The 70,518-nt window shown below is 41.7% G+C and overlaps 1 protein-coding gene across 1 annotated transcript; it reads left to right on the top strand.

Moving 5' to 3' along the window:
- Positions 1-9,899: 9,899 nt before the first annotated feature.
- Positions 9,900-17,807, top strand: CAV1 (caveolin 1). The gene is made up of 3 exons (XM_009286874.1): positions 9,900-9,949; positions 13,453-13,528; positions 15,445-17,807. Exons 1-3 carry the CDS (start codon positions 9,900-9,902, stop codon positions 15,784-15,786), a joined length of 468 nt encoding a protein of 155 aa, XP_009285149.1. The 3' UTR covers positions 15,787-17,807.
- Positions 17,808-70,518: the final 52,711 nt, after the last annotated feature.

The raw sequence follows: 70,518 nt of genomic DNA, 5'->3' as shown, positions 1-70,518 counted from the left end.
GGACCGGGGGAGCGGGGGAAAAAAGTTGCGTGACCTCATGTAACACCGGCAGAGGGATTTTCCTTCCCTCGGGCACGTATCGAGGCAGGGCAGGGAGGTGGCACCAAACCAGTGCAGTCTGAGCTAGCTGCGCTGCTGGGCACTGCCTGCGGGACAGATCACCCTCCCATAGCCAACTGGGTGCAAAATCAGAGGTCCTGGTGGTCGTTTGGATTTGTTTCCTTGATTTGTTTTGTTTTCCTTGGTGTTTTTCCTTCCCTCAAGAAATGATAAAAGGAAATAAGATAAGCAAAATCGAACTGTGTCCTTGTCTAGATTTTTTGTTTGGGTTTTTAAATCAGAGTTTGACTGTTTTGACAAATCAGGGTCAATGGAGATTTTTGCTTGAAGTCACTTGGGTCAGAAACATCATAGAGGTTATTTTTCTCTTAGCAGACGAATTTCATATTGTGCATGTGAAAATTGAGGATGCTGTCATCTGGGCTTGTCAGAACCTAGGAAAAACAGGAGTTGCCCAGCTGTAGTGGGTGACTAAGCCACTAACTGGCTTATTTAGTATCCAGCAGAGTCTGAGTGTGTGCAGTTCACCATGTTTGTTGGTCAGGAAGACCCGTTATTGAAAAAGAGAAATACCGCATTGTTTCCAGAGAATGAAAAGGTTGGACTCCAGTTCCTGAGTGTATGTCAGTAAAATGATTCATGCTATGTGCAGACAATATAGTAAGGTCCCAAGTAACCTCAAATTCCACTAACTTCAATGCAATTTGAAGGTGATAAATATGACCAGCCATCATGCTGAATCAACTCTAAGAATTATCCCTCGGAGCAGGCTATGTCTTTAAGGAGCCACTGTCAGCTTTGCGATCTAGAAAGAAAAGGCATAAAGGTTTTATGTGTTTAGAAAAAAATCATCTGTATACCTAACGTCACAAAACTTCCACTAAAATGGTTGATGTTAAAAAGGAGAGAGCATTTCTTTTTTCTTCTACCCACGGAGGAACAGCTGAGTAGACAGGAGCAAGAGCTGAAGAATGAGACTGCATCATGGCTTATTGCGTACATCAACAGAAGAAGTCCCCAAAGCAACCAAACCTTCTGAGGATGAGTCATAGCCCCCAAGCAAGTCGGAATCTGGGTGTCCACAAACTTAGCTAGGGAAAGAAAGATCCTGCTGGGAAAAAAGGGAGACCGCTGATGGAAAAAACTCCTAATGGACTTAAAAGAAACTGAAACGTACAAAGCCCATCCTGCCTTCTCTGCCTCCCACAGGGGCAATGATTAAGAAAGTTTGTTAGGTCCAATCATCCAAAAGAAAGTTGAAAAGTAAGAATTATAGGAATGGAAAAAACAAGCTTTTCAGTTTGTCCTTTCGAAATAATTGTGGACCAACACATTCATTGAAAACCAACAGCCAGAATACTGGTAACTGCCTCTGTGTCAGCAAGTGAGCTCCTGGTAGTGCACGTAGTCACATCAAGACACAGGAATGTATCAAAATGAATTTGATGTTAACCAGACAGGATTCATTTTGCATCATAAAACCAGCACATTTGTAAAAAATGTGGGCATCATAAAGCAACATTTTTCTGTCTTGTTACAAGGATAAATAAGATTTGCTTTGATTTTTATAAGTATTTCATGGATAGGTCCAACCTGAAAAGTAGAGAGAGGAATTTTGCCACAATTTGAGTTTATTTGGACACTGCTTTCAGGTTCAGCTTCTTAGAAGTAGCCATAAAGTTCAGACCCAATACCTAAGGGACAGGCTAGGATCAGGGTGAAGATACACAGATTCAGTCACTGCCTTAGCTATCAGTCTGTGGTCCCCTTCTGTCATATATCTGCCTTTACTTCAGTTGTAAATCATCCAGGCAGAGTGTAAAAAATACGCTTGTATAACAGAAGGAGTCCCCGGTCTCAGTCAGGTACTGAAAGAGAAAAAGAAATGTTCAGTGGTATTGTAAGCCAGAAGTATGATTCAGGCTTAGCTCAATTTTGTTTAGAGCAGTTGCATTTTTCTAGATTCAGAACCTTTGCTTTTTACCCAGCATTTAAATGCATTTCTTGCCACTTGACTATGAGGCACAATAGCATGGAAACTGGGGACAAATCAGTCAGCCATGAAATAGAAATGATTAGACAGAGAACGAGGAATCTGCTCTGTAAGCAGCTCTCTAAAAGGCCTCAGTGTTGTCTGCATTCAAATACTTCCCATAGCACATTTTAAAAATAACCCTTGCTTGTGAGAAGCAGGAGACATGTTCCCTTGATGTGCAACACAAAGCATCTGCACAGCTTCCTCTGCAGCAGATACATGGTACAGGCAGCAATAGGGTAGGGATCCGGGCAGGAGGGAGAGACCTGGTCCAGATCCTTTTATAAAAAATAGACGCATGGAGCAGCTTTATACCAAAGTTATTGGTGACCTCGACTTTGCTTACAATTTATCTTCATGTTAGCTACCAAGCGGAAGCTAAGTGCCGTGAAGTTTCCAGAAAAGTGGGGTGAATGACTGGATTTCTGTTCAGAGAGGGATGGAAATGAGGCCTTACCGAACCTGAGGTCCGCAGGCAACGGAGTTGGCAGCTCTGTGCTGCAGGAAGCATGATCTAGTAAAATCACCAGAATTTCCTTCCTGCTCCAATTCTTTCAGCAGGGAGCGGAAAGGAAGGAGTTTCTTCCTCATACGACTGCCCTCGTGCATCACCTCGGCAGGGGGAGAACGTGCAATGGTGGTCCCATGTCTTGAGGCATTGGCTTGTGAAGTTGGCTAGTCATGCAGGAGGCAAGGAGGGAATGTAGCGAGGGAGAAGCAGCCTCTGTGCACCTGGGAGCTCTCCGGGAGTCAGTCTGGTAATTATACAGCTATTTTGCTTCACAGTTGTATCTATTTCATATGTCCTTTACTGGACAATTCTACTCTTGGACTTGCGTCCCACAGTTTTCATTTATGTGTGATGAGACGCAACAAACAAGAGGGAAAGCTGATCATTTTTTTTCTCTCATTCATTCCCTGATGATGCAGGATTCACGTGAAGGTGCCCGAAGTTCAGCCTTTGCTCTTCCTGTTTCCCAACACAATATTTGTGTTTTCCAGAGTATGGCTAAATTACAGCCTTCCAACTCTGTGGAGTTCAAAGTTTCTCAAAGTGTCTGTGGTCAAGTCTGCACAAAGTTTACTGAATTTGGGAGAAGCAGAGGAGGGAAACAGTGTTCCTGCAGCTTGGACTTCTCAGTACTTCCTTGCTCCTTGCTCAGGATGGGGATGGACCTTGCAGTCAACCCTGCAAAGTCTGCTGCTTTGGGACTAGTCAGGACCAAACGTGCAGTCACATCTGCAACCAGATTACAGTTTTTTCCTACGGTGGTGAGCCAGGAGGAAAGGCCTGTGCCCAGTCTACCATCCAGAACATAATTATTATTTTGTTTTAAACAAGCGGTGTCTATCTGCCATTTGTTGTGTAAGAGTCCTTTTCTCTCTGGAAAAAAATTCCAGTACTCAGCTACAGATGTAAGGATGCAGAGCTTTTGTACCAAGTTTTAAACAGTTACGTATTCGTGCCTTCCACTTAAAGCTAATGCAGTTAAGGGCAATTCAGCTCACTGCAAGGAAAAGTCTGGAATTTTTAGTCAGATGTCGACAAATACCGTAACACCCTTATGTAGGCATTAGGCAGGAAAGTATTAATCAACCATTTTAAAGACATTTACAATTTCTGCCGCTTTCTAATAAAAAGAGAGGTTTTTTTAAAAAGCAGTTTGCCATTTTATTTAATCCTTCACAATTACGGTCCCTCCCTCTTGCGCTGAGCACGGTGTAAGATGCACAGAGAGATGACTAGGCAGAGCACCTCCCATCTCCACACCTGAGAACCTCCTGGAAGGAAAGCAGGCATCGTTCCCTGCTCTTTTTGGATGGGAGGGCTAAGGCATTGAGGGCTATCACTCTGATGTGACAGCAGGCGTCAACCTGGGAGGAACAGAGTTCTGCTCTTCAACATGGTAAAACGAGAGAAAAGCAGAGCTCAGTCAGGTGCTTTTTCTGAAACAAGGAATTAAATTAAATTTAATGCAGATCCCCTTTCTTTGTTTTCAGATATTGTTAAAAGTCCCATGAAAATAGATGTTTACATTTAAATACATCAGTATAAATATATAAATATAAATGTGTGTGTATGTTCTAATCCAAGCTTGTCATCTGGGCTCATGGTATTGGCAGGGATGGAAGTTAGATGCCTCTGGGGGCAGATTCACATCACAGAGTTTGGGCCTAACCATAGGACGGGACGAGCGATGCTCTCAGAGTGCATATTTCTCTCCACTGCCGATACGCGTAGCTTAGACACGGCGCCTTACTTTTACACATCTGCATTTAAATGAAATTATTCTGAAACTTTCTGTCATATTAACATCCAGCTGTGGGGTTTAGATTTAAAATGCAAGAATATTCAAATGTTTGACTTTGGCTATCCACATGATACAATTCTGTTTCAAATATTTCTTCCAAGGCTAGTCTAGGAGTGAGAGATTAAAATCTCGAGTCATTATGAATGCCAGTTTATACGAGGACTGAGTGAGGTCTTAAACTTTTGAAAAACAGTTTTCTTGCACATTAATTAGGAGTTCCCAGACATGGAATTTCTGAATGTCCATAAGATTACAGATAATAATAGCATTTGTTCTAATAAAGGCTTCTTTCTCAAAAAAATGTGTTTGCATTTAAGCTCGTAGTATTATTAAAGCCTTACGCGCTGCCTTCTTGCTTAGCACGATGAACATGACTCATAACCCCATAGGAAAATGTTCATTTGATGGCCAGGGGACAGAGCCACGGATTCAGCATGGATGTTCCTTTTGTTAGAATTGATTGGACGCTATCTCAGATTCAGAGGAGACAAATACTTTTCATTTCTGATAAATTCAACAGAATTCAGGTTATACGTTAGAAAATTTTAAGAACAATTTGAATTAATTTTAGAATTTTTAGCCCACTATATGGATAGAAATACCATGTTCAGCTGCAGAGAGTATGGATGTCTAAAACAAAACAAAACAAACAAACAAAAAGAAATCCAAAACTCTCCAGAGGGAAGAGGGAAAATGTCTATAATAGAGTGGTCTGCCCATGAGGTCCCCAGTGAGAATTTGATCTTTGTTGTATTTTAGGCAACAGAGAGAAGAAAATACAAATGAACTTGGATGATTCCATAAAACTTGTGATCTCTGGAAAACTGAAGAGAGATACAGTTCTAAACTAAGATAAGTTTGTATTTCCCACAACTCTCAAATACCCTTGTAATAAACAGACAGCGGGATGACATCTACGTTGGCAATTGATTTTTTGAAATTTTTGATCCAGAACTACCATCTCTCTTTTCTTTTCCAGACAAACGACAGTAATAAGAACCATCTTGGACTAGAAAGGATTTGTTATTTTGAAGATGAAAGAGAAGTTATGCCATTTAATTTCATTTGATTTATTGGGGAGGCAGGTTTAACTCTGTTAGTCCCTTTATATTTTTCTGGCAGATTTCTTATGAAAATACCTTTTGACAGGTTCAAAACAAACTTTGAATTTTATGCAATATCATTCTTGTCAGAAATTATGTCATCAGATTAACCTTCGAAAGGACAAATGGTTTCAGTACCACTATCCCCACTCTAATGAGCACATTAATTGATAAAGCTTGCACCCAATTTTATTCAAGATAGATAGTCATGGAGCTGTGCTATAGATGTTAGTGGGGCTGTACAAGGATGGGGTTTGTCCATAGTCTTCTATTTATCTGGCCCATGTACTCTCTTTTCAAATAAACAGGAACTGATAAATTCAGCTTCGTAGATAAGAAGTGAGAAGACACTCTCACAGCTGAAGGTGAAAGCATCACATTCCCTGTCCAGACTCCCACTGTGCTGAATTTATACTCAAGAGTTTCAAAAAAGCCTAAGGGAGTCTTATAGATGGATTGCAACACTTCCTCTGTCAGCTTTGAAATCCCTTCTCAGAATTCAACCAAATACTATAAAAACACATTCAGTTCTCCTTCAAGATCAGGTTAATATCTCCTGTAGACCTCAGCCGTGAAGTCTCCTATCATTTTATGAAGTCCAAGTTCATATATCTCTGTTCTAGTGGAGTTTATGACAAGACCAGAACTGTAGACTAATGATATCTTAATTTTTATGAAATACTAAAGAAATAGTTGCCTCATATTTAAGGATCAGTAACTTAAGATCTTCCATAAGAAAGACAACCTTCCAACAGAAGAAATGCAGAGGCAAATTTTTTTATAAAGGAACAGAGAGGCAGCTGGGCATTGCTGCACACTCACTGTCAGCAATAAGCATATACAGGTAGAAATGAGGGAAAAGGTGAGAGCAAGTTATACAGATTTGCTAAAAAGTATTGCAGCAGTTAACAGGAGTGTGTTCGTGGGTAGTATACCTAGTTAAGAGTCTCCTCTCCTTAGACTCCCTTTACAAATGATAGAAAAAAACCCCGAATTCCAGATCTAAAGCACCCTCCAAAGGTGCCTGTCTCTCTCTATGTACCACTAAAGAAAGAGTTCAAGGTCACTATATTTCCATTTCCCATTAGTACCTAAATTTAGGATGCATGAAGCTAGACCAAATTCTAAAAAGTTATAGTTAATAGCAGTTTATTACCTTAATAACAGGTCTGTAAACCTGCACTGAAGGCAATATAATAATATAATATAAATATAATATATTTGTATATGTATACTATAAAATATAATATTAAAATATAATATAAAAACTGTTTAATGAATATCTTTACTTTTATTAATGTTTCTGGATTCTGGTTAACTCCAGACCCTACTGGAATCAATAAAAGAATTCCCATTATCTCTAGTGTAGTCAAAACTTCACCCCGGTGTTCATGTTGATGACTCTGCCGCTTTAAACATACAGACAGATAGACATACGTGGATGCACATACACGCAGACATATCAAAGTTCTTTGCTAAAATGGCTGTATCAAACAAGGAACTGTGGAACATGAAACAAATAATAAAATGAAGAAAGCTTCTCTTTGGGAAAACTGCAATAACCTCCCAGCAGCCCAGTTTCCAAGGAGGAAAACAGCCACTTTATTTTCTGACTGCTTACTCTGACAACATCAACGTATTTTCCAAGGAACTGGCTGACATGATATCCCCACCTGCACAGGAAGTTTAGCTGTGTTTCAGAGGAGCGCAGATGTCTCCTTGAGGCTGCTAGTCTTCCCTTCTGCTGGACTATATTGAGACAGGACAGGCAAGTGCATCAGGAAGAGATCTCTGGAGAATGGCTGGTTGCTGCAGTGCTGACCCATTGGCATCAGTCGCATTTTTCTCACGAGTATTTCCGCAGATTTTGATGAGCCTGCCCATCTGATAAAACAAAGCCCATCACCAGGGCTTTTCTGGTATGTAATCAGTAATTCAGCATGGGCAGGCAGCAGGAGGTTGTTCTCTCAGTAATTAGTAGCAAATTATTTTTTGCTATTTGCACTGATTTTCAGTTTATGAAATGGTGATCTGCAATCACGACCTTTTTTCTAATTCATGACAATATTTAAAATTGTTCACAATCCATTTGAATATTTGTTATTTGTGCAGCAGGGGTCACTCCTGACTGGACCAGTTTTCTTCTCTGGCTAGAAGAGTGTAGTCCTTCAACTCTATTTTCCAACGCAAATATCCTTGTTTTTTAAAGCATTGTTTGGTTTTCTGGCATACTCTATAGTACTCAGGAAAGAGTCACAATTTCCATCAAGAGATCTGCCAGCAGAACACTTTTCTTGCCATATTATGGAAAGCAGGCACAGGGAGACAGGGAATGTAAGGCAAATTCATTGATTGTTTGAGGAAGTAGCTGGGGTGGAACAGTTCTGCTTGCTTGCTTAGGATTTCGTTCACCTTGGAATTATTTGTTTGTCATTTTTCTGCATTTAGCCAGCTTTACACAAAAACTATGGTCCTAGCCATCTGTGCTCACGGCATCTCTGTTTTTGTACAACGGAATGGGTGTTGTGCCCGCTGGTCTGGCCAGTCCCCACAACAGCAGTGTGCTCTGAAGACAGAGTTCAAGGTTGACAGGCAGAGCCTAACCTTGCTGTGAGGCAGCCTGAGGAGCCCCACTATGTGGAGAGGCTCTTGGGGTTCCCTTGTTAGAAGCTTGCCACCATACCAAGAGTTAAGGTGATTTCTTGTCTTGTGGTGGAACTTACCTCATCTCTGGACACTGCTGGATGTTCATGTTTTGTAGTCACCCATGCTATAGCCTGAGACTCATATAAATACTCTGGAATAGAATGAATTTTGCCTTTATAGCACACCTGACAGCAGCTAATGTTTGCTGTTGAAAACAGTGATTAGCGAGGAAGTAGAACATCTAGGCATCATGAAGCCGTATGTTTTCAGGAACAAAGTACCAGCTTCTCTACATAGCTGCAGGCAAACGTTTGCCAGGTGGAGATTACACAGTGCTCCTAAAAGGGTGAATGATTTTTTAGAGTAGAAACAAGTGAGGAGGACACTGTTCAAGTTCCTGTAACGCCGTGCAACTAAGGCATGGATGTGCGTCCTCAGGGAGAGCGTTGGACCCCTTTGCAAAGCTGGCAGCCAAGCATCCTCCCGTTCCTCTTTCATGTAGCCTTGCAGCCATGAAGGGCTACCATGTGCTACACCCTACACCTTCAAAATAGTCAAGTTTCCTGGTGTCTGGGAGGTGAGGGAAAGGAGAAGAGCAGCTTTACCCCTATGAGTCCCAACACCTCCCATGCTCTTTCCCTTGGTTGTTTCAGTAGAAACAACCTAATACGCTTTTTCATCATTTTCTGATAAACTGTGATAGCGATCAGGAAGACAAGCACCAGCAGATGTGGAAACGTGATATTTCAAAGGGTCAAGGAAACATTTAGATGTTTAGCTGATATCACTGATTTAACAGAATGGTTGTGAGCTTATTGCTTAGGGTTTTTTTGCTTCTGCTGTGATGCCTTTTTTTCCAAGCACTGTAACTGTCAATTTTTAAGTTTCAGATAGTATGTGGAAGTACAAAAACTAATAATGATCTCGTATACTCATGCATTTTCTAATTTTTAATAACATACAGTACAGCCTTATCCGAAGTTAGTAGTGCTGCACCTGTCCTGAACATCACCTCCCAAATGTGACTTGTTTTTCTTCTGATGAATGTTTCTTTAAAGGACATTGAATGCATTGGGAAATTTTACAAATTGCATTTATCGCAGGAGAAAAAAAGATCATATCTGCTTTTTTCTATACATCTGTTTCAAGTCTTATAGGGACACAATATAATCTGGTGAAACAATATTCTACATACAGTCTTGGTATCAGGGAAAAACCTGTTTAAAAACAGCACTGGGTACAGACAGTTCCCATACTCTGTGCTAAAAATGTAAAGAAAACGAACTTGTGACTCCTTCTTGGATAAATATATATTCAGACTTGACTATAGCCCTGGTCTGGCAAAGCATGTAAGCATACTGACATCAGTGGGACAGTTCATGTTTTTCAGGTTGCGTGCATATTTGAGTGGTTTGCTTGACTGGAGATATTAGTGATCAATCAAGAGAGATCCAATAAGGATCTGAGCGTCTTTTCACTGACTCCAAAAGGTTTTGATGGCACTCAAAAATGTAGGCATCCTCAGCCCTTGTTTGGGTTGCTCCTCAGTGGAGTAGTGGTGGTGCCTGTCTATGCAAACTGCACGCTGTGAGCACAGTAGCAGCACACAGCTACCGCCCGCGAAGATTTGAAAAATTATACTTACAATCACAGAAATGTAGATTAGGTCAAAGCCCCCATAAAATGCTGATGGCCTTAATAATTTTTTTCTGATAGACCCAGCACAGTAAATTTTTCTGTGCAATGGATATTACATACCTCAAAGAGCAAACTTTTGAGGAGAAGCACAACTGGTAAGTAGGTAATTTGAGGTTGGCATTTAACACACCTTTCCAGCCTGCCAGGTTTTGATACATAGGGACTAAAGTTGCAAGGTCAACAGGTCAACTATTTTTGTATATAAAGCTTATATTCTTGAGTCAGCTGGGGTTTTTTTAGAAAAAACAGTAACTTCACACTGCTAAGCTTTTTTAATTAATAGGGGTTTTTATTTAAACAGACTTTGAAAAAAGAAGACAAATTCCCCATACTGTTTCCTTTTCTTGTAAATAAATCTCTTTTAGAATCAAAGCAGGTTCCTTAATTTCCTGATAAAAGTTTAATAAACATATGCAGAGCAAAAGAAGCTGCGGTAATTCTCATAGTAGAATCAGACAAAAGCTTCAAGCAATGTAAAAAATGGCTTTACCAAACTGAATAGTAGGAAACAAAGAATAGCTGAAGTCAGGAAGTGTATTGTAGGCATGGAACAGGAGTTGATAGTGTTTAATAGCTTTGGCTGACACAGAAGGCTGTAGTGAGTTATTAGCATCCTTTAGAGGGTCAAAACAAATTTCCTTTACTTCTCTCTGTCGCAAGTGAACGTGCCTGTATTTTCATTAGCTTGGCAAATAACTCACCATGATTTCACAGGACACCCTGACAGCTCTAGAGGAACAAACTGCACACTGAACGTGCAATCTACTGAATGAGACCTGTGCCTGACCTAAGCATGCCTTTATGTAGATAAAACAGAGTTCTTCACAGATCTACATGCACGTGATGCTTTAGCAAAAGTGGCCTTGAGAACAATACCCTGGAAAAGGTATCTTAGCCCTGCAAGCTGGTTAGGTTCACTTCCAGAAATTAAGAGAGTCTTTCTTCCCTAGGGTCATATTTCTGGCCACTTCTCTTTCTCCTGTCAGTCCTATTTTTACTTTGCTTAGTTCAGCTGGACTCCCGTTATCAGTCTGATGACACTCACCGTCACCGAGTGCTGCTGAACTAAAAGCCAGAGGAGAGTAATAGGAGAGACTGAGGAGTGAGTAATCCAAGTGGTGTAAATGTAACCCATAGCAAGGCAAAATGCATCCAGTCACCTATTCCTCCTGCTGCCTGGGGAGGACTGATGCCTGTGAGTGAAAAACAGGATCTTTCATGGGAGTGGTTCAGTGCGAGAAGAATCTGGGTGATATCTCAGTTCCTGCAGCTTAAAGACTTATCTCTACTGCCTGAACAGTGAAATAAATAGAGAGTTTCCCAGCCAGTGGATCTGTACGTGATCTGTTAGCAGCTGAGAAGTAGAAGAGCCCAGATTACCTCAACTCTTTGCCTGTCTTTATTTAGACTGTACACTGCTGCGGGGAAGTCTGGTTTTGGACAGCACGGCAGATGTTCGCGTTCCAGTCATAGCTGGACTCTCTTGACATGTACACAATTTTGTAACGTTCTTACGACTTTTAGGGAGATAACAGCTTCATTTTAACTCTGTATTCATCTGAGAGTTTTTAGAGTTGTCAGGCTGTTTTTCTGTCTTATCACTCTCAAATTCAGTTTGGTATCTCCCTTACTCAAAGTGGAGCAATGTGGAACATGGGACTTGAGGAATAATGACATGGGAAAGATATGGTAGTGAGACATCAGCTACGGTTTCTATAGCACTGTCTATTCAGCTTCTGTGCATTGGTAGAAACATTCCCAGAGCTGTTAAAATTACTGCAAGAAAGTAACCTCTTGACAATTGTTGGTGGCGTGAATACACCACTATTATCATCTCACAGACAGATTGATTCCTGAGTACCTTTAGGACAACTGTGTATGACTTGAGCTGGGAAATCCTGCCCAAAATATCATAAATGTTCTAATATTAGCATAATCTCCCGGAATGAGGACAGGGCTGTCCATCTGGAAATGTTATATGGCATGATTCTTCTGTCAGCTCCCCATGGAGCTGACAGAACTCCATGGACATCTTGGAGCACACGACAGGCTAAACACATTAGTTACTGACAATCACGATTACAGAAAGTTTACTATTTGATTTGAAAACCAAGGAGTTTACTGGCTTCCATTTTTCAGTAAAGCATTCATTATAATGAATTATTTTGAAAGGAATCAAATTATGGGCCAGTCTTACTATTTATTTTAAAAGTTCTAGGAAATTCACATTAACCTATGGTTTCTTTTTGCATGCCAAAAACATGCTTTGCTGATAAAAATAGGTCCCACTTAGCTAAATTAAAGATGTAACCATGAAAAGGCTGATGGACCTCAATGCAGACTTGCTTTCCTGCTGACATTTAATATTTCCCGTATTGGCCAGTTGAAAAAAATACAGGATAGACTCCGCCACAACTGAACTGAATAAAAAGACTTTAGGCATGACCCTGAATAGTCCTCAATGCACTGAACTGCTCTATGGTGCCTGTGTGCACAAACTGGCTCTGCCAAGGATCACAACATCAACTGGTGGGAAGCATGCGATAAATTGCCAGAAGTTTTAGAATAAGAGGGCTATGCTCAACCATGTAGTCTTCACATAGTAGTATTTTTTGAGAGGCAATTTTTTTTTTTTTGCTGTAATCATTTTGGGTTTTGCCATCATCTGCATATCTTTATTACCTGATTTCGAGGCAAATGTTGATAATAAGCCAAGAATACGCATTCACTTTGTAAATTAACTACCATGGGATATGGGCTACAAGGAAAACGTTGCTTTTGAGTAGCTGCAGAAACAGATAATACAAGCATGCTTGCTTGCGTATTCCAAAAAGAAAATATACTTGCCCCATAAACTCGGGCGTACATTTTTCCAACATGTGTAGTCAGTTGAATAAGATTGATTTCAGTGAACAATATGCAGATCTTGAAATCATCTTAATTTTTTTTGTGCGAATAGATATGTCAACTACATGCCATCATCAGGAGATATTATTGACTTCCTAATGTATACACCTACAACCTTTTCTTCTTTCTTTCATGATGCAGTCCTAAAATCCCATGATTGATATAAGGACATCTGATTGCTTCATTTGGTAAAAAGATCACAATATATCCAGGAAAGCTTTTTGCTCTCTTACTAGACTGCAGCTAACTTCTAATGACTGATTCATGTAATTATTTTATGGCCAATGTACTCCATAAAGCTAATTTTTTGTCAGTTGTTTAGTCCCCAAACATGAATTTTTATATCTAATAACCCCATAATGAACATAGCATGTTGTTGCCTGTGGTTCCTTTCTCAGAACTAGAGTAATTTCCACCAGAGCTTCAATGCTGCACCCGCTGAAATTACAGAGCCCAAATAATTTCTAATTTCCTGTGAGCTCAGAAGTGAATGTAGTGTACTTTCTATGCTGTCTTTAGACACTGATTTCAAGGAAACTGTTTTCTAGGATTTGTACCAAAAATTCATGCACACGACCTGCAGAAGCAGAGGTTATTTCATACCCGTAAAACTATTGCAGAAGAGAGCCGTGACCAAACTCTCTTTTCATTTTCTCTTTTTGTAGCTATTATTTTAAATTATGCTGTTCAGTTTCAGAAAGTCCAGACAGGCTTTTGGCTCTGCACATCTTTACGGACAAGTGCACAGCGCTGAGCGTGTTTGCTGGGTATGTAGCCAATGCAAATTCTGCCATCGGTTTCTGTGGAGACAGAATTTTAACCCAAATGCTACCTTTAGGTGTGATGATGATGGTGAGTTCCCATCCCAAAGAATCATAGGTCACTTTCAGATCACTAGAGCCTTGTTCAGAGTAGCGGATAAAGAGGAGAAGGTTTATAGTTTGTGTGATATGATGTCTAGAGAGAAGCACTGGCAGAGAGTGATAGTGGCACAGCAGAGAGCAGTCAGAGAGTGATGTTTAGGCCCAGCAATACGTTGAATTAAGCCAGCTAGATGTTAGGCATTCAAGATGCTGATGTCACAGCTGATTCAGAAATTTCAGAATTATCTTTTATTGTTGAAGAAACTGGAAAGTCCAGTGGTTTTATAATATTTTTCCCTTTGTAGTGAGTTGGTAACTTCTGTTTCGAGGTGATTGAAGACTCAACAGGAGAGAGGGAGGAGTTCTTTCCAATTTTTACATATATTTTAGATTAAAAGAAGTGATTGTGAGCGTTTTCCTACAGTTTAAGAAATACTTATTCTGAATGTATGTAGATTCACCTCCTTCCAGCATGCTAAGGTACTGTTGCCTGAGTTTCTGAGGCTGCTGGCCCATATCATACCCTGCTCCTGTAAATCTTCACTTACGGCAGCAGCAGCATCTCACTTTGGGATCCAGTCCCAGGAATGCAATTTCTTTTTTTCTTTCATCTGATTTAAACAGTCATTTAGTTTCTTGCAGAGGAATAGTGGTGTGATGTTCTCTTTCCTGTTGAATGCAGTACCTATACAATTGGTTGTGTTAACTAAATTAAATATCCTGTATTGTGGGTTATATCAAACACATTTGTGTGACATGGAGCTGAACCATCATCGCGATTCTGTTAATTTTCTAATAGAAATGTTATGACAATTAAGCTTCCTGAATAGTTCAGTATTTCAACAGAGCGCGGTAAAATATGCCTGTTGGAATGCACTGCTTCCTTAGGTGACTTTTTGAACGATTTATGAATAGTCAAAACTATGAAATATGTGGAAAAGTGCATTCCTTCTAAATATTAATATGTTAGCCTGGCCATGTCTTTCATGAACAGAGTGTTATCACATAAACAAGATAGGCTAGAACAAAAGAGCTCTAATGTGAAGAGCCTCCTTACGTTTAATAAGATGGAAGAGCTCCCTAACCTTTTCAGACTAAGGAGGAGCTCTACCTGATGCAGATCTAAATCTAGCATTTTGTTTTTCAGTCTACTAATATCTATGCCTGTTTCAAAGTATATATTCAAATAGCTAGCCTCACCATTTATTCACTGTCAAAATTCAGCAATGCTATACAAGGAAAGATGGGATAATTCAGATGAATAAAACACATTTTATTGATGCACGCTTGAGGTGTGTAAAAAGTCAAAGTAGTGACTGCATTTATTCCACTCATAAAGATGTGAAACAGTTAAGTTAGGCAACGAAAGCGTGATGATTCTGTTCACCTGGTTTGTCCCTTAAGTAGACTTCAAGGACACTCCATACACGTAGCGCTGTAGATGAGGAAAATATATTGTGGAGAGTTCATCTCCATCTAGAAGTTAGATGTCTAATTTTAGACTTCAAGGACACTCCATACACGTAGCACTGTAGGAGATGAGGAAAATATATTGTGGAGAGTTCATCTCCATCTAGAAGTTAGATGTCTAATTTTGAGCTAATCATTGAGGCTCCCTGATAGTTACTGGAAAAAGATAGTCCCTGGAAAGATTCATGGTTTAAATGATGTGTTAAAATGGGTCGAATCATGTTGGGATGTAGGAAGTACGTGCTTTGGTATTTCGTTGCAGGGGACCGTTGCTTTCCAGGAAAGCAGTTTCTGGAATCCAGCCTTGATGCGAACGTCTGACTGACCTGACTTTGTGTTCTTTGCTGCAGATTGATTTTGAAGATGTGATCGCTGAGCCAGAGGGAACACACAGCTTTGATGGGATTTGGAAGGCCAGTTTTACCACCTTCACTGTAACGAAATACTGGTTTTATCGTTTACTCTCAGCTATCTTTGGCATTCCTATGGCTCTCGTCTGGGGCATCTACTTTGCCATTTTGTCATTCCTGCACATCTGGGCGGTGGTGCCGTGCATAAGAAGCTACCTGATTGAGATCCAGTGCATTAGCCGCGTCTATTCGATCTGCATCCACACGTTCTGCGACCCGCTGTTTGAGGCCATGGGCAAAATGTTCAGCAGCATCCGAGCCACAGTACGGAAAGAGATTTGAGGGACATTTCAAGGAGATCCATCAGCCTAGGAAGGGGGTGGGGGGTTTGTGTTGCTTGGAGTGTTTTGGTGCCAGTTTCGTGTTTCCCAAAGCAACATACAGCAGCTAGCGGTGGATATACTGGCTCAAAACAAAGAATCACTTGCTCAGTTTCTTTTTCTACTGTTTATTCTTACTGGACTACTTGCTTCTTTTTTTCTTTCTTTTTTTTTTCCCCTTTAGTCTGCATTTCAAACTAACCTTAAATGGTTATTCTTCCATGCCAGCTGCATATCATTTTGCTGGCTGTTCAATTCAGAGACTGAAGTGTTGTTGGATGCCTTTTTATCTCACCCTTCATTCCTTGTGAGTTAAATCCACAGTGATACTGAAGAACGACAAAAATGCTTTCCAACACTATAAAGCCATTCATTTTATTGTGGCCAAAGAGCGCAGAGCTATTGCAGCAGAATGAATGTGACCAGCTGGCAGGTTTTAGCAGAATGTTCTTTTTCAATTGGATTGTCAGTTGACTGCAGCTATTTATAGTCATGGTCAGATATGGTGCACTATGAATAAATTAGTTAAGTAGACAAATTACTGAACTAATATATGTCCCAAAAATCTAACACTTTATCAGGTTGGAGACATTGACAGGTGAAAGCTTTTCACATGCATAAAAAGCTTCGGTCGGTGCCTTTCTATCTCATTCTCTCTTGGAAGTTTGCATCCAGTCTTTTCTCAACCTTTGCTAGGATTGCAGAAGCAAACTGCAGTTGAGAACTAAACCTGGTCATTATGGAAACATTTTCCTGACTGTGTCTCATGACACATCCCTTAGCAAGCATTTAGGTGCTTATCTCATAGGCTTTTTTTTTTTTTTGCAAAGTATTCATATAAATACATATCGCAGGTATGCCGGAGATAACCCTGAGTTACAAGAAGAATGGTGTGCCAAACCCAAGCCACATGAGGCCAAGGAGGAGCTGCCCCTGAGTGAAACTTCTCTATCAGCTTTCAAAGCTTCTCTATCAGAAGAAGTCAGCATGCCACTAGCATGCAGATTGTTTTCAGGAGAACTGATGCTTTGCTGAGTCTAAACTAATCCATCACAAGAGATGGTTTAGAAACTTCACATCTGTGGGTTGGTTTGTTCATTTTTAGCTGAGCTGCAACATCAGGAAGTCTTAAACAGAGGGTGTTGTGTGAAACTACCGTGTTGCAAAGTGCAAGGCTTAGAAAGCAAAGCCTTTGCGACATGTTCTGATGCTGTGACCTGCAGGAGATTTTTTCCCTCATGATAGTACTGTGTTCAGAGATGCCCTCTGCATCCTCATACGGTTTGCGTGAAGCATTTCTAAAAATAGTTGTGAGGCTAATCAGCTTTATCGTAAACCAACCTGGGGCCTGAGCCTGCTCCAGTTGGGATCTCCAGCAAACCAGTTCTTGACCTCGGAGAGTGCAAGATTTGGCCCTTGGCATGAGCATGGAGCTGTCTGGTACACCTACAGCTTTTTTTATTTAGTGCTGATATTTCACATATTGCTTTACCTAACACAGGAGTGCCTTCGGTTCAATTTCTGCCAAAGCATTGACAATTTTAGGAAATGCTGCATTTTTTAATGGGGGTAGGGGGAGGAGGGAAGAGGGGAGATGGTGCACAAAAAAATTACAAAGCTATTAACTACTATTGTTTGCATTTAAAACAGACACTGGTATGGATATAGTTTTATGTTTTTCTATGTACATAGTGAAGAGTGTACTATTATAGACTTTTTCAGTATTGAAAGCAAGCGAGATTGTAAACAAGAAATATTTTATCTTTTTATGAGGAAAATCACTCTGAAGAAAACCTTCTTGATTTGCCATATAAACTGTATATCCTGAAAGATGTCTGTTCACTTAGAGTTATTAGTCCCTAATCCAAATACATTGCTGATCCAAGACATTTACATTGTTGTTATACGCTTACAGATATAACTGACACTTTTTTTTAATTCTGCATGTACATTAAAGACTACAATAAAAAGATGTTTAATTGTAGCTCCTGTCTGACTTCTTTTTCCTTGAAAGTCATGTGAACAAATCTCATGTTATTAGGAAGAAAAGCCCAGTATTTCTTGATAAAGAAACAGAAGGCGATGTCATTTGTTTCTCAAGAAAGAACGTGCAAAACCGTCTCAATTTGTGGTTCAGGATCTGACTCAGGAAGGTTCTTCCCAACAAAAAAATGTCATTTTTTCCCCAAGTAAATATTTTCTGCTGCTAAATAAGTAGGCAGTAGGACTAGTGAATACAGCATTGAATAGGGAACCTAAGCTTGTTTAAATGCTTGGTGTTCCTCAGTTTCCCTACATTTCAAATTAGGATAATGATATTTACTTGTAGACAATTTTAATATCCAATAAACAGAATGATATCATAATACAATGAGTTGTTTATAGTTCATTTTACGTAAAAGATTTTGGCCATCCAAAATTCAGTCCTGGATTGTCCTGATGATAGCTCGTCAGTTAAAATTGTTTAAAGTTTTCTTTTTCAGTTCAGTGGAAACAGGATTGTTCCTAATGAAAGCTCATTAGCCTAAGCATTTAATGTATGGAAATAGGGGAATGACAGTTTTTATCCAGCTATGTATAGACCTAACTTGTGACAGGACAGTTCTTTTCTATGGGGTTATTGCACAATACCTGTCACACTGTTAAACTAGTACACAGAAGTCCAATAAATCAGGCTATTACATTTTGGCCTACAAATCCATTAACCATATTTTAATGTTCAAATGGCAGATACCAGCTTAAGGTAGTCTGTCATATGTTTTCCAATAGCAGAATGGTGTATTTAATGGTAGTTAATAGTCCAATGGTAGCAAATAGTATATTGAATTGAACTATGTGAGAAAATTTAAAATATTTTAAAAGGTAAGAGGGAGGTTGTAATATGAAAGTAAAGCAAATGAGCATTCTGGTATTCAAAAACACCTTGCTTTTGCAAAGAGCCTGATAGATTCAGGACAGACACATCTATTTATCTTAGCCATTTATAATGTCATGTCTCCAAGACTCCTCATGGGAGAGATGTGCAGATTCCCCCTGTGATTGCACTGTCCCTGGCGCTTCGCTGGGCAGTGGTCGCGGGGCTGTGCTATGGGTGAATCTCATACCTGTGCTCCTGCCAGGCTCTCAGTGCCGTAACACTCATGATCAATACCACAGTCACGATACACCCCATAGCAAGATCCAGGTTTGTCCACTAGGGGACTAGAGATTAGCCGTTAGACCATGGCATCAGGCAATCTCCTATCATGGCTGTAAATGTGGTGTAGACTGTCTTACGCTACTAGATATTAAAGTCAGTGTCATAAGCTGCCTCAGGACCTGTGGATTCAGGTGGGCTCAAGCTGAACAGTTCTTGGCTGTCGTTGGTCACTCTTCTCATCTTCTGAGTCACCAGTTCTTGAATTGTGCCATGTAGCTTGAACTGTTTTCCTTTGAATACCCTGAGACAATGTATGGGGGAGCTGGATGCTCCAGTTAAAACCAGCTGGAGCACCCAAGTTTTGAGAAATGAGAGAGCGTGAACTGCTTGGCTGTGTGGTTGATCCCTCTGAATTTGATTGTTTAAGAACAAACTAAATACAGAATTTTTTTTTTAAATATATTTATTGGAATGAAGTTGCAACAAGATATAATGACAAACCATAGGCTTTTATTAATGATGGAGAATTTCCATAGCTGCACCTTTTGACCCTCTCTTAGGTTAAACTAGCACTGTTCTCTGTTCACTTGTTTGCTTTCATTGCCTTGTGTGTCTGCTGCATCCTCCTCTTTTTTGTCCTCATCTCCTGAGTAGGGGGAAAGAGGCACAGAATAGAAGTCTTTGCTGAGCTAGACACCTTTGCTATCTTCATTTGTGTCTTACAAACCTTAAGTCTTTCACTTTGTGTTATTTGACACTGGGACACCATGTGGTACAGGTTATGTTAATTCTATCTTGCTTTCTTCTGTGGAATTTTTAATTAAAATTTCAATTGCCTAGTACAACTAGCACATCCTGTCTTCAAGATGCTTTTCTCTATTATGGCCTTCTGGAGGCACAGTGGTAAAATGTTGTACATTTGATAACTATGACAATATATAAATGCACGGTGTTCTCACTAGATTTGTAACTGCTTTTACTGAGGATGGCAAAAGTGGGAAGAGAGTGATTAGACCCAATACAAGCCTGTGTCCTCCCTCATAGTCAAGGCACATTTTAGTGTTGATTGAAGATACAATCCACAAAAGGCCCTAGGCTCAATGCCAGTAGGTAATTTGCTTTTGTTCTGAGAACCTGAATTTACATAGTCCTGCAGACACCTGAATTTCCTCAGCACATAATTGTCAGTAAAACTCACTGTAAGGGTGCCCAGGTCACATCTACACACTGCTGGGACGTACAAATGAGATGTTCCTCTGGCTGCCACGTTCTCCTGCAGGAACTGGAGGTGATCGCTCAGGGATCGCTAACAAGAGCTAGGAAATGATGCCTCTCTGAGTCTTGTAGTCTAGCATCTCACTCCTTGAGATAGAGGAGACTTAAACTTATCTCACTGCACTTCCAGGTGTAAACTTAAGCTGTTCACTGCTCAGTGTGCTAACTACTAGGGATACAATTTTTATAAGCCCAATTCTCCTTGTGTGCTGTGCAGGAACTAACCATAGACCCCTAATGTGGCATGATGACTTCCAGGAGGTGCCAGGTTGCCTTAAAGGCACTACCTGAGCTTTGTGACACCGTTATTGGTCTAAGCTTTTCAGAACTCAGATTTTCTCTTCCATCAAGTGGTCGTCAGTGCAGAGGGAAATAAAGGCATTATGGTCTCCAGTTCTAGCACTTCCAGAGATAATTCTGTTTTCCACCTTGAAAGACTAGGGACCTAGGCTGAAGGTTGTTCTGTTTTCTGCAGACTGACAGCAGCTCTTAGGGGTTGTTTTGGTGCCCAGGGATTAACTTAAATCTAAGGCTGCAACTTTCTCCATTGATCACATCTCTGAACCTTTATCCACAATATGGAGTACCTCTACAGCGCATCTAGGCACTGACAATCTTTTCCTGGCTAGTTATTCTGAACTACAAAATGCTTTACACCAGAGGGTCAGCTCAGAGGAACCTTAAAGGACCAAGGGATCTGTAGTTGTGAATGGCAACTATGAGAATATAGGCGTTCATCTGTGACTATTACTTATCAAACCATTCAGCCTGCCCATCTCCAGCAACCGCAGCTCCAGATGTAGTTTGCCAGATGTACATGTTGCCAGAAATCCTACTGGCAGAAAATCCAAAGTGGAAAAAGTGACATGGAAACTAAATAGTTGGTGTGAAGAGAAAAAAAAAAAATAGTACATCAAAAGGAGCAGCTATATTCTGTAAAGAGAATGACAGGGTGAGAGAATCTCAGGGGTCTGCCTTGCATACTGAAGCAATGAGGAGAAGCTGTGCACAGCAGGTGCATTTCCATCTAGCAGTGATAGATGGAGACTTTTGGAAGGAAAAAAGGAGAGGGATGACTCTTCATACATTTCTTCAGTTCCTCAGTTCCTACCTGTAACATTTTGCACATAAATCTGAACCAAAAGAGAATCCTACAGGAGAGCAAATATGAACACTGCAGTGATAGGCACCAATAGAGACAGCAATAAGCAAGGCATTAAAGTATCATCAAGATGTGCAAATTCCTACTTAAGTGTGGCTTGCCTTGAAGGGGAATGACCATAGGTATGGTCAAATAGAGCTAGGTTTAAACGCACTGACAAGCCAGCTCAGAACTTACCTTGGACGTGGTATGTATGACCAGATTCGCACAACAGGAGCCTGGCTGGGCAGAAAACCAGGCCTGGAAGCTGCTTCCCATCCTGGAGAAGCACACTGAAAAGCAGGCTGGGTAATTACCCTGTGCTGCAAGCAGCAGTCAGACTCACGCAGGAAAACTCTCTGCATGCAATCCCAAAGCCCAACCCAAATCTGTTGGTGGGCAATACAACACAGCCTGTGTTCCCTGCGATAAGCATATGATGCTTTGCCAGACTACTTATTTTATAGATATCTATCTCGCTGACAGAAATCCTCTGTCGTAGTCTAGATTACTTGTAGGACAGTAAATACCTCCATAATGGGAACTGACAAGTGAACGGAGCATATGAGTTCTTGTAGGTTTAGACAAGTGCCTTTGACGTTTGTTCATACTTTGTCATCTCCTGACTTTTAATCTTCTGGCTTGTACAGTATTGTATCTCTTTATTTCATGATGTGTAGACTCCGATTCAACTGTTACAGACATCTGTCAATTCAGCTGTCTTCTCTTAACAAGAACAGGTGTTGTTACTCCCTATTAGACAATGATTCAACTACATTTGGAAGCAGCTAAAATTCTGGCTGTTTCATCCGTGCTGAGTTTCTGAAATGGTCCAAAGAACCCTGTGAAAAAAAGATGCTTAGGGACAAAAAGCTGGAGCTGTTTTTGTCAGATTTCAGCAGGACTGGCTCTTTTGGTCTGAATTAAAGTGTCTTTGGAGCATAATTTCTATAGTTAAAAAAAATCCTTTGTGTATCTCTAACAAGCATCCTTTGAGGAAGTTGTCTGAAAATACAGATTTATTCCTCTAGGTTGCAGAATTGTCTGACCAAATACCAGTATTCAGCATAGAGAGGTTAAAGCCAGCACAGCCCAGCTCTTCAGTGGAGCAGGGAAAGCCTTTCTGTTGCAGAGTTTTCCAAAACACTTTGACCTCTCCACGTATCAGTTTACCCCTTCCTGGCTGAGAGACTAAAAATTTTACAGTTGAAACTATCCTGTTGGTGGATAGTCATCCAAAATAAGAAAAAAAAAAAATCTTAATTGTCTATGACCTGTTGAATCATGGATTATTGAGGACTGAAACTCAAAGCAACTCTGTTGCTGATGGCAACAAGATCTGGACTTAAATGCAGAGGGATTCCTCTTAGTGCTAGCAAAAGCCTCCAGTTTGAACCCTCACCTTGCGTCCTGGGGACATTGAACCCTGACTCTCTTGATAAGCAATATTTCTCATTTAGAAGATTAAGCCTGTACAGAGACAAGGGAAAGTAAAATAAACTTGGGAAGAATTAACAATGCTGAATTAATCATATATTTGTATTGGCAACAATTAAAGGCACATGCTGTACTTCTTTGCACTAAACTTTTTACTCAGTTTCACAGCCACAACCATGATACTTGCCTCAGCTATTGCCCTTTTGTGGTCACTACTGTCATTTCAGCTAGCCCTTCTCCCTCTTTCACCATCAGTGGTTACATCACCATGATATCCAGGAATTCCTTCATTCACACAGACATGTCGCTAGCTCATAGGGATGCTCAGACCTACCTCACTTGTTTCAAGAGACTTACAGGGAATTCACAGAGCCCTGCTGCTCTGCTCAGCAGCTTCAGCTCGAAGTATTTCTTTCCCTCCAAAGCCACCTCCGTGTTAGCTCATCACAATGTCTGCAGGAGGTCTGCAACTTGGAGGAGTCTGAAAGAAAGTCCTTGCCCTGTTTCTGTTCTGATCTCTGTTCTACTCTGCCTCCATTTCAGCATGAGCCTCCAGCAGTTATGTAGATGATTCTAGATAGAAAGCTTATGCAAATAAAATCACTCTCTAGCTGCCCTTCTCCCTGTTCAATAGTGTTTCATAACCTTCTCCTAGGTGGAGCTTACATTCTTTTTTTGTCTCTGTTTACAAACAGCAGCTAGAAGCAAAAAGCCTTTATTTCTTTAAGGAAACCACATTGAAAGTGGCTAAAAACTACTAGCTAACCGTTTTATTGCTCTCTGTTGAGTCCTAGTACTATGTTTCCAAATGCCCATCAGATAATGACCAATGTCATCAGATAATACCGGTGTATTAGATCCAGTTCTTTCAGTATATGATGCTACTTGCCATGAACACTGAGTATGTCAAATGCAAATTTTAAATTGCTCCCCAAAACTAAGCTGTCCTGCTGCGTTACTGAACACTGCTATTGATGAAAGTCCATTAAGAAATGACACTTTTGTCTTAAGAAATAACCGTTTGTCTGTCAACCAAGGATATGTGGGTAGTTGCAGCACTCCAGATGAGCAGCCATGTTGATCCCTTTTCATGGCACATACTATCAAATTTCAGTATGTATGAACACCAAATGATTTTCTGAGGCAGAACATAAGTCTCTTAGAAGCTTTACAGTCAGTGACTTAATTCTCCATAAAGAATGTAACAGGTGCAAATAGCTGGCATAAGGCATGTCTGAATATTTCTAAAGACAGTTCAATAGTCTCAGAAAAGGGCATGAAATGGAATCATTCTCACAAAACAAGGTGTCTGTTTCCAGAATAAATATTGGTACACACAACAGAAGTAAAAATGCTTTATATTGCCCTACAGAAATGTTTATCCCATGTCTCCTCAAAAGACTGGTTCTTGTAGTAAAGAAATAAGCTGCAGGATTTTTTAGTTCTTACCTCTTCCAACACTGATACCATTGTTCTGGTAATTTCTGTGTTGTGTGGACCTAGGACTGAAACTGGAACCACTTCTGCCATGCAAACCTTTCCATAGCCAGAGAGTAGTGATGTGATCACGGTGAATCCGATGTGAATTTAAAGTCTGTACTCTGTGGTGCTCTAGTGTGTGGCACTTCTCATGGCAATAAGCTCTGTTTATCTAATTAAAGTTAGATTGATTTATTTTGCATTTCTTTTACTGGCAACTTATTTGCAGTTGAACACAAAAAAATGCAGAAAAGAATAAGTGTAATCTAAAAAGTTTGACTGAAAAATTTGTATAAAATACAAATTTCAAGGCTGCTAATCCATGTAGTCACCACAGCTATTGTATAAAAATCTTGGATTTGGTTTCTAACAGAAATATTGCAGCAAGCCACACAGTCACATGGAGGTTGTACAGTGCAAGAGTAAATCATCAGCTAACAAAATCTCTCCCGACGACAATGGTAATCCAGCCTGACCATAAGTCTGTCTTAATCAAGTATGGTCTCGTATAATTTGCTGGGAAAACTTACACATTTGACACTATGTAAAAGCCTTGCTGAAAATGGGCCTGATTCGTAGAAATCTTTGGTCACGGTGCCATTACCATTGTGTAATGAATCCTGCACGGACATTGAAGGTGGAAACCGGGACCAGAGCAAATGTCGCCTCTCCACTGGTGGATGCCTTGAGGTTTGTGTTTCCAGGCAGCACGGAATAGCTTTGAGACAAATAGAGAACAGAGAGCTCTTGAGGAAGTCAAAGCCGAGCCTGAAGTTTGAGATCAGGCCCCTTGCTACTCCCACACAGCTCTATAAAGCGCCTGAGGAGGGGACAAGGGCTCCCCACGAGAGCTGATGGGAAGGGAGCCAGCGCCTCACTGAGAGCTGTGTTGCCGTGTCAGAGCGGGGCACAGCTGATAGACCCCGATAATTTGTGTTCACCACCACTCTTCCACAGCCACACGTGTTGACCAGTCCCAAGCAGGGGCTGAACACCCTCACAGGAACCTAAAAATGCCTCTTGCTCACTGATTAACCTCCATGGTGACATGTAGTATAATTTAGGATGTATTTTTCTGGCTCCCATGACATCAGAACCCTTCTGCTGTTGTATATAATTATAAAAATGTCCCTCTGACTTCTTGTTGCTGAAAATACACGAGCTGTTTTGTTTTCAAAAAAACAACATGTTCTCTCCCTCTTGTTTTTCTATTTTTGGCAGGTTCTACCATGAAAACTGTGGCGATTACTACAGCTGAGAGCTGGAGTAAGGCTTAAGATGACACCCTCTAGCATGGAGCTTTATAAAGGTATCTAGCCTTTAGCTTCCCTCCCAGGATTAATACTGGGTCTATTTTATTTATATAGTACTCCCAAGCACAAGATGAAACACACTACTTGTTTGTAACTGGTGCTGTCTAAGATCTTACTAGCCTTGACCACAGAGTAAACTATCACTGCAGAGGGAGATGCACAGCGGCAGAAAGGGAGTAGGCACTGAAATACACCATGCAGGAGCCTGAGTAATGGGCAAAAAATGGGAGTGTAACCCTATGACCATATTTAGTTTCCACATGTGAATCTTGGCTGGCTGAAACCTACCCCGAATGCCAGTGAAGCCTGAGAAGCTGGAAATCTTTCGCTCTGTGCATACAAGCAGAGTCATGACTCATGCAGAAGAGAAACAGTTTTCTTTTGCAAGAGGAACATTTTTCCTTATTGACCAGGGAGACACCCGAAAATAGCTTTGCTTTCTGAGTGGTTCTGTCAATTCACAGCAACGCTGTGGAGGTATGAAAACCAAAGAAGCATTTACAGCTCCAGGAATTCGCTAGTAAGAAGTAGAAATCTCTGTTTAAAAGACAGCCAGCCAAATTCACTATGTATGTCAACTCCTTGAAGACAATGAATTAAACTGAGGGTAACTCAGACTATTCAATAAATTCCAAATGTCAGCCAAAGAAATGAAATGAAGGATCAAATAATATTAATGCAAGCTATTTAAAATGCCGTGCAATTTAATTTCTTTGAGTAGGGAGCTCAGTGTATAATCTCATTTGCTCTGGGCTTTATTTCTGATGCAATACATTTTCAGCATCAAAAGTGAAGAAGCATTAAACTTCTGTGAAAGACAGAGCTCTCTCGATCGCAAAAGGATGATGTTTCTTGGAAAGGAAGGGCACTTCCGAGAATCCCAGATTATTGGAGTTTGTTTCCACCAAAGCTGTTGGAATTTTCCGAGTTACTTCAATGGAAACTGAAGTAAGCCAAGGAAAATCCCACCCCACAGCGAGGGAGAACATCATTAAAAGGTATTAGTAATCAGAGCAAGGCAAACAGGACTTATTTTAATGGTTGCTTTTTTCCTCTCCTGATTTGCTCCAGTGACCCTTTTCTTCTAGCATTTATGAATGACACTGGCCTAAACCGGGCGAAAATTAGGCCCTCATCAACCAGAACGAGCTCACCGAGCCGAACGCGTCTCCCATCGTGTTCACCTCGCTGCCATCGCGCTTTCTCGACGGCACCCCATCTTGCCCGCGAAAGCGGCAGCGGCAGCAGCCCCGGGGGGGCGGTTCGGGGGCAAGGCAAAGCCTTCCCCTGAAAATACCCCTTCGTTTTTTCTTTAAACCCGTGACGACACGCCATACGCAATATTTTGGTTTTTACGCTTAATGAGGGGGGATTTCCACTCGGAAAACGCCCTAATGAAGGAGACGGGCAAAGCACCCCCGGCTCGCCGGGCCGGGCCGGGCCGAGCGGCCAGCAGGTGGCAGCCTCGGCATTGCGATGCCGCGGCCGCCCGGCGCCCGGGCCCCCGGCCCGGCCCGGCCGCCCCGCCGGTGCTCGCACCACCTCCTCTCGGCGGGAAGGATAGAGGGAAAACGGTCGTTCGGAGCTCAGAAAGGAAATCGGCTTGATCCTGCTCAAGCCCATCGTTTATTTAACAAAACACCCCAACGTGCACCTAGCAAGAGGGCTCTGCTCTGCTCCCTCTGACTGACAGGAGGGTTGAGGATGCCTTTAAAATTATGCATCAGCTTACGTGATGTCCGGGATAAAAACGCTTCAGTGGCTAGAGGCAATATTCTGATATGAGAAACCAAGTCTAAATATGAGAAATCAAAATAAACAGACCGTAACATGCCAGCTCCAGGAACCAACTTTGTAAAAGCACATTACTGAAGTTCCTTCCACTTGCATTTCATCTGGTGAAACAAATGTTTGTTGACCACTTTATCAGTGGAAATGTACCCTTTGCTTTCATTCTAATAGAAGTGTTTCAAAAAGTCATCTATTACTGTAAGTGTGGAGGGGAGAGTAATTGCATAAAACCCTCCCTTGAGGACGGCAAAAATGGATCCGGCAGAATTCTGCTTCGACTGAAATCAGCACCGGGCTTTTCGTACCGGGGAAGTGCAGTCAAAAAGAAAACAGGGAAAGCAAAAATTAGACAAGCAGACCTCCCACCTGCTAATCACTGACAGCAGAGGGATCAAGCCAGAGCAAGCTTGAAAAGAGATTTTTTCTTTCTTCTGCCTGTCTTCCCTGGAAATTTTGGCTGGGATTGAGCTGAGCCAGAGGCTCCAGAAATGCCAGGTATTGCTGCAGTAATGGCAACACACCAGGTGAACCTGCTTTAGTCCTGCGTTGTGCTTACCAGTGCAGCACAAAGCAGCCACCCTTATGAGTCCTATGGAGTAGATAAAATATATTCCCCGAGGGAGATGGTAGTTTTACCTGTAACCGCTATTTTTTGCAAGAATATGTGATCCTCTAAGGGAACAAGAGTGTCTTGAGAAGCCCAGTCCTCTGTGTCAGAAGCAGCAGTGCTGCTGGCAGGCGAGCTTAGGCAGCGCCACGGTTGCTCGAGTTTTAGAGGAGTAACAGGCAGGATAACACCGAGCTTGAGTTGTTGCTGGTTAACATCTGGCTGTTTCGTGCTGCTTCCAATATCATGAAGCAGCCCTAGGCCTCAACTCACCGGCTGGGTTAAATCAAGCAGGCAGATCCTCTGTTTTCAGAGCCGCACTAGGCATCAGGAGCAGATTGGTGACTCTGGCACAATATCTATTAATAAATAAAAGCATCAGGCTTTGCATTTGAATAGGCCCTTTTCTTTGGCAGATCTCAAAGTAATTTCTAAAGAAGGGCAAACGTTATTATCTCCATTATGGGGCTAGGTTATATGACAAGCTCACAGTCGGGGACTGGGCGAGATCTTGGCTCCACAATAAGCAACAGCTGCTCTCCTTGGTTAAATGCTGCACACCAGCAGTCCCAAAAGTTGTCAGGTCCTGGCCAAGCGCACAAAGCCCCTTAGCCAGATGGGCAAGAGCAAGCGCTGGAAAGCTGGTCCCTTTACACAGTCTGTTCTTGAGGTAACTAAAACTTCACAGAAGACTCGTCCAGAATCACAAACAAGCAGCAATAGTTTTTAACATTACCTGCCTTTTATTTAGTTTCTCTTGCTTCCCCATGCTCAGTTTTGAAATAGTCCTCACTTTTGCTTAGGCAGGGATCCAAACTTACCTGTTGCAGGGAAAAAATACTCTTTTTTATTTGAAAATGTCCTCTTGGGGAAAGTTTTGAACCTGTTACCATTTTGTGGGTTTGCTACAGGCTTTCGGATACTTCTACAGCTCTTGAAAACACGGCATCCTTGCAGAAAGACTACCCTGCAGGTAGCCTGCTTCACATGCATGCTTCATATGTAAACAGCATATATAAACATCATAGCTGACGTTTTAGGTATTGGGTCACGTTATATGTTAAGCAAAGGACTTATCACAATCATTTCTGATTCTTAGTCAAGATGTCAAGCCAGCATCTCTCCCAGATCCCTTTGCAAAATATAAATAAAATGTATTTCTAGTTAATAGTTCATTAAATTACTTTGACACATACACATTAACTTGGCCTTTTAGCCAGTGAACCAGAGCAATGTAAACTACGGTTTGCAAACCACAGCGCAGGGTAATATGCACCTTTATGTGAGCCGTTCTGTGCATTCATTAGCAAAGAGAAGAAAGCTGCTTCCCGGCACAGGAGTTGTTCAGAAGTTACACATGCACGACACAAACACGTACACACAACAAAAACAGGCTCCTGCCATTGGATACTGGCATTTGTTACCATCTGACAGCTGCTCTGAACCAGATGGGAAACAGCCGTTCCAGTTCTGCTCTAAGCCACATCCCAACACCAGCATCACCGCAGCCTCCCAGGCTGGCATCTCAACCGAAAGGCAGCAGGGCAAGTGGGCAAAGGAGCCAAATCCCCCCCACTGCCAATGCCACCCGTTCAGGAAAGGACTGAGGCATATTGGGGGAGGGGGGGAAGAGAAACAAGGAGCAGGGGCTTTCAGATGCTGCACTTGGAAAGCTATGACCACATTCGTTCTGTACACAGGGAACGTCTGGGTCCAGTGTTGACAATCTGGCAGCGACTGAAAGCTGTCGAGTTAGCTCAGACATGATAAACAGAAGAAAAAAAAAGTAACAAGTCATCACCAAAAGCAGTAGTTCCCAACCCATGAGTCAAGTCTTCTTAGTGAGGCATGACAGCATTAAAGATAAGATAAAGAAGAGAGAGCAGAGGTACTGCTGAGACTGAAGAACAGAAGAGAGAAAACTTAAGTTTATTACGTTTCTTCATTCTCTTTTTCACTCCCAGGTTCAAATCTCAGAGAAAAAGAACATGCTGTTTGGTGGTAAGGAAATATAGTGCTATAGGTCTCCAAAGGCAGGGACCCCGAGGAGTCATCGGTCATGGGGTGACGGAGGAGAGGAGGAAAAGAGACAATAATGAAAAGCTACAGCTACGAGGCGTGCCTAAGACAGATTGGGGATTACTGCCCTAAAAAAAAGTATTAATTCAAAGCATTTCCATATTTAGAATGGTAAAATCAGCCAAATCCAAAACATTCTTATTAAAACATGGAGCTGGATTCAGCTCCACCCAAAGCCCAGTGAAATTCTCACAAACAAAAAGAAAAAAATTCTCAGCCCTTAAAAATAGTATTGGCAAGAATGGTAAAATCAGCCAAATCCAAAACATTCTTATTAAAACATGGAGCTGGATTCAGCTCCACCCAAAGCCCAGTGAAATTCTCACAAACAAAAAGAAAAAAATTCTCAGCCCTTAAAAATAAGTATTGGCTGTTATTTCCCCCAAATTGTATCATTCTGGTACCCTGCACAAGGATAAACTGTAAGTTCATCGTATGTAAAAAATCCAGCTTAAACAGAGAGATTTAGAACATAGTAAGAGTTTACTTCTATAAATTTTTATGTATATCAGCAATTTGATACTCATAAAAAACCTTTCTGTTCTATAAATAAGCGTGCTTCCCCAGATCCATCAAGTTACTGATTGTCTCAAGTGTATCAAAGCCAAAAAAGGGAAAGCTCGTCTCTTTCCCTTTTGTTCAAATCTGAGTATCCTATTAGACTTCCAAGACCCTTTTGGTGAGGGTAAAACCTGTTGCACTGGATAATAAACAACTTGCAGTTTTGCTTAGTCCAAATCTGTGTCTGGTTTATGTCTTAATAGCTACAAACTGGCCAAAATGCACCAGGTTTTGCCTTGGATTTATCTTTCCTTTCACAAATACCATGGGGGAAATAATAAAAAATTGGGTATTAATTGTTCATTGCCTGGACCCTATTGTTTTTACTCAACATATTCATACTCCTTTGGGGATAGCTGCTTTAAATTCCACGTCAGGCTTACCAGTGCTGTAGCACTGATGTCCTGTTTGTCTGCCCAGCAGTTCCAGCACAGTAGAGATGTTAGCTGTTGGCCCTGCCCCTGTACTAAAAATCAGATGATTTCATCATTTGCAAGATAATCATCGTTCACCTGCAGGATCAGATGCAAGCCCATAAATTCAAGGGGATTGTATTTCATTGGCTTTGGGGTTAGTCTTGCGTCCACAGTTCCTCTACTGAAGCTTCCCTCCAGGATCTGTGCTATTAAATGCCTGTGCTGTTTATAGTTCACATATTCTAGTCCACTCCCTTTAATGCCTTTCATCCAGTGTGGGCCATGTCTAGACTTGAAAAACCTGCTTGCAAGGAAAATTGTGGTCATGAAACATATAAAGAGAAAGACTGTTAGGTTCAGTTCAGTTTTTGCTTTTCTAGAGTCCCAGGACTCAGCTCACCAGATAAAAAGGTGAGTAAAGTTTTCCTCCTATGTCAGCAAAGCAAAAGCCAGCAAGCTTCAGTGGCCTACTACAAACACCTGTCCTTAGACAGCTGTCCTCCCAACTGCTTTAGGCATCTATCGTAGGATGGGATTTCTACAGAGGGAGTCTCTACACCTGTATTTTTTTCACTGACTACAGAAAGAGCCAAGACCACAAGCTTGGACTAGCCTGACTTTACGATGGCCAACAAGAGGTGAGATGGATCCCACCCACTGGATCCAGAGATGTTCTTTAGTGCATTGGGAGCATGACACCGCTCCCGATACGAGTAAAGAGTTCAGTCAGGCAAAAGCCTTTTTTTTTTCTTTCATAATGGTGGAGCATCATCTTGAATTCATTTCAGAAAATGGAAACCTAAAATAAATGTGCTCCACTGGGAAGCAGTGCTGCCTTCCTTACACAATGTATGATTCAAACGGCAGGCTGCTGAGGAGTATTCACATGCAGGTAGAGACATACTGCATGCAGAAGAACAAACCACAACATTAGGTCATCTTCATGTAACACAGACAGGAACATACTGCACATATATGAAGAGATGAATACGTTAACCTGCTTGCATGCACACAGACACACACACCTTGTTTGTACAAAGATGAATGATATTACCCTCAGTATGCAAACAAATACACACAAACTGAACATGCAGCCTAGACAGGAATGAACAACTAATATACATGGCCTGAACACATACTCATACACACAGAACACACATATACAAGTAATAATCTATGATTTTTTCAAATGCTAATAACTAAAAAAAACTGTACTCAGGCACAGAATACAGCCAGTGAAATTTTCTGTGCCTCAATGACCGATGTGGTGACAATTTGGGTCCCAGCAGGTGGAATTAGAAAGGAGAAATCAACAAATGGCATAGGAAAATGCACTTGTTGAAGGTATCACTTTGATGTGCATCAGGCAAAATGAGACACGACAGCCATGCACTGACCGAAAACCTTGGGAGGCTTCTTCTGCCTCAGAAGTCATAAGAGCAAAAAGGGCGCTGGAATGGCAACCCTGGCAGGGTGGAGGCACCGAGCAAGCTTCCCCGGGCCGCGGCCGGGTCACGGGGCTTGCGACAGGTATGAAAATTATCACTTACACTGCTGGAACTGTCAGGTAGAGGGAATAGAGACATCAAGTATCAGGCAGAAAAACAAAATGGAAAATCATGAGCCATGATAACACACCCACAACTTCTGGGGCAGGTGCAGGTGTTGGGTCCCTCCGCACCGTTCCCCACTGCTGGGGGACCTCGGGCCTCGCAGCCCCAGGAGGGTAGGGGTGGGGGTGATAAAATCAGAGGAGATAAAATCAGAAAGTGAAGCTGTGCACAACAATCTCTGCTGTCAATTGACTTTCCCCTGGAAAATATGCATGCATGGGGAGGTGCAGACAACAGAGCTGCTGTGCTCTCCAGAAGGACGCTTGCCCTGGGGCGGTACTGCTGCAGGGAACGCAGCTGGGTCCTTGAGGGGGGGTCGCCAAAGCTGCAGGAAAAGACCACGTTTGTCTGAGAAGATGGGTGACCACAGTAAGCTGTATTCGTGCAAAATTATTGTATTCAAAAGTCAGATGTGGAGAAAGTGCTGCAAGCCAGTGTTAATTCAACTATTTGAGGGTGGTGAAGCACTGGACCAGGTTGCCCAGAGAGGTGGTAGATGCCTCATCCCTGGAAACATTCAAGGTCAGGTTGGACGGGGCTCTGAGCAACGTGATCTAGTTGAGGAGGTCCCTGCTCATTGCCGGAGGGTCGGACTAGATGATCTCTAAAGGTCCCTTCCAACCCAAACTCTTCTGTGATTCTATATGGAAAAACACCTGGATCCCACAAAATAACTGTGGATGAGATTTCTAGGCCCACAACAAGGAAGACTTAAGGGGATTTATCAAGGAAAAGTGACAGATGTTTGTGGACTGAAAAGCAATGGAGAAGTAATATTTTCCACATCAATAATAAAGACCTTTTACTCTGTGCTTTTACCTGAGCAGATCAATAAAGGTTACAAATGTTCTGGATAAAGCAATATATTCTAGCCTAAGTTCACTGTTCAAAATGCCAAAAGTTTAGGCAGAGCGCCAGGTTTAATAAAAATGAAAAAGAAGCCATGGTTTGACTAAATCATTCTTTTGGATTTCTAGACAACATTATAAAGTGTTAGTGGCTACAGTAAAGAGCACGTCAAGGGCATGATTCATGGCTGTTTTACTCCAGTTGTACACTGGCTGAACATCCCTGGACTCAATAAACACCACAGTGAATCAGACATGAAAGCTGTCAAGAGAAAGGTGTCGTGGTTTAATTTCAGTCGGCAACTAAGCACCACGCAGCCGCTCGCTCACTCCCCCCCACCCGGTGGGATGGGGGAGAGAATTGGAAGAGCACAAGTTAGAAAAACTCGTGGGTTGAGATAAAAACAGTTTAATAATTGAAATAAAATGATAATAATAATAAGATAATAATAATAATACACAAAACAAGTGATGCACAGTGCAATTGCTCACCACCCGCCGACCGATGCCCAGCCAGTCCCCGAGCAGCGGCCCCCCCCGGCCAGCTTTCCCCAGTTTATGTACTGAGCATGACGTCCCATAGTATGGAATGTCCCTTTGGCCAGTTTGGCTGTGCCCCCCCCCAGCTTCTTGTGCACCTCCAGCCTTCTCAGTCAGTAGAGCATGGGAAGCTGAAAAGTCCTTGGCTAGTGTAAGCATTACCTAGCAACAACTAAAACATCGGTGCGTTATCAACTTTGTTCTCATCCTAAATCCAAAACACCATACCAGCTACTAGAAAGGAAATTAACTCTATCCCTGCCGAAACCAGGACAAAAGGAAACACAAAATGCAATGATCTTTATCACTAATCTGACTATTATCGTAGTACACAGATCCTGAAATCGCGATGAAGGATCTTTGTGTCAGGCACATTGCTACCAGTTTTGAGATTTGATTGCAATTTTTGTTTTCCTTGCCTTTCTTCCTTAAGCTCCCTGGTCCTCAAGTCACATGATTAAATAAAAACAGGTGGTTTTGTGTTGTTGTTTTTTAAAAGGGACTCTCTGGCCCTCCTAGGGCTGCTGGCAAAACCTGAATAATAAAGTTCAGAACTGCAAGAGACAAATAAAAAGAAACCATGGTTTTATTGTCACTGTTTTCAAATGCTTCTGATTTTAAGCTACTGTTTTCCTGGGAGGCCTTGATACATCATTTGTAGAACCTGGAGCACTCACTGCCCTGCAATGTATGTGGTCAGGATTTAATATTTCGGAGTTAGGTACTGCCTGTTAGACTCCGAAACAGTTAAAGTTAAGGGAGCATGACCTAAATAAAGGTAGCAGAGGTCAACATGGAAAATAACAAGACAAACCAGTAGCACAGACCTACCTTGATGATTTAAAACCTCACTTTGCTGGATTTATTGCTGAGGCCATTAGCTGCTATGCCCATCTACAAAAACTAATGAGACCATTAAGGGGAAAACTAAGGAAAGACAGAGACAACTTGGCTTTTTTTGTAACTTACTGCTTGTAACTAGATTGTTAAATTGTTAACATTGCCATTTAGTACGCATTTACTGGATTTAGGTAACCTTGTTGCCTGGACTTTGGAGCTATTAATACAATGTAATGGAGGGATCTCCTAGTTAACACAGCAGATAGCTCAGTCTACTGGGAAGAATTAAGACCCTGATTCTCTTGATAAGAATCGTGCTAAAGGCCATGATTCCCATGTTGAAAGAAATTATAGGAAACGTTTGGCTAATTAAATTCAGATCAGTGAGCTATCAACAGACAGTTTTGGAAGTCGCTTGTTGTTAAATGTAAAACACATTTGACAAATAGTTGTCGTCAGCACTGATTCATGATGCAGTCCGCAGCTTGCGGACTTTTTGCTCATATCATCCTCATCTTCCCAAGGTATAGGATGTTCTGCAATATCCTGAAACAGTTCAATGCAAATTGTAGTTTCCAGGATGGGTTCATGCTTAGAGGCTCTTCACTGATGCTGTCTGTAAGAGGTCTGCTTGGGACACCAGCAGCCCGGGGCCCTGAAGCCTGGATGGAGATTCTGCAGGTGCTTTAAGAGCCTGGTGATCCTAAAAAGACTTGCCAAATGGGTGCCACAGAGGCTAAACCCTGACCTAATGTTGATTCTGATCCTGAAGTTTTTCTTTTAATTGTTGCATTCAGTTACACAACCAGAGATCTGTTCAGTGCAAACACCGTACGCTCAGCGCACACATTTCTAGGTGTGCGTGAATCAGGGCATCAGTATTCTCACATGAGGCTAGATATCAGTTTTAATGTCTTCTTATATATTTTTCAGATGAATTTTAAAGCCAATCTTCAGTCCAAAGCTATGCCTGTACGCTTCAGATGAGATTCGTTTTGGACTCGCTGGCAGCAAAAAGTGACAGTAAGTAGTTCTGCGCTGGGTTTGCTCTTTTGTTAATTAGTTAGCAGTGAGGTTTGGAAATGTTACAGTGGAGCTTCCAAATCATCAGGTATGTAATGACTCTTTTCAACTAAGCCAAAATGGGGGCTTGTGCTATAAAGATATAATCATCACAGAAGAACTTAACACAAAAATGTAGGTGTTGAAGAGTGAAGGAGCAGGCATGGACCTGTGGTAAGCCTTCTCTAGCACATCCAAGTGTGCATGCTTGTTCAGAAGACTGCAATTTAGATGGCTGCTCACCAGTGCAGCCAGCAGTGCATGATAGCGCTGGGTGATGCTGGAAGCTGCGCAGCTCTGTGTTCCTCCACGCAGCTAAATCCATCAGTGCTATTCTGGTTGTTAAGGGAGTACAACGTGTCTAATAAAAACAAAATCTTGCCTGTACAATTTTAGCCCCATATGGAACAAGCCTGCTCCTTCAGCAAGGTTGTTCTGATCTGGCTGGCAGGACCAGCCAGAAAAACTTCCTCCGTGAGCTTATGGATTGCCAACAGGAAAGCTATTAGAACACAAGTAATATCACTTGGTGGCTTTCCATGTTTGAGACGAACAAAGATTCCTGCCCTTTTTGAGTATACCAGTGAGAAAGATCTAGCATATTCTAGCAGCGAATGCATCTGTCAGACACATTCACACTACGGCTCCAATTTTTTGGAGTCCCAAATTCTTGTATCCTCTATGACGTACAGGGAGAATAGCAATGAAACAGCCAGGCTCTGTCAGACACTCAGAAGACATCCTCCCCGGATCTTCTCTACAGTGAGCTTTTTATTTTTGGTCCTTGAGCTGCAGAGAAGATAAGAGGTGACAGGAGCAGCTGTCACTTTCGGTTGACAGTGCTTTGCCAGGTCAGTGCCTTCCAGCTCACGGGGGAGTGCTCAGGCTCTGTGGATGCCGCGGGCGAAGTCAAGGCCCTTCGCTGTCTCATTCCATCTCTTCAGTAGAACAGGGTTCAGCTGCTCTGGTGGAGATTTTGCTGCATCTGGATCACTGTTCACATACTCTTAAGGGTACTTCCACCTCCAGGTGTCAGTGGGAACTGTAGACCTCCTGTAGCCAAAGGGAGTATGTTTCATTACGGTTGTGCCACGGCTGTGTTACAAGGGTCAACAACGTGATCATAGTTTCTGGGACACGCACATCATATTTTTAACTTCTGTTATACACAACACAATGTTGTTTTGCTGTTGATACAGTTGGCAGACCTTCAAAAAGTGTTGTGCAAAATGGAAAGCTTGCAAGAAAAGTTTCTTTCCATGTTCACGAGACTTGCAAAGGAACATTTTGCTTCTGTGTTTCATTAAAAGTCAAAGGTCCAGAAAGTTGTCCATATAGCTGGGAAAAGCCTCGTGTACTTTAGAGACAAAAGCAGGAGAACTTTTGAAAAGAAGGGCCACTCTGTGAGTTACCTACCAGCTGTATCCCCATAGCTGACTGAGGAGGAGTGGGCTGTTTGATCTTTAATGCTCCACAGTTTGTAAGTTTGTAGATGTCCCTTATGGTCAGTTACCTTCTTCTGGTCATTGTAGTAGAGATTCACAGCCTTCAATCTCTCCAGAAAAAAGGTATTTCTAGGCCAGCTCTGGCCCATATTTTTGAATTTCATAGCATTCAATAGGTCAATAACAAAGAAAGTGGCCTCCTTAGGACCTCAATACTTTTCATAAAGCAACAACATCAATGTTACTTATTACCTTCAAAATACTTGAAAGCTATTTCAGGTTAACAGGTAACAGACTTGTACATTAAGTTAGAAAAACTACAGTTATTCAGCAGTGCTCCACATACGGACTCCTGGCAAATGCAGTCTTCACTTCATTCTGGACAGGATAACCTTTTATCAGCTCGCTTCCAGTGGATATCAAGCACCTATGTTTAAAACCAATTTTTTATCTTTCAGGCATACATGCCTTGTGGCTGTATGGTAACCCTCTAAAACTGGGCCTGCTTGCCTTCTTAAAGAGCCAAAATTTTTTTTTTTCCAAGCAATTAATGAAGGAAACATCACTCAGCAGTCAAGATGTTCTTTCTGCTACACAATATCCTCTGCTACCTTGCTGATCATCTCCTTCCTACTGCAAAAATTGATTATGTGGAGTTGAGGAAAACCCATAGTGAAATGTTACATCTAAACAGGAGCCTTGGAGGTCCTAAATTAGGTGCCTGTGTTTGCAGGCTGTCTTTCCTAGGCACCCTGCCAGGGGGAGAAAATCTCTACTGGAGGACAGTGCAATGCACCCAAGCTGAACTTTCCTTCTGAACTGCTGGGTGCATTACCTGCATCCAACACAGCCTCCTCAAAAAAGGTATATTTTTGAGAAAGGGGGTTCAAAGTCAAATAGCCTCAAGAATCACCAGCAGGATTCAGTATTCCAATTGCTATTGTATTTTTTCCATTGGAAGCAGAGTTTTAGATAAATCAAAATATTCTGCAGCAACTTTTTAATTTCATTGGAATTGTAAATTAAAAAGCTAGCTGCAAATTAATTTCTGCAGTGTTGAAACAATTCACTGTTATCATTTCAGCTTTTCTGCTTCATATAACATGCATTCTCAAACGTTTCACTGTGATCAGTTAACTAAAAATATAGGAATTCCTACAGAGCAGGACTTCCCTTTTCCAGCCTACTTTAGAGCTGGCTCCAAAAACGTGTAGGATAGAGAGTAAATCTTTGCACAGATCCCTCTCTCCTGAAGGTACTTCTTCGGGAAACCTTGTGTAAACAAAGCTAACATCTATTAGGCAGTCCCAGGACTGAAAACAGAGAAAAAAGACCTGGAAGACAGTATATAATAATATGTTTGATGTATTTATGAAATCCTGGTTGCCATAATTCCACCAAATTTGGCTGGAGCAGGTTTAAACTTTATCTGAGCATATGCAGTCTGTACCTCATGCCCAGCTTTGGAGAACTGAGCATCCTCCACGAGGCGCCAAGCACTACCCTCAGGGGTCCTTTTCAAGAGAAGGTGAGGGCATTCTGGAAAAAACACTTGGATCTGTCCGGAAGAAACTTCACCTTTCAAAATGCAGGTATTTCTTTGGAAAACTTAAGTAATGCAGCAAATCTTTTAAATCTCCATGATTCAGAAGAGGACAAACTCTAGCTCCTGTCTGTGTCTGTGCATTAGTAATTAAACTGACTTCATTGCCTTGTGAGAGAGTTATTTTGTATCACGGCACATCTGCCACAATGCACCCTGCCCTCACGCCTTCACTGGAGGCACACCGATGTCTGGTGTCCCCCGGTCCCCCGGTCCCAGCCGAGCCACCCGGAGATGCTATGGGAGGTGAGAATAAGGCCTGATGCTAAACGCTTCTGGTCAACACCTGGCTCATACAGATGCATCTGGCCCATTTCAGGAGCCATTGGAAATAGGCAATAACCCTCTTAACTGAAGCTGAAGAGAGAAGAAAATCCAGGCTTTTTTGTTAGGAAAGGTTTATATCACAGGGGGTGGGGAGGGTGGCTCATAAATGAATGGCTGCTCTCTCAGAAATTATTAAATTATTGTGGAAAGCTGCTGGCAGCACTGTGTACTGAGATGGATAAAAATCAGAGTCAGAGCCGGGATGTGTCATAAAGAATTTAATTACAAAATCTCTGACTATCTGTGTCAGAATTTTGATTGGCTTGTCAATGGAAAAATTAATGTTATTGCTGTAGAATTAATGCTGTTTTAATTAGAAATAATGCTTTAATTAAAAATGATGATAAATTTCTCATTGTAAAGGTGCCATGATTGTTATACTCCATCAAAATATTTGTGTTTGAAAGTGAATAATATTATAATAATACCTGGGTTTTACCTTTTATCAGTTGATCTCATTAGTGTGATCCACTATGAATAAGATGATCTTACAAAAGCATTTGAAAGTGTTTATGAAACATTAATGAGTTCTGTCCACAACCCTTGGGGGGAGAAATGTGCTTTTATAACAATTTAACAGTTGGATAAACTAAGGCAGGTGGTTTATGCAAATTATTAGAGGTCAACACAGAAAAATAGCACCTCTTACATCCCAGATGCTCTTGTCCTCAACGAACAGCTTCTGCACTCTTTCGTGTATATTTATTTTATTTAATTACAGTTTAAAAGACTCTTCTAAAAGGCTGCTGCCATAGCTGCAGGCAAGGTAGTATCTGGAAAAAATACGCAATAATACCCTGATTAAATATGAATACATTCAAACAAGCAAATTACGAGACAGGCATCACGATGCTGTAAGAAGTCCATCTTCAGAGCCACTGGAGTGGGACACAGGTTTTAAAGCTGAAAGGTGAATTAGCTGGTGATAAAATAAACTCCAGTTCCACATCCACCTCCTTATTTCATCCCATATTCCTCCTTTTTTTGTTTGTATAAAAAAAATCAACATATTAATGGAAAAGAATAGTCTACCACCTGATCTTAAATGGGAGTGGGTTAGTGATAATCTGCTGCCCAGTCTATTGCATCTGGAATCTGATTATGCATCAGAGCCATGGGCAGTTATCCCATTTCACTGTGGTACAATAATACGGGTAGAAAGGCTTTTCAGATTATTATTTTTTTAATAAATAGGAAGAGGCAGAGCATGTGCATGCCTACATATTTATCTAACTGGAAGAAACCCTCCCCGAGGAGCAGCTCATCAGAGCGCTGTCACTCACGGCAGGGATGCAGAGGGGCTGCGGTGGGGGAGTCGCACGGGGTCCTCTGCTGAGCGGCACCGCTGCTCCTCCTGGTTGTTCTGAGAGCATCCCTGTGCCTGGCAGCTTGCTGAATGGTTTGTAAAACCACCCTGACAGAAATGTAAAGTCTCTTCTGATCTCTAAATGAAGTTATATCTTCAGAGCCACTCTTTAAGTTGAGCTAACAAGCCGCGTTGCTATCGGCCGGTTTGTAAAAGTGTTGAAGAGCCGTTTGACAAGCAGGAGTGATGACATTTCTGAAAGATTGTCACAACATTAGTTATTTAATACTGAACTGAAGTCAAAGACACTTGCCTGTGCGGGGACATGTTTCTATCACAGATCCAGCATACTAAATACTGAGTACTGGCTGGATTACTAGCAGCTGAAAGTAAGAATTAATTTATGCTTTGGGCACTTAAGTAGGAGTCTAGTAAGAAAATCTTGCTGATATTTTGTTGACTATTCAATCATAGATGTTAAGCCTAGAACATAACCAGCAAGTGATTAAAAAGATAAATACTGTTTAATTATAGTCTCAGTAGTTATATTTTCTGGTTATTTTTAAATATACCTTAGGAGTAAAGATACATGTCATGATTTTTAAAACACAGTTCAATTAAACACAAATTTATTAATTTTAATCTTCAAGAAGCTTTAGGTAATTGTTTGGAGAAGATGAAATAAACATGTAAAATACCTAGAGGTTTGCAATCACTGCGGTCCTCTGAGAAGCAAGAATCAACATTCGTATCTATGTTGGACAGAACAGACTAATAAATGAAAACCATCTGAAAGGTTCATTTGTTCTCCAAACTATGTCTGCAGAGCAGATATGTTTTTTACTCAGAAGGTGCCGTGATCCATTTAGTGAATGGTTACCTGTTTATTTTCTAATCACAATATGCATTTACTACTCTTTACTCCATGTGGTTCTGCAGAACCGTTATAGGCACCTACAGGGACACGGAACTGTATCTGCTCCCGGTGATGCAGGAGCTGCAGCATTGCCAGACAGGTTGCACAGGCAGAATCTGTGAGTCAGGGGGAAGCAAACTTGACTTGCCCACGTGGACAAAACACCTCTAGGTCTTTAATAAAATAGCATCGTTGAACCTGAGATTTTGTCACATCCCAAAGAGTTAGCAAACATGGGAGCTAACGCTGCAGTTCGGATACTCACATTTCAGAGTAGGACTGCCAGCGGTTATCTCCCCTCAGCCAATTCGAGCTCTTTGAATCAAAGGTAGATCTTACACAATACAGTCATGTATAACAAAGGAAGCCAGACTGACTGTGTGATAGGTAAACTAACAGGTTTACCTATCAAATTAGCAATCAAAATTAATATTGTAGAAGAGCAGCCTCCAGAAATATCCTGAAGGCATGGCAGGATTATTTTTTCCCTGGGCACAATAGAATTACATAATACCACTATAAGAAAGACAATTGTATTAAAATTATCCTCACAGCTGTAGATTTGCTACCGTAGCTTTATTAAGGCAATCAGAAAATAATACACCAAGTCGTCTTGAAAGCACATAGCCCAATTTGGCCGTGGCTTTCATCCCATTGACATCAAAGGAGTCAGTCAGTGAATCGTGCCTGCTCCATCAGTCTCACAGGAGCAGGAGAAGGGGCAGACAAAAGACATAAGGTATGTTGGAAGACACAATAGTTTTTTCAGGATAAAATCAACTAACATGCCTAAATCCCATCAATTTTCTGTGAATTCGCTGTTCCTCAGTGCTTGTTACTTTTAAAGTAGTACAAAAGTCCTTAATTGGCCTGAAACTCTGAAAATTTTACGCTTGACTTCCACTAACCAAAGAACGCCTTTTTTGCTGCTGTGTGGTTAAAAGGTGTGGGGGGAATGGACGTAGAAAGAAATCAACACAGGGAAGCTAGGAAATGAGAATATCTCACCAAGCAGTTCAGTTGACATGAAAAACACAGGTTTAACAGAGATCATAAATGCATAAAGCATTTTAGACAAAGCCGTAAGGCCCAGCAAATCATTTTATTATAGGTGGAAAGTCTTTGATTCTCACAAAGAAAGCAAAGTTGGCACTGACCATATCATAAACCAATGGGTTTTAAATCCACAGTTTGGACAGAAGGAAACTGCTCCCCAGATTGTTCTTTTTAGCATTGCAAAACCTGGCTGAGATAGCCCGTTGCAATAAAAAGAGGAGAAAAATCCTCAGAGATGAACTCAGGCAATTCAGAGACCTGTGACAAAGTGCACAAAAGCATGAGAAAGCCCCACTTACGCAAACAGCAACGTGAGGGACCTGAAGAGCCGGCTGAAACGGGGAAGGGAAGGTGTCTGAGAACTTAACGTCAGGACCTGCTGCTGCCATAGGGCAGCCAAAACAACACGCCAGGTTCTGAGTTAAAAAGACAATTCATTTATTTTTAAAAAATCTAAGACCATGTAGCAAGAATGAGAACAGAGATGGGAAAATAGATGATGTTCAAGAGGCAGTCATGTCAAGCCCTAACAAAACAGTACCCAAGCAAGTTAAAAAACCTCCCACGCAAGACCTTCTGGTCCAAATACCTTGAAAATCAGCCTGAAATTGTTTGAAAGTAGTTGTGGGTAATGTAAAATGCTCAGTATTTTCAGGTGATAAAGTGCTTATCCTACAGGTTCGTTACGCAGCAGAAGAGTTTGAACACCCAAGTGGAGGTGGTTGGTTCATGTTTCCCAGTTGTCATTGTGGTCAGTACTTTGTGTATGTATATCTCAGGTGCAGCCATTTATAATTTCATCAAGCATAAGTCTTATAAACCTTCCTCTGGTGCGGCACAGACCAGCTCTCTGACAGAATTAGCATTATTCCTTAAAAAAGGAAACCAGTTAATGATATGCAAACTCTTTTTATCATACAGTTTTCTGACAAGCTTTCAGCTAAATTAACTTCTTGGTGAGAACTAGCCATTTACCGGACAAAATTTCATGTTTTTCAAAAAGCAGATTACCAGAAATCTAAATGAGCTTTTTTTTCTTTTTTTCCTTAAAGCAGATTACCAGAAATCTAAATCACTTTTTCTTCCCCCCCCCCCTTAAAAACCCAAAACATTTCAGGATTGTCCCTGTGGTGGTTCATGAAAGCTGTAGCTGTCTCCAGTCCCCTCTGCTGCCCAGGTTTTCTAGCTGGACTAGATATCGTATAATGAGTCCTACAGCCGGGAACTCATACAGCAGGTCAAGGGAGGAGCAGTTTGTTTAAGAAGCCCACACAGCTGAAGGCTTTGGAGTATGAAGCATGCAGACTACTGCTCCCATGAGATGCTTGAGGTATCAAAACAAAACCATTTTCAACTGAAAACATGAGCTTCATTTTTCATCATAAGGCATAATTTTCATTAAGAAAAATAATTTCTGAGCAGCTCCAAAAACAACAGTCCAGCGGCATACACAGTTCAATGGCTTATTAAAACTGAAGTGGGGAATTTGCATGTTATGAAATTGAGGCATAGCCAGGATATTCTCGGAAAAAAAGAACCAGGGGACCTTTGCTAATCATTAACAGTCACTGATGCCAGTGATAATACCTCGTCCAAAACCTGTTACCTCCAAAGTCCTGCACCTCCCTAAGACCCTGTGAAGGAGGTAATCAGGAAGGATTCAGGGGAAACTTAGCAACTAATAAATGCCTATTTTGCCAAAGCTGAGTAAAACTCCTTTCTTTTGCCAACAAGCAAATGATTCGACATGTGTACCTCTTTCTCCATCTATATTAAGATCCTACATTTGGTTGCTGGTATTATTAGAAATACTGAATCAACAGACAAGATGCATATTAGCAAGAAAAGCATCCGACATTTTCATCACAAACTGAAGCAACTTCCCCAAGTGCATGTTTGAAAACCCAATTGAGTGTGGCACAGCAAGTCAAAGTACTTTAAGATCACTAAAAAGCTCTTGTTCCCTCAACATCAGGAAGCTGGAGTTGTTTACCACTGTGGGATTTATTGGCAGCCATGAACTTGTAAAGGCTCTCAGAAAGTGGGCACTACCTTAGGGTCATATTGCAGCATCTTTATGAATTTTTTCCAGCAAAATATTTGCTGCCCAATGGCTCTAACAGTCAGGACCTTTCTTTTCTCTCAATGATTTTTTCAGCACTCTCAAAGACTATATGAGAGGCAGGATAAAAGGAAACGGCACAGCCCTGAAAAGCATCACCAGAAGGTGGGTGACTGTCTTGAGAGCAAATACACTGAGCTAGCTCCAGCCCCGCGGGCTGGCACCCTGGCCGAGCACTGCCTTTGGCGGAGGGGTGTGAAGGACAGGCGACCGGGACGGATAGGCGGCCACAAAGCAGCCGCGGAGTCTGTCTGTAATTGCTACAACAGTCCTAATGTTTCAGCAGCCCTGGGATGGAGAAAAGCTGACTGAGGTACATTAAGGCAGGGTTAGATAACAAAGATGGTGGCTTGCCAAGAGTAGAAGCCCAATCCGAAAAGGAAAACCTGTAACAGCTGGTCAAATCTATACAATAGGCCAAAAATCTGCAGGGAAAATCCCCCATTAAAGGATTATAGTTGCAAAGCTGTCTAAAAGAGGGAAATATTTGAGCCTTCCTACATTGCTTTTCACTACAAACTTCCTATTACTTTTTCTAGGCCCATTCAAACTTTCAAGACAGATTTTTTACAGAAGTTCTGTATTTACAAAAAAAAAAAAAAAGCAAAAATCAAATGAAAAAAGGTGCAAAAACAGGTTAGAATGATCAATGGTTCATTTCCAAGCTGTCTAGTGTTTGCTGACTAGCATTTTTTTAAGCAGAATTTATAAAGAGATTAATATATTTATAGTTCATAGTGCTTAGTTCTATCTTTCTATATTCATTCTGCCTTGGACTCTAAAAGATCTGTTGGAGTCAGACTCCTTTCCTAAAAATTTTATATCTTCACTGATTTACATTTCCAATGTTCCTTCAGGTAAGAGAAAGTCCTAAAATGCAACCCTCTCTTCCCCAAAAGCTACATCTGAAAGTATATCTGCATACTATTCCCTAAATCCCACTTGTAAATGTTCAGTCCTTTAATTATTTGCTGATAGATCAGAAAAACATCAAACCTGACACTGTTTTTGAATTCATAAACTAGTGTTTGGCCTCTGCTTACGCTGTGAGATTAAGACAAGCATACGGACACTGAGCCTCGTGTCATGCTCTCCATCCGTGGATGGATGCTTTCCATACATATCCCTGCCTATTAGTTTCACTCAATGCACCCATGCTTAGGGCAACCCATGAATAAGCTCTGTCCGTAGACTGGTCCAGGGAGCCCAACCTCCCCCATGCTCCTGTTCAGGTCACCCAAGAGGTCACAGATACCAAGGTGGTGACCAGACCCAAGCTTTCGTCCCCAGGTGTACACTGAATATCCATCTGAGCCTGCAGCAAAGCACATACCTGCTCATAAACACTGTGGAGGTTGGGCTTGAGCGAGGGCTTGAAACTAAAATAGCAGGTTAGGCACGTCAATGGTGCTTCTTCTACACACAGCTGCAGCAGTGTATTGCATGTTACTCGTCCATGCCCACAATTATTTCCTCGGGAAAGAGCAGGACTCTGTAAAATTCACTTTATTTGCAATTGTATACAAAGAAGATCAGTCAGGCACAGTAGAGAAAAGTATTACTTGGATGCAAACTGTGCTGCTTGTATCTGCCTATGACAACAATAAAAAATACAACACTTAGGTGAAATTGCTGACTCCCTAGTCTTTTGGTTTTAAAATATAATATTGATATTGACTTTAGATCTTGCCTGATTTACTTTAATTTGAGCCAGGCCTCTACAGAAACCTGTTGCCTAGGTAACAAATGCTGTGCACCATAATAAGGCAAATTACTGTTGAAATAAATAGTAATTATGGCCCTGGTTTCAAAAGTATTATCTTTCTCTTTATTTTAAACTACCCTTGGGTAAGGTTGTAAGCACCGGCTTTGTTCGCTCATATCATCTCATTGCGAGGCAGCTGGGGGAAGGGAGAGCTGCTCCCCTAGCAGCTTTAATCATGTACGTATAGATATTTTCAAACAGTATTTATTTCCTCAAGGGTGCATCAATACAAAGTGTAAAATTCCCGTTAGGAAAGAGCAGGGGCTGACATTATTCCTGTTCAGCATCTCTTACAAGAATTGCTTACAGATGAGCGCCATAAGTGAGCCTTGGCTTACCGGAGGGCTCACAGCCTTTGCCATGCACCCTGCAGAGTCCTGCCCTGACCCGGGGCCTTGCATACCCGTTCACATCCATCGGGCACAGGATTTGTTCAGCATATATGGCTCTTCATCTAATAGTTTGATGATTCACAGACAAGTATGAGCTCAAAGGAGTGAATAACAGTGTCATGCCTAACATCCATCTCTTTGAACTCATAAAGTATTTGCCCTGGAAAAGCAAATGTGGAAGGCAATATGGATGGCCGCTTTCATTTTTTCCCTTCTTCATCAGCTTTCGGTCACGTGTGGCGAGCTCAGCTCTCATAACATACCGCGACCAGCCATAGTGCAGCTGCCCCATGGGTGCACCGATTTGGCCATGAGGGAGCACCGACCGTGAGGAGCACTTGTTTACATGCGTCTTGGGGCTCCTGTCATAGCCCACCACAGCACGCAGCCGAGCCAAAGTCCCACACCTCACCTTTCTCCATAGTAATCAGGCCCCAGAGCAAGAAAAACTATTGCCAAGCAGATATGTGAGGAGTAAACAGCAGTGAGACCACGCGAGAGACTCTGTAACCACACGTGGAAGCCATCAGCCAACACATCTGTGGGAAAGGAGTATACAGCCTCCCTGCTTGGACCTATCTCCCACACCGTGGAAGAAGGATGCTCAGGTGATCACTCCACACAACAGCTCCTCTGCAACCACAGATGGGAACTGATGCTCCCCACGTTTCCCTCTGCAGGGAATGGGGTGCAGAAGACAAACTTATTCGGCTGTAGAAGATATCTGTCTGGAAAGAGTGACAGCAAGTCCATCCCTAGATATACTTTTACTGACACCAGATTTAATGGGTTGCAATGAACTAAAAAAGCTAAGCTGTGGTCCTCCCAGGCTGGCAGACCTCTGGAGTGGTGGCACTGTCTTTAAAACATTCTTCACCTTAATGATTTTCTTGTGATTTCCCTGGTGTTTCTACCTCTGTCATATGTTTGCTTCCCAGAGCTTTCAGGCATTCTGCCTGATAAACTACCATAGATCCCGATTTAATAATATTGATGTGACAGCACCCAGGGAAGTGAGAGGATATGAATAAAAGAAATGTTCAAAATTCCACTTTGCTCAGCAAGATGTCTTCTTTCCATTAGGAGGAGCTAAGTCCTGGGGTGAAGGCAGACTTGGCTTCAGGCAGAAGGGGTAAGGCCAGTCCTGTTCTTGTCTTCTCCTCCAGCCTTGAAAGGAGCTGCAGCCTACGGGGACATCCCTGCATAATCACATCCTTGCATCAGGTTTTTCCAGCATGGCTCAGATTTGGTCAAGGCTCCTTTCAAATGGAACCAGGAGTACATTGTGGGTATCCTTATATGCCTGTTCCTGGTAAGCTTTGCACACCTCTTTGGAAATTCAGTAGGAGTTTTGAAAGTAAACTGAGCTGAAGCAGCAGCAAGTCACTGTGGTGTAAGCTCTGGGACACTGCCCAGGCAATGGGTGCTTAGTCAGGCTTTAAAAGCTCCATGCTGAGAATAAAAGGATTAGCCATGGAAAGTGAATTTTCACCTACTTTGGCTACTTTTTGAGACTTCCAAAAATGTGCAGAGCATGGATTCATTGCCCCGTTGAGATCGAATGACATTTTCTAGAGCTATCAGCCCGGCTTATTTAATGAGCCCTGAAACCACTTAAAAAGTGCGTGTGTGTGCACGCATGCATGTATGTACTGGAGGGCAGAGAGGCAGAGGGAATCAGAAACACTTTATCAGAAAACATGATCTGTTCTTTACGGAGTTTGACACACACAATCTTATCTAATTATTCAGAACATTTAACATCACCTAACTCCAGATAAAAATCTCTTTCCTCCTCCCCTGCCCCCTCTTTGCTGAAACTTAATACACAGAGACTAATATGGCACAAAACCGTCTCATTGAGCTTTAAGATGTAAGACGACAACTCATGACCTTTGCCATTGATTGCCAGCCAAGTTACATACATCTCAGAGTCTCAGCGGGCCACCATTTGTCACCACGCTGACAGTGAAATACAGCTCAGCCTATTGTTCTGCAGAAGTAACCTCAGCCCCGGGCCGGTGGTGAAGGGGGCAGTTTGCTGTGTTGCACTGTGTTCCCCGGGAGACCCTGTTGTGCTGTGTACCCTGGATAATCCATGGGGTTTGGGAGAGGCCACAGCCACGGGCATGACAAGAGAGCTACTCCTTGGAAGAGCTTTGGAAACCAGGAGTACCAGAATTGCCAGTCCAGAAAAGGTGAACAAACGTCATGCTTTGGGAAAGATCATTATAGCTTGGATGGAAAAAAAAAAAAAAGCCTTCCTCATCAGCACAGTGTATTTCTGCAGTAAGCTGCTGTTTGTGAATCCTGTGCTCTCCAAACTGGGGGTTGCCGAGTCCCTCCTATGCACACTTCATTTAGCCAAAGGAAAACTCTGAATCAGACTGTTTACTTGGGTGTAGCTGCTCTCCCACTGTGCTGGCCAAATTTGCCTTGTAGGCTTAGAAAAATAGCTAAAGGCCAAGCAGGCTGTCAGACAGCTATTCTTTATCATTTGGTGCCCACAACTGAACAGGTACAATTGCGAGGACGCTTTGCATTGTGTGAAACAGGCGTGCTCACAGTCCAAGCAACCGGGTGCTTAATCTGACTTCTGCTGTGTGGGAAAGCTCTTTGCCTCCAATAACTCTTCACATCAGGGACTGAGTTTCCTAACTGACTCCTGAAGTCCCAAATTAACGTCCTTCAAACATCCATTTAACACTAGAGATACACACAAAAAAACCTCCTGCCTTTCTACATTTCTGCAGATGAGTGTACCAGACCCACCTACATTTTGGCAACACTGAACTGTTTGAGCACGCTTCTTTCATTTAAATCCTAGCAGCACTGCTCCATACTTAGCACTACGATTTTGTGGTCTTTGCCCATCCTTTGAGAACTGATTTGATAACTAGGAATGCATTTAATCCCATAAAAACCACACCGTGATGAAGATGCTGGTATCCTAATTAATGTTCTGATTGAGTACCTGTTTGCACCTATTTGCAATGGCAGAGGTGCTTTCCTGTCAGCAGAAGTAAAACTGCAAGAAAGCCATATGCAGCCAGATCCATGGTCCAGTGCCACCAGTATTGTTCCCAGCAGTGGCAGCCTCTGACCTTCCAACTCTATCAACTGGACTGCTGGGTCATCTAAATAAAGGCGCTTCCAGTTCTTCCCATCTGAGGATGCTTCTGATCACATGCATAAAATATTCAGAGGAGGCAGAGACTGCCTCTCCTACAGCATATGCGAAAGCCCTAGTTGCTGCTCTTACAATGCTAAGTATTTATGCAATGCCGAACAGAAGCAAAAACACAATTTGATGGAAAAAAAAAAAAAAAGCCTTCCTCATCAGCACAGTGTATTTCTGCAGTAAGCTGCTGTTTGTGAATCCTGTGCTCTCCAAACTGGGGGTTGCCGAGTCCCTCCTATGCACACTTCATTTAGCCAAAGGAAAGAAACTCTGAATCAGGCCTGTCATAGCCCACCACAGCACGCAGCCGAGCCAAAGTCCCACACCTCACCTTTCTCCATAGTAATCAGGCCCCAGAGCAAGAAAAACTATTGCCAAGCAGATATGTGAGGAGTAAACAGCAGTGAGACCACGCGAGAGACTCTGTAACCACACGTGGAAGCCATCAGCCAACACATCTGTGGGAAAGGAGTATACAGCCTCCCTGCTTGGACCTATCTCCCACACCGTGGAAGAAGGATGCTCAGGTGATCACTCCACACAACAGCTCCTCTGCAACCACAGATGGGAACTGATGCTCCCCACGTTTCCCTCTGCAGGGAATGGGGTGCAGAAGACAAACTTATTCGGCTGTAGAAGATATCTGTCTGGAAAGAGTGACAGCAAGTCCATCCCTAGATATACTTTTACTGACACCAGATTTAATGGGTTGCAATGAACTAAAAAAGCTAAGCTGTGGTCCTCCCAGGCTGGCAGACCTCTGGAGTGGTGGCACTGTCTTTAAAACATTCTTCACCTTAATGATTTTCTTGTGATTTCCCTGGTGTTTCTACCTCTGTCATATGTTTGCTTCCCAGAGCTTTCAGGCATTCTGCCTGATAAACTACCATAGATCCCGATTTAATAATATTGATGTGACAGCACCCAGGGAAGTGAGAGGATATGAATAAAAGAAATGTTCAAAATTCCACTTTGCTCAGCAAGATGTCTTCTTTCCATTAGGAGGAGCTAAGTCCTGGGGTGAAGGCAGACTTGGCTTCAGGCAGAAGGGGTAAGGCCAGTCCTGTTCTTGTCTTCTCCTCCAGCCTTGAAAGGAGCTGCAGCCTACGGGGACATCCCTGCATAATCACATCCTTGCATCAGGTTTTTCCAGCATGGCTCAGATTTGGTCAAGGCTCCTTTCAAATGGAACCAGGAGTACATTGTGGGTATCCTTATATGCCTGTTCCTGGTAAGCTTTGCACACCTCTTTGGAAATTCAGTAGGAGTTTTGAAAGTAAACTGAGCTGAAGCAGCAGCAAGTCACTGTGGTGTAAGCTCTGGGACACTGCCCAGGCAATGGGTGCTTAGTCAGGCTTTAAAAGCTCCATGCTGAGAATAAAAGGATTAGCCATGGAAAGTGAATTTTCACCTACTTTGGCTACTTTTTGAGACTTCCAAAAATGTGCAGAGCATGGATTCATTGCCCCGTTGAGATCGAATGACATTTTCTAGAGCTATCAGCCCGGCTTATTTAATGAGCCCTGAAACCACTTAAAAAGTGCGTGTGTGTGCACGCATGCATGTATGTACTGGAGGGCAGAGAGGCAGAGGGAATCAGAAACACTTTATCAGAAAACATGATCTGTTCTTTACGGAGTTTGACACACACAATCTTATCTAATTATTCAGAACATTTAACATCACCTAACTCCAGATAAAAATCTCTTTCCTCCTCCCCTGCCCCCTCTTTGCTGAAACTTAATACACAGAGACTAATATGGCACAAAACCGTCTCATTGAGCTTTAAGATGTAAGACGACAACTCATGACCTTTGCCATTGATTGCCAGCCAAGTTACATACATCTCAGAGTCTCAGCGGGCCACCATTTGTCACCACGCTGACAGTGAAATACAGCTCAGCCTATTGTTCTGCAGAAGTAACCTCAGCCCCGGGCCGGTGGTGAAGGGGGCAGTTTGCTGTGTTGCACTGTGTTCCCCGGGAGACCCTGTTGTGCTGTGTACCCTGGATAATCCATGGGGTTTGGGAGAGGCCACAGCCACGGGCATGACAAGAGAGCTACTCCTTGGAAGAGCTTTGGAAACCAGGAGTACCAGAATTGCCAGTCCAGAAAAGGTGAACAAACGTCATGCTTTGGGAAAGATCATTATAGCTTGGATGAAAAAAAAAAAAAAGCCTTCCTCATCAGCACAGTGTATTTCTGCAGTAAGCTGCTGTTTGTGAATCCTGTGCTCTCCAAACTGGGGGTTGCCGAGTCCCTCCTATGCACACTTCATTTAGCCAAAGGAAAACTCTGAATCAGACTGTTTACTTGGGTGTAGCTGCTCTCCCACTGTGCTGGCCAAATTTGCCTTGTAGGCTTAGAAAAATAGCTAAAGGCCAAGCAGGCTGTCAGACAGCTAGTCTTTATCATTTGGTGCCCACAACTGAACAGGTACAATTGCGAGGACGCTTTGCATTGTGTGAAACAGGCGTGCTCACAGTCCAAGCAACCGGGTGCTTAATCTGACTTCTGCTGTGTGGGAAAGCTCTTTGCCTCCAATAACTCTTCACATCAGGGACTGAGTTTCCTAACTGACTCCTGAAGTCCCAAATTAACGTCCTTCAAACATCCATTTAACACTAGAGATACACACAAAAAAACCTCCTGCCTTTCTACATTTCTGCAGATGAGTGTACCAGACCCACCTACATTTTGGCAACACTGAACTGTTTGAGCACGCTTCTTTCATTTAAATCCTAGCAGCACTGCTCCATACTTAGCACTACGATTTTGTGGTCTTTGCCCATCCTTTGAGAACTGATTTGATAACTAGGAATGCATTTAATCCCATAAAAACCACACCGTGATGAAGATGCTGGTATCCTAATTAATGTTCTGATTGAGTACCTGTTTGCACCTATTTGCAATGGCAGAGGTGCTTTCCTGTCAGCAGAAGTAAAACTGCAAGAAAGCCATATGCAGCCAGATCCATGGTCCAGTGCCACCAGTATTGTTCCCAGCAGTGGCAGCCTCTGACCTTCCAACTCTATCAACTGGACTGCTGGGTCATCTAAATAAAGGCGCTTCCAGTTCTTCCCATCTGAGGATGCTTCTGATCACATGCATAAAATATTCAGAGGAGGCAGAGACTGCCTCTCCTACAGCATATGCGAAAGCCCTAGTTGCTGCTCTTACAATGCTAAGTATTTATGCAATGCCGAACAGAAGCAAAAACACAAGAGAAAACGGCCAAAAACACCTTGGAAATTGGAGATCTGGAATCCCATCCCACCAGGCAGTGGAAGGATCTGAGTGCTGGGGTGACTCAGGTGAGTCCCCAGACTGCCAAGCTGCCAAACAGAAGGAGAAGGAAAGCTCTCCAGATTGGTTACGAGAAGTGAGATGGGGGGACCCCAGCTCCTAACCTAGCCAAGGTTTCCAGGGTCCCAGCCCACAGGGTAGTGCCCTGGAAGTGGTACCTTCCTACCTTTTAGCATCCTAGGCTGCCAAGCTTATCTCACATGTGATTCTATATTTAAAAATGTACAAGAGCATATGGTAAAAGAATAAAAACCTTAATTCTAAGAGCAAATATTTGTACTTCTGCTTCTAAGCACTATGGTATTTCACACTGCTCAAGTTAAAGCCCCAAATGTTAATCCAAGGCTCTAGCAGCAGCAGCATGAATACAAGCTTCCTTCTTTGTTTTCCCAGTGACCTTAAGCATTCTCTCTAGAAACAAAAATTCTTCCCTAGGATGCCTCCATGATTTCTGGCTCGTCAGAGGAGTATTACTGTGCTAAATCCAGTAGGAGCTCTCTTGTCACATGTAAAAAGACCGACCATTTCTCTTTCTTGTGTTTACCCATATATCATTGTAGAGTAAGGAGGAAGGGAGTTTGGTGGGGTTTTTTTCTATTTTGGTCATTGGTCTTTTACTAGGGGAAAAAAAACATAATTATTAATTATGCTGGGGTTTGTTATTCATGTTGGTATTTTCAAACTCTAAAGAATAGCTTAATTAGATATGTCCCTAAGAGAGGATTTAAATAATTTAACAGTAGACTAGCAATCAGAAGAATATAATAAAGCCTGTACCATGTCAGACAGATAGGTCCACCTAGCCCAGTGCTCTATCTGACAGCAAGCTAACCTCAGAGGCCTATGAAAGGGTATTAAAACAGGGTCAGCACCCAGTAATAGCCCCTCAGCCTCCAACAATTTGCAGATGCTGACTTTCAGTTTGCATATAACAGACCTTGGTGAGTTTTTCTTCCTTGGGTTTTTCAGGAGAGAAGCCATGCGTAAGACCGGAAAATACACCGAGGAAATTAGATAAATATTCGAACTCTGCTAAAGTCAATAGATTTACATTTGAATAAAGCTGGTAGTAGAGAAAAAAATAAAGGTACATTTTGAAATAGACTATGGATAGGCAGAAGAAATTGTCTTGACTGGAATCAACAGGAATATGTCATGGTATTGTTTTATCCATCTTCAAGCCGACTCCCAGCTTCAGAACGTAAACTCTAAGTACACTATAGTTTTCCTACATACTACTGAACAGCTGCATTCTTCCGTTTGATTTCATTTCAGCACATTTGGGGTGGTTTTATCACAGAAATATTAAATTCTATAGCAGTTCAGTTTGCGTTTTCATTTTGTTTGAAATCAAGCTAATACCTCTTGAATATAATGCACATCCTACAAAAAAATAAATAATTCTGTCATTTATGTACATTGCAGGTAGAGGTTATAGGAGAAAAGTCAAACCACCTCAAAGATGGTAGTCAACTGACTTCTGCCTCCCCTATGCACAGAGATGCACTGGTGGTGTGTAACACCCCTAACCAGGTGTGCTGGCCACTTCTGAAAAGCGGGTGTGATGGCCCCACCATCTGCACCTTCCGTTCCCTACTCCCAGAAAGCAGGGAAGCACTGAGTGTGCGTGGCTTGTAACTCAGCCTTGGTTGCATTGCAGAAGTTCAGAGGAGCAGGCAAGAAGCCTGGCAGCCAGGGATGGGACAACCTGGAAAGTGGCTGTACAGTACTGGCTTGGTCTCTGCCAACTCCTGTGCCAGGAGTCTCTGGAGGATTATCTACAATCCGTCTCCTGATGATGCAATTGATTGTTGTCTTACTCTTTCTCTTGAGAATTATCCAAAGCAGAGCTATACCAGCAAGAACAGAGATCATGTTATGATGGATATGACACAGAAATGTATATTTTTACTGTCACAGTACAAAACCACACTGTGCTGTCCTCCTAAAACTCCTGTACATGCATGTGATCAAGCTAAAAAAAAATCCTGAGAAAGGAGAATATGTGAATTCTGAATGTCTTGGGGATGCTATAATCACAGGATACGTCTCCACTATAGTCACTGGGAGTGTTTCCAGTCCTGAGAGCTGTTTCCAAGCTAGTTTTAGCTTAGTTATGCGGAATACTGACAACAACAGAGCTAAGGAGGCATGGACTATAACAGGTCAAAATACTTAAGGTTCCTGGCAATTTTACAGTTCATAACAAAGCTCATTACAAGAAGGGCAGTTCCTTATTGATGAGAACACTGATCATTAAGTTGTGTTGTCTAAAACATGAAGAAGGTCCTGGGTATAACCATCCATCAACTGCTGTCTTCTGAAATCATTTCAAGAGTATTAGCCCAGTTTTAAGTGAACATGCTCAGATCACAGAAACACTGTCACACCTTGTACCTTCTCACATCTCCCTTGAGCAGTTCCAGACGGGCCATCCTTTTGCTCTGAGAAATAGTTCCTCTGTCAGAGCACCACAGTTCATTGGTGCAACAGCATTAGAGAGAATGTAATTATGTTCTTCAGAAAGAAAGAAAAATTCATACTTACAGTGACATTGCTTCAGGGAGTAAAATTTTAAACAACCACTCCCTGTTTCAAGACCATAAATAACTCAAATCTCTAAACTTTTTATGTTATGACTGCCTGAAATAATGTGTGTTCACCTCCCATATTTCTTAAAGTAACAAAAGCAATGCTTCTGTGAAAAGCAAGACAGGACAGCCAGTAGAAGACAAAGTCTTATCCATGAACTTAATTGCATCCTTACAGCTGAAACGTAATCAGAAGTTTAGCTACACAGAAAGCCAACAAATAATAATGGCAGGGTTAGATTATCTACCTGTATAACCTAAGAGGTTCTCTAGTCTTCACATTCAAACAAAGCCAGATTACTTAAGCATCCATCAACTGAATACCATTCCCTTCATCAGGAAAAAAAGAAGTGTGTATATATATATAAAAAAATATTTTTTTAATATATTTATACTAAGCATAAAGGTGATTTCAAATAAAGAGTCACTGGCATGTAAACATGCTGATGACAATCCCTCTAGTCTCGACCTGTGTCTTACAACACCTTCTATGAACCTTTTTATAGAATACCTGTGTACAGGTCTCTTGGTGCTATTTCAGAGGAGCTCCAAAAAAAAGAGGTTCTTTTTAAACTGGGATGTCTTTCCTGTGATAAAGAAAAGATTGGATTCAGTGGTGAGTACAATGATGGCCCTTCTTGCAGGTGCCTTGAAAGAGAAGACCTGCAGGTAGTTCTGTCCCTTGGCATTGTAGATTACAGACCAGTTACAACTCATACTGCGTAATTTTATTCTGTGTGTGTTATCCTGTGTTTTCTGGAGCACAAGTTAGAATGTATCATGGAAGGTGTCAGTTATAAATGCATAATTATTACCTGGAACTTCTTTCTAAAACAGAACATCAAAATGGCAAGATCAGACTTGAGATGACAGTAATCACTCCTGTTCTTAAACTGTAATGTTTATTTCAAGTAATAAAAAATCAATTAATATTTAGGCTAATTAAAAAATGAGCAGTGATAAGCTCAAAGTATCCATCATTATAATATTTGCAGCATCCTTGCAGAAAACAATACTCTTTTTAGGAAATCAGGGAAGTTTACTTGGGAGACAGTATATTTTCCTCCAGGAAACAGTTTTTTCTATACAAAAAGGTAAGTCACAAAAAATCGCTAAATCATTCTTCAAAACTCACCTTTAAAAAAGATTCTTTTTACTCAAATTTACAACTTTTTCTTTCTAAAACGAAGTATTGCAAAGTATAACAAAACCCATGAAGCTGACTTCCATGAAGCAAGATGATGAAATCTCTTTCTAACACCCTTCCAAAATGATTTTCAGCTCTCGACTCGATGATCTTAGAGGTCCTTTCCAACCTCAATGATTCTATGATTCTATGATTCTATTGCAAAGTATAACAAAACCCATGAAGCTGACTTCCATGAAGCAAGATGATGAAATCTCTTTCTAACACCCTTCCAAAATGATTTTCAGCTCTCAGATTTCTCCAAAATACTGTTTAAAGCCCAGTTCCCTATCAGGAAAAATTTTGTTATCAAACTCTGCAACAAACTAGTTTTATGGTTGTCTAATCACATAAGTCCTCACTGCTTTTATCAAAAACATTATGTCACATCAAAGAGTTAATTACAGTTGTAAGATTCAAGATATTCTCGCAGTTATTACAGTTTGGTTTGGCTTTCACTTTTGTGTGCAGTGTTTTATTTCTTTTCTTAGTTTCTTTCTGTATTTTTGCCCCATAAGGTTCTTTCTGGAATTTATGGTGTCATCTTGCCTCCAAACAGACTTTTATAGTATCTTTCCACTCTCTGAAGTATTATGGTAGTTTCTTCGGTTTATGTGAAGCTGGTTGCATTAACCAGCGCGTTTCTATCCTGGGAGTCAGCCTTGACACAAGAGCCACTGCCCTAAGGAGAAGCTAGCCCCACAAAGACTGTTTTATGTATCGTGAAGCCTTGCCTTGCAGCACAACCGCACAGCCTCTAAGTGCCCTGGACCAAACCTGCTCCTTGGCAGGTAAGGTGTGCCCCTGGGGGAAGGTAATGAAGGCGAAGAGTTGGAGCCTTCTGAGGATGTTGCTAGCGGCACCTCACTTCATCCTGCCTCTGAATTCAGCCACGCCAGAGCAGATGTCCACACGTCCACTCACAGAGCTGCTGGGAAGTAAACACATACTGGTTCTGAAAAATGCCAAAGGAAAGCTGAAGCTGCAAGACAGCTACGTACGATGTCTGATATCTGCTCTCTGAGAATCGTTGCTGACATCTTTTCAATTTACATCCTTCTGTGTTGTACCTTTTTTTAAGACTTTGAGTTATGACCAACCTTCCACTCCTAGACTTTACACTTCAAATGAGGAGTGCAGTTACGAGCTGACTCCAGCTCCCTTGAGGAGAATAATGTGACCAGCTAGGTTACGTCTCAGGTTTCCCCTTAGGTTTCTCATTTGCTGTAGTCTTGTTCCTTTACAAGTTTGCTTTCCATTTGAGTATTAGTCCACGGTGGCTCTCAGAATGGGCATCACCTAGCATCAACAGTAACTTTCTAAGAAGTCAGCTCTACAGTTGTTGTCTGGGCTGCTAGGGCATGCTAAAAGTGAAGTCTAAAGTAGGCAGAATGGTTGCTCTCCAGATGCATCCATCTCTCTTCATTGACTACAGACAGGATTTGACTAGTTTACATTACATACCAGGCTTTCACACTCTCAAAATTAGGTGCAGTGAATCTCATTTTCAGCAATTACAGGAGCTTGATCTTTATGTTTTGAATTCTGAGGTGATGAGCTCTGGGAAAAGCAGCTCATCAACGAAATCCAGAGGCCTATGTCAGCTTAACAGCTCTGGTGAGTATCAACAGGAGGCAGATCCAAGCATTTGGTTTCTTCCAAGCCCCCTGCTCTGTTCAGAGGTGTTGACCAGCACCTTTTGTCTTTAGTCCAAGTTTTAATCCAAGCGTGCTTTGGGCAATCTTCTCACTATAACTATTTCAAATACCAAGCACAGGAAGGATAATAAAAGCAGCGTTTTCAAAAGGTTAGCAAAAATCTTCACCAAAATAGCCTGTGAAGACACAGCAGTATAAACCAAAACTCTTATTCAACCCTAAAATCCATGTACACACACAAACAAAAAAATTTACCCTCCTTTGGATGTACCTTGAAAGCAAGTAAATTATCCCACTGCAGACTACAGTTAGACCTATATTTTTTATAACCTGGTATTTTGCAGCGAGGATGCTGACTAACTCAGTCGAAAGCTGATAGCCTGCCAGTACTTTCCCATAATTTCCCTTGAGGGATAAACAGATTCTCCCCAAATTGACTGAGAAAGCACACGGGCTAGGAATTACGCAGCCAGATACACACAATAAATTGTAAAAACAACGAAGAAACAATTGTACACATGTGGGTGTGCAGTTCATACCCAGCTTGCATTAATTTGGCTTCTGAGACCTGAGTGACGAACTCTCCTGCTAACTTTGAATGAAAATATACAGTAAAAGAAACCTGTATATTCTCAAAATCTGAAACGTTATATTGTTATTAAGGAAAGTTTGTCGGTTCTGAAAAGATTTGTTTTCACAGGCTTCTGGGACTGTTATTAAAACACGGTAGAAGTAGAAAAGGTTTGAATACAGTGGCAAGGATGATGTTCAAAAATGAGACTGAATTGATTGGCATTTGCCAGCCTGGAAAAGGGACAATGAGGGGAAAATGTAAGAGGTACAGAGAAGTGAAAGCAATGCAGAGAAAAAAAAATGTAAGGAAAAATTATTCAGTATTTCTAAAAATACAGGAATCAGAAGAAATCAAACAAAATGACAAGGCAGAGGGGTTAAAACAGACAAGAGGAAGTTTTGGGTTTTTTTCCCCGCACAGATTCTAGTTAAATGGTGGAACTCATTGGCGGAGGACACTGAAGGACAGAAGTATATACAAGTATAAAACATGCTAGGAAAAATGGATGGAAGAAATGTCCATCAAGAACAATGAAACAAAAGCCTGGGGAATCGGCAGCTGGCTCAGGAAGTCCTCCAGCCACAGAGTGTTGGAAACTGGGCAGGAAAACTAGAGAAAACGTCCCTGTATATTTGCCTTGTCTTATGCTTCTTCCCCAAACATGTGCTGTGGGTGACTGTCAGAAGTTTGATGGGTTTTTTTGGACCTTTGTCCTGATCCAATATAGCAATTTTTATATACTTAGGTAGTCAGTTTCTCTCCCTGGACCTCTCCCCCATTGCTATGGTTATAAATACTTTCTGAAGTTTCCCCGTGTAACCATACCTTCAAAGTGCATTTTGTTAAAGTTGGTGAATTTTCTAATATTTCCCAGGTCCATCCTTCTCAAGTTATCTATCGGGTCTTTGTCTCCACAAATTCACTAACTTCGTCATATTGAGGACTCTGATCTATATTTCTTGATACAAGTGCTGGGATATAATGAGACTTCCTCTTCACATGTGTTCTTTCTTAAACCTAATCAAAACAAAATGAATAATTTTTGTGAGAGAAATAGGATAAATATATTTAGTTATATTCTTGCCAATATTAAACAATCAAACTGCAGTAATGAGTAAGCATGTTATGAATACCAAGTAAGGCGAAAGCAATGATTAAAATAAATAAACAGAAAACTCCTTTCAGCAATTTGAGGACCATATTTGATGCAATGCATTTTTTTAACTAGCTAGCAGAAGTGTGAGTATGAGTAAGATGCAAGCGCTAAAACCAAAACAATAAGCCAGTGTTCAGACTTAGAGAAGAAGGAAGTATGAGCAACTTAAAATCAACTGAGAACTGGTAAATAGAGAAAATAATAAATGCAAATAAATCACAGCTGCAGAGGGAATTACAGAAAGTTAAATGTTTGATGATGTGAGATCTAAGTAGTTTAATTCTAAGTGTTAATTATTTCAAGTGCCTTTTGCAGCATGCTGAGTCTAGTGAAACAGTATGAATCACTGTCTAGCCTTAAATATGAACCATAATGGAGTTTATTTCAGTGATGGTGTCTGTTTTCCCATTTTTGTACTAAACCAGTCTTCAGGCATTGTTTATTTGGGGGGTTTAAGGCCCTTCCCCTAGCTTCTGCTTTGTCTTTGTACAGCACAACAGCTCTTCTTTCACAAATGTCTTCATAGCTGACTTTTAAATATGCAGAAGTGCTATTTTTCATTCCCCTAAAGGGAAGAGCTGTCTTGATACAAATATTGATATCACCAGTTTATTACAGCTGCCAATAGTTGGGTCTCAGAACGGATTCATGCTGCGCATCAAGCTGCAGCAATATTTTACAAGAAGCTCTGCTTCAGATATTGGCTCCCACACGTATGGGATTTGGGCAACCTGGTGCTGTTTTTGGTAAACTCAAAAAGCAAAAACAGCACTGAAGTTGCCATAATATGTTTTTTTCCTCATGTCTTGATTTATTAGGCAGTCACTGATGATGTGCTGAAGGAATGGTTCAGATCCTTCAGAAAAAAAGAGATTCCTTTGCTTTTTTCCCTTTTTCTTGATTCATTGGGTCAAATAGAATAGAGCATTTCTCAGTCCATGTTATTTATACACCAGAATGCCAGAGGTGAAAGGAATCCTCAGATCCACATACCCCAGACTTTATCAGAGGTAAATTATGAAATTCAGTTTATATTACAATGAACAACTACACATGGACAAGTCTTTTATTTCTTACATTAGCAGCCTTCAACAATTTTAGAAGAATTAAATCGCAGGCACAATTTGCAAGAATCACTACATCTCAACGTAGCATTAGCTTTTGTGGATGCTATAGAGGAACTAAGTGGCAAGTTTAGACTACTATTGCTTCTAAAGCACTGCTTATGTGAGAATATGCCTCCTAACTTTCAAACAGAAAGGAAGTGTTAGGAACTTCACTTAAGCAGTTGCTTACATAAATATAGTATGATGCTCATCTATATCATTAGAAGCTTAAATATTTACAAAAATATGGATTTGATATTTCAAAATTCTGTGGGTAAGAAATGAGCTGTTATTTGGCCGTGAAGTGCAACACACATTTATGCCACTATGTAAATAGTGATGGTAAAATATGATCTAGATATTATCTCAGAATCCACGAGGTGGCAGTGTCATAGTTTTCTTAGTGTCGCACCCTGAAACATTAATTTTCTCTTAAAATATCTAAACGTCATTGTGATATTTATCACCTCAGTTTTGAAAAATTTGGGGAAGTATTTGAGACATCTCCTTCATTTCCAAAACCTGACAATGAAAAACTATTTTCCTAAGAAAAGGCAGAAACTGTTGTGGTATCTGTCATGTTCCTGGTTGTTCAGTGCTGGGGTGCCTACGGAGGCTTGTGAAGGATGCTGAATTCAGACGTGATCATATCCTGCAGAGAAATCAGAACATCACAACCTGAAATCAGCCAGCCCTCAAAATCTACTTTCATTTACAGTCATAAAAGTAAAATAAAAAATTAATGGCAATTTCTCCCTATTTCAGATTTAATTAGCAAGCCTTGACTTTGTTATTTAGCAAAAATACTGAATGTTAGGCCTATGTTAGCTCATATCAGATCTCTTTAATAAAAAGCTCCTTATTTAGAAAGTGGAATACAAAGTATGTCCCTACGTTCATGAAAATGTATCTGCATTATATTTTTAAAAACACTAAGAATGCAGGACTACTAAGAATTTCTAAAGGGAGAGATACCCTTGTCCTATTCTAGCCTTCCCCAGGAAACACAGCATTCCTATTGCAAATGAAGGAAAAGGTCATGCAGAATTTATCAAGTGGTTTCATTTGAATTCCCTGGCTGCTGTTGCCTTCACAGCCGCCGTAAGTCTGCTCGCGGGCTGTTTTGGTCTGTCCCGAGGGCTGGAGTTGTGTCCATCGCCCTGGCTGCTGGCCCTGTGCCGAGGCGGAGCCGGGTGGCCCACGCAGAGTTGTCATCATGTTGAGAAGATTAATGCAATTGGATAGATCGCATCCGTCAGGATCTGTCGGATTCCCAGGAGGATGATTAATTAATGTAATCTTATTCAAACACAGTATATCAATTCCAAGCCTTTCTACATCCAACGTGAGCTCTCCTCCCTTACTCTAGCAAGTCCTTCAGTAAATGCCAGGGATTTGAGGCCATTAACACGCAAATGGGGTTGTTCTCAGCAGAGCCAGTGCTGGGATTTCCTAACCACCTCTCGGAGCAAGAGCCGCACTGTCGGCTAGCTTGACCTGTCAGCTCCTTCCAAAACGACCAGCTAGGTTCCATGGCAGCTACTGTCCTCTTCCTGAAAACTCACGTCTGTGATTGTACCTCTTCCTTCTCTCCTGACCACGCCTCAGTATGATCTCCTCTTTCCTTTTCCAGCTCTCCGCATGGCTCTCCCTCTTAATCCCCTTCTCTGGTCTCTCTCCCAGGGTAATCTCGCCCACAAGTAACATCTCAGCCATGGTCCCAGCTCTATTACTGTTCCAGACTAGACCTCAGCTCAGTGATGAAGGCACCCGCCTGGAGGTGCTTACTTGCAGGTGTCTGTGTGTGAGCTGGGTGCTCAGGCTACACTGCGTGGAGGTGTCAGCCAGTCCAGGAAACACTCAGACATCTAAAATGAGTCTCCTCATCCGCAAGACATACTTCATCCCTCTGTCCAAGTCAGGCTTTCAGCTTCTCTGTGGACATCTCCCATCTCCAGCAGCTTAGGTTAAACCTGGTTAAGACACAGCTTTCAACCTTCTTCTGTCACCTGTGTCCTGCTGCAAGCCTGAGGCATGCCACCACCACGTGCCCTACCCAGGGTCATCCTCACCTCAGACCTGCCTCTAGGTGCTCATATCTGGCCTGTCTCTAAATCGCAGGTTCAGTCTGAGTGAGATCTCTGTAACCTTTCCAACCCATCCGTAGGTATTCAGAGCAGCAGCGCTTAGCTCTAAGACTGGGCAGGGGTATCAGGACAGGTAGAACCCACTCTGAATCCCTGCAAAAGGCAGGGAGGCTGCTTCCCATTCAGGAAGGAGGCATGCGAGGTTTACACTCAAGCCGGTGAAAAAACATCAAAGTTTGATTCGGAAATGCCTTACTGGAAACTTTCAAATTTAAAAATGGCAACCTGCTCCACGTAAAGTAAATGTTGATCAGACTATTGGAATTGCCAGGATATGAACAGCGGATAAGAAACAAGGTGGTCCATGAGCCAAAATCTCTGACGTCTCTTGGTGTCCATTTATGAACTATCTCCAAAACTAGTGTGGCAGAAGTAGATCAGTAGTCCAAGTGTATCTCATTAGCCATGCTTTTAATGAAACTTTAATGAAAATCTTAATTAGCACAACTAGTGAAATCATCCCTGCATACTTTGCTGCATCTTTAATCTTAAAAAAAAAGAGAGAGAACTCTACAGTGAGGTCTAATATTACCTTTCATAATGAGAAAAAACATCAGCAGCCTTGAGCCAAGAAATTTAGGAGAAATTTAGGAGCTGTATAAGGGTTGGGTTTTTATGTTTTCATCTGTGGATTTTGTCTGCTTTCTCCCTCAAAACAAAAATGGCCTGCTTCAAAATCTCTTGAGTAACACTGGAGATAACAAAACTTAGCTGGAATATTTCCACTGAGACTTGATCTAAATTAATTGGTTTTGAAACTTGCATCTCTTGCATTTGCCTTGGTGCTTCCCTGGTAGCATGCAGGCAAAAAGGCTGGGTTCTTCTTGTCTGACTGCTGGTCTTTAACTGAGACCCAGATAAAAAGCATTAGATGTCCTGCATCTTGCATGTAGTATATGAAGAAAAATAAAGCGATTCACATTTTAGATGCACCGAATTACATCCTCAGACATTTTTCTCCGTGCTGCCATTTACTATAAAAGGAGACCAAACTGACAAGATCTCCAGCTCAGGCATCCCAAAAGGCATGTGAAATGAGCTGGGTTTTGCCCAGGTTAGGGGAGAGGCTGGGAGCAGGGGTGAACCCAACCCTAACAGAGGTCACCCCACGGCGGGGTGATGGGGCTGGAGACCTTCCTTTCCTTCCTAAAAAGGAGCAGCCTTTCTTTTTTATCTCCAGCCACACCTCCACCCCAGCCACTCCCCTGACATGTTTGGGTTGAGATTAGGCCTCTTCCCTGATTAATGCCAATAGGATGTGTGCAATGAGACACATCGCAGCCTTCTAAGATAATGTTAATGGTTATTACATCATTATTGTCATTAAAGAGCACTAACACATACCAGCAAAATGTTTGCAATACATTTTAGCTCTGAGAAAAGCATTAAAAACTACTTTAAGATGTAAAAGATCTGTTTAGGCTTGCACATTCAGAGGAAATTGAAAACCCCCAGTGAATGGCCAGTCTTCCTGTATTGCCTTCAGTGTAACTTCTGAGAGTTTCACAGAACTGATCCTTTATTTCTCAGGGGACTGAGAGGACAGGCTGAAGTGGCCTGGATGCTTCAAAGCGGCCAACTGACCTCACAAGCTGACTTGACCAAAGTGACTGAGGTGACCTCCTTCATTTGGTGACCGGGATGCTCAAGGCAGATGATCCAAATAACTCTGATTTCTTCCCGGTTTCTCAAGAAACGGTTGCATACAAAAATCCCTGAATTTCACAAACAAGCAGTTATGTGAGCAGCCAGCTATGCAAATAAGTTACTAATGTATAGACTAACAACACAACACTGGAGAAAGGAATATTTTCAAAATTAGCTTCATAACTCAAGGTCCCAATTTCAAAGCTGTCTTTTAAATTTTATTTTCACATGAGGCTTACCTCCCTGACCTATTTAGGCATCAAAAAAATGTTTCCTTTAGGATTTTTGGACTGTCAGAAAGATAATTCTATATTAGACCTACTTTCCTCCCTCTGCTTCTCTAGAGGTTTCCTTCCTGTCTTACCTTAGACAAGACAGTGGTTTTTCTCCGTTCCTCAGTCCCTTGACAGTAAAATGAAGCTAATAGCACTTCTCAGCAGTGGCTTTTGGGGAGGATTAAGACAGCAAGTGTTTGAGATGTTCTTCAGTAGATTAACATGGGAGACAGCTATAAGGGGGAAGAACGTATGTACGAAAGAAGAAAGAAAGGGTAAAATCTTTCTTGTCTCTTAGTTGGGAGTCAAACTTTGGGAGCTAACGTGGGAGTCAATCAGAGCTGGATTTGTCCTGATGGTAATTGCAGCTTTTATAGGATCATTTAAATTGTCTGTCAAATGAAAATATTTCTGTATAATGAGCATGCTATTAAAAACACCCCTGCCAAACCGAGGGCAGACACAGTCACCATATCTATGAGGGACTGGCACAGATGTGCAGCTACCACCGAGCCAGGTAAAGAGCAGCGCGTGATGCCTGAGCCTTCCCCAGCCCTCCGCAAGCAGGCTGGGCAGGTAGGCAGGGCGAGTACCGCGATTTAATTTGGAAAAAAGCGTCACCTTCCAGTTCCTCACTTCTGATGTACTCATTATATGGCTAAATCTCCTGAGCTGGATTGGTTTTGCCCTACTGTTCCCCTCTTTCCTGCTGCCCAGTTCTTGGTGGGGTGCTTTTGTTCCTTCTTAGAGATAAAACTAAACCTATGAAAGTGACCAAAATCAGGAAGGTGTTCTTACAAAACCCACATTTTAACTTTGAATTTCGCCTTTGTTAAAAAACTCTCAGAGAGCAGATAGAGGAAAGTGAAACATTAAATTACAATGCTGAAGTAATCGTTTTTGGTTTGGCTCAGTATTACCTAGAAACTCCTTTTTTCATTTGATTTGAAAATGTTCCCAAACTCAAAGTTAAACTTTAAACTCACCTGAGTCCTTGCTGGCATGTTAAATGTGCCTTCTCTCTGGATGTTACACAGCAGTGTTACTAGCTCCCAAAGGAATACAAATGGTAAAATTTTAATAATAGTACAAGGACACTCTGATTTTTACTTTTTTTTTTTTTGGTGAAGAAACATATTGCTATCAGTATAGATGTACTGTTAAGGGCACAAATATTTCCTGGCTACACATTATGGGTGTGCTCCTGCCTAATTTAAAATAATGGGATTTTAACGTTGACTTCATTCTCCATAGTATTAGAGTCATAATCAGCACGTGTGTCTAATTAAATTATGAAAGTTATTGAAAGAAATAATCTCCTGTCAAGATTCCTATGAGCTGGGCTGTATCCTAAACCAACCTTATGAAATACAGCTTTTGGCAAATACCATATACTTACATCATTACAGAATCAACAATGTTATTCTAAAGTTGACTTAAAAATGCAGATTCTTCAATGATAATGAACCAAATCCAGGCCTAACTTACAATAAATTGGCTTGGTCGCAGAACACATTTTTTTATCTTTAAAAATGTATCAGAATAGGTATTGTACATAAAATGTAACACATTCTAAACCACATCTGGGAAATAGCTCATATTTAATGACATTAAGTAAAAAGCAACTACGAGTTTTTAGAACTGTGTTCTTCTTCTTCATGGCCATATAGAAGACAAATATGATACACTCATATGTGCATAAAGGACCAGGTTTTCCAAATCAACAAATAATTCTGTGTATAAGCCCCCAGAGGTGGTGAAAAGATGATGATGAAACCTAGACACAGTTCTCCAAAGCTAAGCATGCCAGGCAAATTCCCACTATAAACTACTATAAACCTCAGTCTGAGGTTTTGCCAAAGACCTCCACTTTGGTAGTTACAGAGAGCTAAGATGCAAGCTCCCAAGTCTGCAAACACTTATGTATGCAATTGATTTCATTACCAAACACATTCTGTAATGCCTCCCCTTTCTTTCCACTTGATGTCTGGTCAACTTTATGCCAAGGAAATATAGGTCGATACAGGATCTATTTTCCCCTGTATTCCCTGGCGTTTTATGGAAGTTTTACAATAACAATTTCTGGTTTTAAAGTGCTTTCCTCTCTCTCGCATGTTGAAAAAATTATTGAGGAAAAATCTTTGAGTTAATCTGATAATAAAGTGCTATAAATGCAAGAAGTAAGCAGAAAATAAAGGGATTTTTTTTTTTCTCAAATCTCTCTCAGTTTCCCTCTGAGATAGTGCTTACAGCAGCATTACCTTAGGCAGCAGCATTCTGAGATGCTTTCAGACAAAGAAATCTGAAGGTCACAGTTCTCTTTCAACGTGCAGGAGCTCACCAATGGTAATACTTGTGCAAACGGCACACTGCGGAGCTCCATTGTGACCTGCAACGATGAGCACAACCACAGAAACCAGGCTGCAAATGCCCGTGGCACTTGGCATCACCAGACTTAGGTATGTGCTTTAGGCATCCGATTATCCCTAGTGAAGCTTATGTCCTTCAAAAGGAGGCTGAGTCGGGACTGTGTTTGTTCACATGTGCTCACACGTGTGTTAGTACAGTCACACCCTTCCCCTGCTCACCAGGTGCACACATAGCTGGAGGCAGGATTTGTCCCTGTGCTTTTAAATAGGCAGATTTTCTATTTCCAATGATCTGGCTACTACGACCTGTGTAAACACAACCAGCAAACTGAAGGAAAAAAAAAGGCTGCACCTGAGTCACAGGAACCCAACTGAAAAAAGACTTCTGGAAACTTTCTAACAGTTGGTCCAAAGATAATCTTGCAACACTGGAAATATCATATTCAGAGTGATTTTACTACAAGAAAATTGCAACATGTTTGCATAAGGGGGGGAAATGCATTTTAAATGCACTGAAAAGAATGTCAAGAAACAGTTATACTTATCAGACCGTTTAATGTCAAGAAACAGTTATACTTATCAGACTTATACTTATCAGTTGTCTTATAAGACAACTAAATGTGCAATACCAGTGAACATATGAATATAATACACAGCAAATCCCTCACTTTGTACATATCTGACTTTTGGATATCATCAGGTTCGTTTCCAGTTATACAAACAAATCTACTGTGCCAAAGCGGCACGTATATGATATTTGGGTTGGTTTTTGCCACTGTGCTTTGCCTGAAGCAGTTCATGATGAGCTATGCTAGAAAAGTCCTCTACAGCATGTGCTGGAAAGCCTTTGCTTTTGTTGTGTAAGCTCAGTGAATGCACTGAGGGCTACTGCGCTTGTATCCATTTCAGGGACATGAGCATAAAATCATAAAGACCATTCAGCTTTCCATCCCTGAAATGATTGCTTGGTTTTGTACATTTGGAGATACTCATTCAGGGATTTAACATATTTCAACACCAATAGGAAGGGAGGCAAGGCTAAGGTGGGGAACAGCGCTGCAATCTACACCATCTCCTCCCAGTTCCCCTGCTGCTTTCCAGAGGGTGACGTGCCTCCTAGGTTTAAACTAACGTAAATCTCGGCTGCTGCAAGCCCACCCTCCTCCTCGGTCTCTGACCTCGTCCTTTTGCAAGGCACTAGCACTCATGTTACTGCATAGCAGATGGATTTGAAGAGCTGATCTGTCTGTAAACTAATCTTTGTTCTTTTGAGTGATTAATTTTTGCTGGATTCCTGAGCGTCATGTACCAGCTTCCCACGTGGTCACTGAGGCACTGGGGCTGGCACAACAGGGGCACAGACACATGGCAATCCAGACTTCAGATGCACAAACCCCATCCATATTTTCCTCCGTTCTCAAGCAGTCCAGTTAGTTGATGCCTGCACCGTCCAGATTTTGGAATCACTCAGTTGTGGTGTTCAGTTACAACCAGAAAGACAAATAAGGAGAAAACTCCATCAAGTTAAACAAAGGACTTCCTTTGCTCAGTCAATAAATAGAGAAAAGAAATCACCTGTGATCCACAGCGCAACGAGTAACCGAAACATCTTTGGCTACGATCTGTGTTTCCATACAAATGGAGAACTGCTCAAGGTAGCTGGGTGGTTAGAGATTAGGATTTCTAGCTGGGGACTTCTATTTCTGGCTTTGCAAGGGACTTTTGCAACCTTCCGCCACAGGCTGAAATTTCTTCCAGTGCCATTGTTGACCCTGTTAAAAACAAACATACAGCAAGTACTTATTTAGCTTGCAGAAACTATGGGCGTAGTTAATAAATGCCTGGATAATTAATAAATAGCCATAAAGCGCAATGATGATCAAATCTTTGGAGCCTACAGTTCTAAGTATCAGTTGTGATATTTAGCCTGGTTTCCAGAGAGCCAGAACAACCGTCACGGGCATGTTTTCTCCAGAGCCCAATCCCCCAGTCAACACCGTCTGTCCCTGCCTACCGCGTGCTTTTTGAGACCAGGGAAGACAGAAGTGAAAAACAGATTTTGTCAGATGACTTGAAGGAACAACGTAGTCACAGGGAACTGTGCCTCAGGCACAATCGCTTCCCTGAGCTGCCCCTGGCATTTGCAGCCAGGCTGCCTTCCAGTAAACAAGGGTCTACAGGAATTACAGTTACACGTTACCCCAGCAGGCTGTTGCACTGATATTTTGCCTTTGGATCACTAGTCTGTAAGGCAGTTGGATTGGGTGGAGTCATCTAAGGCTCTTTTTTTGTACATCACCCTCCAGGGAGACTCAGACTGAGCTACCGTCAGTCCACGTTGCAGGATCCTGTGGCAGGAGGGTACCTGATACCCACCACTGCTAAGCTCAGGTCTAGAGATCTTTGTCTCCCATGTTCTTAAGCA

The sequence above is a fragment of the Aptenodytes forsteri genome, unplaced genomic scaffold (genome assembly GCF_000699145.1).
Source record: "Aptenodytes forsteri isolate BGI_AS27 unplaced genomic scaffold, ASM69914v1 Scaffold166, whole genome shotgun sequence".
Classification (NCBI taxonomy): Eukaryota; Metazoa; Chordata; class Aves; order Sphenisciformes; family Spheniscidae; genus Aptenodytes; species Aptenodytes forsteri.
Note: the sequence above shows the minus strand (reverse complement) of the source record. Positions and strands in the feature narration are given on the sequence as shown.

Excerpts from the sequence above, each read along its gene's own strand:
- CAV1 (XM_009286874.1), top strand. The coding sequence starts at position 9,900 with ATGGATATTACATACCTCAAAGAGCAAACTTTTGAGGAGAAGCACAAC. Across the intron at positions 9,950-13,452 it reads TTTGAGGAGAAGCACAACTG|TTTCAGAAAGTCCAGACAGG; the intron begins GTAAGTAGGTAA and ends TATGCTGTTCAG. Across the intron at positions 13,529-15,444 it reads GCGCTGAGCGTGTTTGCTGG|ATTGATTTTGAAGATGTGAT; the intron begins GTATGTAGCCAA and ends TCTTTGCTGCAG.